General features: G+C 45.6%; 1 protein-coding gene across 1 annotated transcript; it reads left to right on the forward strand.

Moving 5' to 3' along the window:
• Positions 1–7314: 7314 nt before the first annotated feature.
• LOC141095387 (uncharacterized) lies at positions 7315–46393 on the forward strand. Its single transcript, XM_073581340.1, has 2 exons — positions 7315–16095; positions 46188–46393. The coding sequence occupies exon 1, from the start codon at positions 13160–13162 to the stop codon at positions 14120–14122; it is 963 nt and encodes a 320-aa protein (XP_073437441.1). The 5' UTR covers positions 7315–13159; the 3' UTR covers positions 14123–16095; positions 46188–46393.
• The last annotated feature ends 25696 nt before the right edge of the window (positions 46394–72089 follow it).

Consider the following 72089-nt stretch of genomic DNA (forward strand, 5'->3'; position numbering starts at 1 on the left):
TCAACCCCATATGTAAAGAAAAATATCTCCTATGCAGTCTCTCGACTTAGCTTGAGAATTGGAGAACGGATTCCATACAGTACACATTCAATGTTTATAAGCACTTGGAATTTTTCTGCAGTCTGATGGAGATGTTTTGTAAACTTTATTTTTCTCTTGCAACCTTCCACGACAGCATAGGAGGAGGTCGTCTCCACGCCCTAATGGGGGACAGGAAGCACGAGAGGTTAAAAGCTCCCTCCCTCCTCCCTCTCACCAGTGTCTTTCCTGTCCCCCATGGGGCATGGAGAGGTCTGGTGTGCTGTGTGGCCGGCTGCTATAGCATACCTGTAGATGTTTCAAAGCTGGGCAGTGGTGGTCGGTGGCGCAGCCTCCCCTCCTCCATTCTGCTCCTGCATTCGGGACCGTTCCTGGCCCTCCCGTGCTCCCCTTTGGGGAGTAAAGCGGGCCAGTGATCCCTGCCGGAAGCCTCCCGCAACTCTCCAGCGTCTCCTCCTCCCCTGCGTGCTGGGTCACTTCCGGGGTATGTGGAGGGCGCGCTGTCATGGCAGACCCATCCTGCTGCCAGCGAGCGGAGCTCGCCAGCACCTGCTGTGCCTGCTCCAGGACCCAGGGAGGAGGGGGAATCAAGCTGAAGCACTGAGGGCGGAGTTAACCCTTCATTAACCCGCCGGAAGACGCCGACAGGAAAGGCAAATCCCCTGCTGTCATGGACGGTTCTTCCTGCCCTGCATCTGCAGAGCCCAGCGCTGCCCCAGCCACAGTGAGTGTTACCTGGGGTGGGTCCTAGTGGTGCGATCCGGGATAGAGGTCCTTAAAATACTTCTCCCCCTCTTTTAGGGAGAAAAGTCTGCCCATAAAAGCACCAATACATCCAGCAAAACGGCCAAATGTGCCATATGCAGTATGAAACTTCCCTCTAATTGCGAGAAAGTTGTCAGGCATGTACGGATAAAGTGGTCAGGGCCAAGCATCCGTCATTAATTGACGAGATCCGCAGCTTGGTCACCCATCAGGTTCAGACCTCTTTAGCTGCCCTGTCCCCCACCTCCACCCCCTCCAATTATGGGCTCACCACCTTCAAAAAAAATGGAGGATTCAGGTGGAGGATTCAGAATCCGAGTCTGAGAGATCATTCAACTCGAGCTCCGAAAATTGGGAGCAACCAGAGACCTCTAGGGCACCTGACGTTAGAAGGTATCTCCTTTCCACAGAATATGTGGAGAAGTTGATTAGCGCAGTACATGCCACTATGGGCCTAGAAGATGAACCTGTCACGCAAACAGCACAGGATCGCATGTTTGGGGGATATGAAGGACCTAAACGAGCAGACTTTCCAGTTCAGAAAAGTATAGCGGACATGATCTCCCAGGAATGAGAATACCCTGAGAAATGCTACTCAGCCCCTTCAGAGCTCAGTCATAGATTTCCTCTGGAAGGAGAGGAGTTTAAATGGGACATCCCGAAAGTCAATATCCAGGTGGCAAGGGTGGTAAAGAAGGTTCTACCATTTGATGATGCGTCTCAGCTTAGAGACCCGATGGACCGTAAAGCTGAAAGCCTCCTGGGAAAACATGGGAAACCTCTGCAGCCACCTTAAAATCAGGAATTGCGTCCACTTGTGTCTCTAGGTCCCTCTTTCAATGGATTGAGGAGCTAGAGAACCATATTTCACATGGTACCTCAAGGAGTGACCTCCTTAACTCACTCCCTATCTTGCAGAGAGTTATGGGCTTCCTGGCAGATGCATCAATGGAGATGATCCGTACTTCTGCCAGAACCATGGTACAATCAAACTCTGCCAGACGAGCCCTCTGGCTTAAGACGTGGAGCGGAGACATAACATCCAAAGTTAAACTATGCTCTTTACCTTTTAAAGGTGAACATGTCTTCGGCCCTGCCTTAGACGAAATTCTGGAAAAAGCCACTGACAAAAAGAAGGTGCTTCCAGAGCAGAGAACCACAAGAAAACGTCTTTTTCGAGCCCCCCCCCCCCCCCCGAATCGGTCATCCCAACCATGAGGGAAAGGAAAGACGGGAAGATGGAGCTACGCTAAAGGGAGAGGCAGGAACATCCTGGTCCCCCAGCAGCAGCAACAGCAGTCCCAAGAAAAACAATGACTCTATCTCGGTGGGGGGAAGGCTTTTGAGTTTCTTTCCTGCTTGGCAGTTGATTTCCAACAGCCCCTGGGTCCTCAGTGTGATCAGAGAGTGCCTACTGCTAGAACTCGAATCCTATCCCCCACGGGGTATAAGAGTCACCTCCCTACCGTCTTGGGAGACCCCAGCTATAAATTCCGGCATTCTGCAGCTTCTACAGTCAAATGCCATCTCTCGGGTCCCTGTGAAGGAGCAAGAAAGAGGGCATTATTCCAGATTGTTCCTAGTAAGAAAGCCCACAGGGGAGTCGAGAAAATAAACCTAAAAGGCCTCAACCGACACATTGCATACCACAAATTCAAAATGGAGTCGGTAAGGACCGCCATTCCTCTAATAGGGCAGTCTTACTTTGTCAACTATAGATCTGAAGGATGCCTATTTTCACATCCCCCATCCATCCTTCCCACAAAGTATCTGAGGTTCACGGTCCACCAGGGTCCAGAAATAAGACACTTTCAATACAACGTGCTTCCATTTGGGATATCTGCTCCTCGAGTATTCTCCAGGATCATGACGGAGGCTGTGTCCCACATCAGAAGCCAGGGCATATGTATTGTACCCTACCTTGACGACCTACTAATAGGAGCCTCCTACCGGACTCTGGAACTACAGGTGACTCAGACCCTGAGTATTCTCCAGTCGTTAGGATGGATCCCGAACATAAAGAAATCACAGATCCAACCCTCCCAGGAGGTGAAATTCTTAGGAATCCTACTGGATTCAAAAAATCAAATGTCCTTCCTCCCGGAGGAGCACCAGAGATCCATAATATCAAGGATCTGAGTTTGGGGAACAGAGATCCCCGACCCTCAGGTCAGCTATGTCCATACTAGGGTCTATGACCTCCTGTATCCAGTCGGTACCTTGGGCACAGGCCCTCTCCAGAATGCTCCAGTCCCATATCTTAAGAAACTGGAATCGGGATCACACCTGTCTGAACAAAAAGGACCAGACCCCAGGGGTAGTGAGAGCCTCGCTGGCATGGTGGATGGACCACAAGAACCTGTGCAGGGGAATCAACTGGTCTCAGACCCCTTTAGTCACGGTAACAGACGCCAGCAAAAGAGGCTGGGGAGCTGTAGTGTCTCGTCACCCATTCCAGGGGTTATGGAGCCAGGAAGTGAGCGCAAAGTCCTCAAACTTCTGAGAGCTGAAGGCAGTGGAAGAAGCTCTACTGGCAGCAAGACACCTGGTCTGGGGCCAGCACATCAGTGTTTTGTTTGTTTTTTTTTGTTTTTTTTTATCTATCAAATAGATTTTTATTAATACAGAATATACAGTAAATCTTCCACAAACAATAGATTTACAGATTGAACATCCCTGCCCCCCCAATGTAGGCAGCATATATAACAGTTTTCTCCATAAGATTTCTCTTACACTGTAATTCACCATTAGTCATCCTCTTTACCCATATTGTCAATCAAACCATAGAAAACAGAAATGTTCCTATGTTCGGGCATTAATGGTTTATCTACAACACCAGCATTGTAAAATATAGCTCATTCCCATCAGTTAACTGTAACATATTGTAACCAGGGATTCCACAACCTCTCATGGGTTTTAGAATTGCCTTTTAGCATATATCCTTTCCTCCAGCTGGATTATACAAGACACTTGTTTCACAAACTCTCCCAGAAGGTGGTTCTTTCCTGATCCAGTTCCTCGCAATCCGCTTCCTTGCTACATATAGTAGTCTGGCTATAGCAAGCTTTGCACTATTAACTATTTCAATTTCCTCCACATATCCCAGTATGCAGACCAGTGGGTTTTTGGGTATAACACTTCTGTAAGCCCCTTGTAGTCTGTCAATGACATTAAACCAGAACGCAGATAGCCTGGGACAAGTCCACATCATATGAAGGATTCCGGCATCAGACCCCCCACATCTTGGACAGTCAGTTGTCCCTCAGCCCCATTTTAAACATCAGAAGGGGGTTACGGTACACACGATGGATCACATAAAGATGGGACAACCTAGCTGATTCACTCAGTGAGTTTGAGGACATTCTAGGACGCTGTCTCATACCTCGTCAGTCATCACCCCAATCTCTCCCTCCCATTTGGATCTTGCTTTAAGTGGGAACCCCATTAAATGTGTGTATGCAATATATTATTATTATTATTTATTGTTATAGCGCCATTTATTCCATGGCGCTTTACATGTGAGGGGGGTATACATAAAAACAAGTACAATAATCTTAAACAATACAAGTCATAACTGGTACAGGAGGAGAGAGGACCCTGCCCGCGAGGGCTCACAATCTTCAAGGGATGGGTGATAATACAGTAGGCGAGGGTAGAGCTGGTCGTGCAGCGGTTTGGTCGATCGGTGGTTACTGCAGGTTATAGGCTTGTCGGAAGAGGTGGGTCTTCAGGCTCTTTTTGAAGGTTTCGATGGTAGGTGAGAGTCTGATATGTTGTGGTAGAGAGTTCCAGAGTAGGGGTGATGCGCGAGAGAAATCTTGTATGCGATTGTGGGAAGAGGAGATAAGAGGGGAGTAGAGAAGGAGATCTTGTGAGGATCGGAGGTTGCGTGCAGGAAAGTACCGGGAGACGAGGTCACAGATGTATGGAGGAGACAAGTTGTGGATGGCTTTGTATGTCATGGTTAGGGTTTTGTAATGGAGTCTCTGCGCAATTGGGAGCCAGTGAAGGGATTGACAGAGGGGAGAAGCTGGGGAATAGCGGGGGGACAGGTGGATTAGTCGGGCAGCAGAGTTTAGAATAGATTGGAGGGGTGCGAGAGTGTTTGAGGGGAGGCCGCAGAGCATGAGGTTGCAGTAGTCAAGGTGAGAGATGATGAGGGCATGGACTAGGGTTTTTGCAGATTCTTGGGTGAGGAATGAACGGATGCGTGAAATATTTTTGAGTTGAAGTCGGCAGGAAGTGGAAAGGGTTTGGATATGTGGTTTGAAGGAGAGATCAGCATCAAGGATTACTCCGAGGCAGCGAGCTTGTGGGACTGGGGAGAGTGGGCAGTCATTTACTGTAATTGATAGGTTCGTAGGGGGGGTCACGTGAGATGGGGGAAAGATGATGAATTCTGTTTTGTCCATGTTGAGTTTCAGATATCTAGTGGAGAAGAAGGATGAAATAGTGGACAGACATTGAGGGATTCTGGTTAGTAGGGAGGTGATATCTGGTCCAGAGATGTAGATCTGTGTGTCATCAGCATAAAGATGATACTGAAAGCCATGAGATTCTATGAGCTGTCCCAGGCCAAAGGTGTAAATAGAGAACAGCAGGGGCCCTAGGACTGAACCTTGTGGGACTCCGACAGATAGGGGGCGAGGTGAGGAGGTGGTGTGTGAGTGGGAGACGCTGAATGTCCGGTCTGTTAGGTATGATGAGATCCAGGAGAGGGCCAAGTCTGTGATGCCGAGGGATGAGAGGGTCTGTAATAATAGGGAATGGTCCACTGTGTCAAAGGCAGCCGACAGGTCCAGGAGGAGGAGGACAGAGTAGTGTCGCTTGCTCTTGGCAGTTAAGAGGTCATTGGTGACCTTAGTAAGGGCAGTTTCAGTGGAGTGGTGTGACCGGAAGCCAGATTGTAAGCGGTCGAAGAGGGAGCAAGAAGAGAGATGGGAGGACAGTTCAAGGTAGACGTGTTGTTCCAGTAGCTTGGAGGCGTATGGGAGAAGTGATATAGGGCGATAGCTAGATACAGAGGATGGGTCAAGAGAGGGCTTTTTGAGGATAGGTGTGATGGAGGCATGTTTAAAGCTTGAGGGGAAAACACCAGTTGTTAGTGATAGGTTGAAGAGATGGGTTAGGGTTGGGATGAAGACTGTGGTGAGGTTTGGGATGAAGTGGGATGGGATCGGGTCGAGTGCACAGGTGGTGAGATGTGATCTTGAGAGTAGAGTGGAGAGTCGATCTTCTGTAATGGTGGAGAAGTTGGTTTTGAAGGTGGAGGGCTGGGAAGTCGGGAAGAAGGGCTCTGGGGGTTGTTGACCAAAACTGTCCCTGATGTTATCAATTTTCTGCTTGAAAAATGAGGCAAAGTCTTCAGCTGAGATGAGTGGGGAGGGAGGAGGTGCTGGGGGGCGGAGGAGAGAATTGAAGGTGTTGAATAACTGTTTAGGGTTGTGAGACAGGGAGGATATGAGAGATAAGTAGGTTTGTTTAGCTGTGGCGAGTGTGGTCTTGAAAGTAGTGAGGGACTGTTTGAATGCGATGAAATGCTCGTTGGAGTGGGATCTTTTCCATCTGCGCTCAGCAGCCCTGGAAGCTCGCCTCAGCTCTTTGGTCAGGCTGGTGTGCCAGGGCTGTCTGTTGATTTTGCGAGTTTTGGTATGTGTAAGTGGGGCAGCGGATTCCAAAGCTACAGCTATTGTGGTGTTATATAGAGCGGCAGCGTCATCCGCATTGTGTAAGGAACTTATATCTGTAAGAGGGAGGAGGGATTCGGAGAATGAGTGTAGGTCAAGGTGTTTAAGATTCCTGCGAGGGTGTGAAAGTTTGTGGGGTGGGGATTGTAGACATGGAGTGAAGAGGGAAGAGAATGTGAGCAGGTTGTGGTCAGAGAGAGGAAGAGGTGAGTTAGAGAGGTTAGATAGGGAGCAGAGGCGGGTGAAGATGAGGTCCAGTGTGTGGCCATCTTTGTGGGTGGCTGTAGAAGACCATTGAGTGAGGCCGAAGGAGGAAGTGAGAGATAGAAGTTTAGTGGAAGCTGAGAGGGAAGTGTCAATGGGGATGTTGAAGTCGCCCATGATGATAGTAGGGATGTCCGCGGAAAGGAAATGAAGTAACCAGGTGGTGAAGTGGTCAAAGAAGGTGGTGGCTGGCCCTGGGGGGCGGTAGATGACAGCCAGTTGGAGGTTGGAGGGGGAGTAGATGCGCACAGAGTGCACCTCAAAGGAAGGGAGGGTAACAGAGGGTGGCAGTGGGATTGGGGTGAAGGAGCAGGTATCTGACAGGAGAAAACCAACTCCTCCACCATGTTTGCTGCTGGGGCGGGGGGTGTGAGAAAGGTGGAAGCCGCCATACGAAAGTGCAGCAGGAGAGGCTGTGTCAGAAGGGGTGAGCCAGGTTTCGGTGATGGCGAGGAAGGAGAGTTTGGTAGTAACAAAAAGATCATGGATGTAGGAAAGCTTGTTGCAGACAGAGCGAGCGTTCCACAGAGCTCCTGTTAGTGGGACTGGGGAAGCGGGGGCTGGGTGAATGGGTATAAGGTTGGAGAGGTTACGGAAGGTTGTGATAGAGCGTGGATGGGAGGTAGAAATGACTGTGGGAATGTGGTGAGGAGGACCAGGATTTGGAGAGATATCACCAGCAGTGAGAAGGAGCAGAGAAAGTGTTAGCAGGTGGGAGCAGGAGAGGGCATGAGGGGGCTGTCTGTGTTTGGAGACAGAGGATTGTATGTTAAGGAACAGTTTTGAGGCGGAGGTGAGGTGGATGGGGAGGATTGAAGAAGAGATGAACAGTTCCATATATCTTTGTAGGTGTTAGAAATTACCCCTTTCGTAAGTCCGGCACCACCACATATAGTCCAACACTATGTCAAATTGTATCTGCAGGTTTCTGGAAAGTTTTTGAGCTGTAATTGCATGCCGTACCTGACAGTAGTGGTACCATTCAGAATCCGGCAACTGAAACTCACTCTGTAATTGCACAAACTGTCTCAGCTCCCCGTTACCCATAATTTGAGACAATGTCAGCCCCCTACGTTTCCAGCATTCCAGTCTCCCAAGTTTCTGAATCTCTGGGAGGTTATTATCCCATATAACTGTGAATCTAGTAAACCTGGTTACCCCTCTCACCCTCTTTAGTCTGTTCCACAGGTCTTGTAAGAGTCGCAGAGTGGGACACCCATCTCCCATTACACCCATCTTCCCATTCTCTAGGCCAAGTATCAACGGGCTTATATTTAGTACGTATTCCAGCACTCCTCTGACGCCTGCCTTCTCTTGATTAGACCACCCTCTGAGATGTTGACTTTGGGCAGCTAAAAAATACAGTTCTGGATTTGGTAGTGCCAGTCCCCCTCATCCTTTGGTCTTTGCAAGGTTTCTAGCCTTATTCTAGGTTGTTTCTTACCCCAAACCAAGGCCCTAAACAGTGAATTCACCACTCCGAACCTTTTCTGCAGTATCCAGATTGGGGAGTTGTGTAATATATATAAAAGCTTGGGCATTAAAACCATTTTAAGTAGATTAATCCTTCCCACCACCGACAAGTGTAATTTGTTCCAAGTGTCCACCTTAGTTCTTAGAATTGCCATTAGGGATACTAGATTAGTATTAAGGTACTTAGTCACCGGTAGGGAAACCTGTATCCCAAAATATTTAAACATTTCCACACATTGTAGTTTATTGGCCCCTATGTCTTCCTGAGTCCATACCACCTCCTTGTCCACTTTAAATAGGCTTGATTTAGACCAATTTATGGTCAGTCCTGAGATCTCACCGAACCCCTCAATGGTCTGCACAGCATGATCCAATGAAGCTGAGGGGCCCCCTAGGAAAAACAAAAGGTCATCCACATACAGGGCCACCTTTTCCTCCAAATCGCCATATTGAAACCCCTTTATTGCCTTGTTGCTTCTAATAGCAGCCGCCAATGGCTCTATCGCAATAGCGAACAGGAGCGGCGACAGTGGACAGCCTTGCCTCGTTCCTCTATGCAGCTGTATTCCTGCGGACATTACCCCATTAATCTTAACTCTAGCTGTGGGTTGAGTATACAATGGCTGAATCCACGCTGTAAATTGAGGACCAAAGCCCATACTATGTAGCACTCTCCACAGGTATGACCATTCTACAGAGTCAAAGGCTTTATAGGCATCAAGTGAGGCTATCACCCTCCCACCTGGGTTATCGACTGGCAACTGCAGATTGAGATAGTCTCCGTATATTGGCTGATGTTGATCTGTTGGGCATAAACCCTGATTCATCCATATGGATCAATGTATCAACAACACCAGTTAGTCGGTTCGCCAGCACTTTAGCCAGTATTTTCACATCCGCTGTCAGCAAGGATATTGGCCTGTATGAATCTGGAATTCCTGGATTCTTAGCATCCTTAGGAATCACCACCTCTCGCATAGACGCAGGCAAAATCCCTTCTTTCATAGCCTCCTCAAACACTATTAATAGCTTGGGTAGCAGAATTTCTTCTAGGTGTTTGTATATTTCTGCAGGAAGACCGTCTGCTCCCAGGGCCCTCTCATTAGTCATGCCATGCAGAGCCATCTCCAACTCCTCTACTGTGATAGGGATAAGTTGGAGTCTATCTTCCATAGTGTCGGAAGCAGTCCCGCTCCTAGAAATGCCTCCACCCCCCCCCCCCCCCCCTTCCCCTCCCATTCTACTCGAATAGAGGTTCTGGTAAAAACCTGCGAAGACCTCCAGAATGTCGGGCGTCTCAGTAACGCTTGTCCCCTTTGCAGTGTCCATACTATGTATAAATGAGCTGCCTCTCTAGGCTGCAGCTATAATTGACAATAGATGACCAACTTTTTCCCCTTCTTCGTAGAATCTAATCTTCTGAAAAGTCTGCTTCTTGGTTGCTTTATCTAGTAGTAACCTATTGACCCTTTCATGTGCCTGACTAAAGGTACTGTCACACTTAGCGATGTACCAGCGATCCCAACCAGCAATATGACGCGGTCAGGATCGCTGGTACATCGCGAAGTGGTCGCTAGTGAGCTGCCACACAGGCAGATCTCACCAGCGACATTGCTGGGGACGGGGGTCGCTACTTACCTGTCACACTAGGCGATCCTGCGTCCTCCCGCCCGGCTCCACGCTTGTCTCTCCGCAGGAAGCTGACGACAAGAAGCGGTCCTGAATATTCTTGCGCGATCAGCGGGGGAGCGGGTCGTAGGTAAGTATCAGACACAGCGATGTCGCTAGCAATATCTCTATAACGTCACAAGTTATAGCGATATTGCTAACTATATCGCTTAGTGTGACTACCTTAAGTGTCAGTTGCGTGTCGGGTGTAGCGTGCTGTGCCATTTCTATTTCTGCCCTAGTTGAGGCTTCCAGACTATGAACCTCATCTCGCTTAGTGTCTTTTTCCTACATATATCCCTGTATAGAATTCCCCAGAGATATGCCTTCATGGCGTCCCATACCACCAGAGGGTGAGCACTATCATCATTATGGACAAAGAATCCCCCAATCTCCCGCATGATGCCCTGCATATTTATGTTGTATCCAGGCCAGATGTAACTTCCACTCTCCCCTTATCCCCCCTCTCAAACGCTCCCGTTTAATGGACACAAGGATGGGACTGTGGTCCGCGATCATTCTCTGTAAGTATTGCACATCCCCCACCACTGCATTCATCAACTCATTAGCTAATGCCATGTCGATGTGAGATAGGGTATTATAAGAAGCTGAATAGTAGGAGAAGCGTGTATTATAAGAAGCTGAATAGTAGGAGAAGCACTGTTTCCCGTCATTTCTTACCCTCCAAATGTCCATCAAACCCATTTCCCGAACTAAATTGCTAAATGGGGTTATAGTGTCACTCAACACTCCCAACAGCCTCCTATTCCTGTCCCAATAAGAGTCTATTACATTATTATAGTCACCCACTATCAAAAGAGGCAATACTCCCCCCCTCTTCCTGAGAATTCCCAAGTCTCCCTCAGCTTAGTACTTGAGTAGGTGGGTGGAATATAAATGGCAACAATGCACATAAGGTGGCCAAATTTACATTTGATGACTACACACTGCCCATCCGGGTCAATATGCACCTCTATTTCCTCATTGTATTGAAGTATGAATTGGCACAGATACCCCCCTTGCGTAGCTAGAAATAGTACAGTGATATGCCCTATGTATCCATCGCCTATTCAAGAGTCTCGTTGTGTTTGGTAAAAGATGAGTCTCCAGGAGGCATACCACCGATGGGCCCTGGTCTTGTATATATTTGAATATAGCTGCCCTCTTAGTTTTGTCAGATAAACCCCTAACATTCCAACTTAGTACCTTAATTTCCCCCCCCTTCCACAGTGTTGATAACTGGAATTATTAATCGGTGTAGTTTTCCCCCTTGCTGTCTGAACCCATCCCTCCTCCCTCCCCCTTCCTAGTGCATATACTCTCAGAGAGCTGGGTAATCTGGGCCCTGGCCTCCCCCACCACCATGCTTCTACATTCATTTAATTGCATACGTAGAGCAACTATCTTCCCAGCTCCCCCCCCCCCCCCCCCCCCAGTCCTGTTGTGCAGGATAGAAGATCCCGTTGTAAAACATCATCAATAATATTATAAAACATATATACAATTGAAATTATAACAATAGACACCCCCCGCTGTGCCCAACATTGGGCAACCACCAAATCTCAATCATCTCGCCCCGCCAAAGTCTCAATCTCAACCATATGCCAGTGGATCTAAAGATCATATTCAGGAGATCAAGAGGTGTATAATAAAAGGGCCAAAGAACCGATGGCAAAAAAAAACAGGAAAACCAGGAACAAGGCCGAAGCCTACCAAAAATCAGTTTTGACAGGAAAAAAACGGTTAAGAATTCCTTGCGAGACACTGAAAGATGTAATATGTCCTCAGCCGACAATCTCAGGCATAGTCCTCTTGACTAATCAATTCCAGCTCATGTCTTCCCCTGGAATTTATGCACATTAATGTCAATCCATTGGTTAGCTTCTATCAGTTCGATGAAAAATTGCACTTTATCAGGCGCCACCACCCTTAGTTTAGCTGGGAAAATCATGGAGTACTGCACTCCCAGCTCTCTAAGACTCTTCACTCCTCCAAATTGCATATGCTGTTTTTGGACTGCAATAGAAAAGTCTGGGTAGATAGCTACTTTTTCACCATTCATGGCAAGATCCCCCATCTCTCTTGCCCTCCTTTAGAATTATGTCTCTATCCCTATAATGGAGAAGCTTAGCAAGCATAGTGTGTGGTTCCCTACCCGGTGGTTGTGACTGCATGGGAACTGTGTGCACGCTCCACAGCAAAAAACTTGGTCAGAGTATCTGTGCCAAATTTCTCCCTGAGCCACTCTTCCATAACTTCTGTGGGGTTTCTCCCTTCGGATTTTTCCGGGAGGCCAACAATCCTTATATTCGTCTAGAGCGATTCTCTAGATCATCATTTTTGCCCACTATTTCAGAGATTTGCTGAGCGACTCTTTTTTCTGCTTTCTGGAGTTTAGTGATGTGGTCCTCTGCTTGTCCCACTCTTTTCTACCTCTTCTGTTCTGGTATCGGCTTTTTTTCCATATCATTTTTTTTTTTTTTTTTTTTTTTTTTAAACCAGCCACTTCAGATTGAATTCCCAGAACCTGCTGTGTCTGCGTGGTTAAGGCATTCTTACAGAAGGAGACTGTGGCAAATGTCCTTCAGTGTGGGATTCTCATTATCCTCCCCGCCTTCTGGGTCTCTCCTGCCCCCACCACAGCTCCTCCATTTTGCAGCTGCTCCTCTTCCTCCCCCCATCTCTCCCAGGGAATCCTCTGAATCATTCTCCTCCTCCTCCCCTTGTTTACCTCCAGATCGCAGGGACTCCTCCTCAGTTCTAGCAAACTTCTTCAGCTTAGCTACAGTCTCCATATGTCTCTGACATTCAGTGTTGGCTCTCTCCACCTCCTTCCTTGCCTCAGCTCCATCTTGTGAGCTGAGTACATCTCCCCTTCCTGCATCTTTCTGTCTCTGGCGGGTCATGGCTCCTTACCAGGGCTCCAGAATGCAGCTGCAGGTAGTCTCCCCCCTTATCTATCTGATCGTCCGGTCAAGGATATCAGTGGTGTCAGCGGGGCTGCGGATTACTCCAGGCACCAGAGGGAGAAACGGACCCCGAGTCCTTTCACATTGCCTGCCAGGCCACGCCCCCCCAGCACATCAGTGTCTACTCAGACAATATAACAGTGGCCCATCTCAGGCACCAGGGGGTACGAGATCCAGCAGCCTGGAGGGCCTCTCAAACCGAATATTTTCCTGGGTCGAAAAGCACCTCCGTTCTTTGACAGCAATTCACCTGAAGGGTACCGCCAATCTTCAGGCAGATTTCCTAAGCAGAAGATGTATCCAGCCTGGCGAGTGGACCCTGAGCAAAATAATCTTACAGAAACTGGTCGACAGGTGGGGCCTCCCAGAGGTGGACCTATTAGCCTCAGGAGAGAATGCTCAAGTGGAAAACTACTTTTCATTGAACCCCAGGGACAGGTCCCTGGGAGTGGATGCCTTCACCCACAGGTGGAGATTCCATCTAGCTTACGCCTTCCCTCCAGTCCCAATCCTTGCCGCAACCCTGAAGAAGATTCGGGACGATCAAACCCCAACCATCCTAGTAGCTCCGTTATGGCCAAAGAGGAGCTGGTACTCTCTGATCACGGAGCTGGTGGTAGACGGACCATTCATCCTACCCATGGAAGACTACCTTCTCTCACAAGGCCCCCTACATCACCCAAACCTCCGGGGAATGAGGTTGGCGGCCTGGCTACTGAAGCCCAGATCCTGAGGGCCAGGGGCTTATCAGAGGCGGTAATAAAGACCCTCCAGAAATCCCAAAAACCGGTCACTATCGCTATATATAATAAAATATGGAAGAGGTTATCTTTGTGGTGTCTACCAGACTTGCCTGACCCAGAGAAGCCTAACATTTCTCGTATCCTGGATTTCTTGCAGAGGGGGCTAGAACTAGGTCTAAAACCTACCACATTGAAAGTACAAGTGTCAGCATTAAGTTCTATGTTCGACTGTGACTTGGCCAACCACAGGTGGATAAGAAGATTCATGACATCGGCCACTAGACTTCATCCAAAGAAGCTAATAGCGGTCCCAACATGGTACTTGAATGTGGTGCTTATGGGACTTGCTCAATCTCCCTTTGAGCCCTTGTCATCCTGCACTTCTCAGCTTCTCACCTGTAAAGTGGCCTTCCTTGTAGCAATAACTTCAGCAAGGCGAGTAGGAGAGCTCCAGGCGCTCTCAGCTAGGGAACCCTACCTAACTGTTAGAGATGATTCCATAGTTCTCTCTTGACCCATCTTTTCTGCCGAAGGTAGTGTCCGACTTCCATAGGTCACAGAATATAATCCTTCTGTCATTTTGTCAGAACCCAGCAAACCCCAAAGAGGAGGTGTTTCATACGCTGGATGTAAGATGTATAGTTCTCCACTGCCCGGAGTGTACCAAACCCGGTAGAGTCGACCACAACCTATTTATCCATACCTCTGGCCCAAACAGAGGGAAGAAAGTGGCGAAGAACACCATTGTCAATTGGATTAGAAGGGCTTTCTCTGAAGCTTACCTGACGCAAAAGATCACTCCCCCTGCTGGAATCAAGGCGCATTTAACACGATCTACCTCTACGTCATGGGCTGAGAGGGCAGGCGCATCTTCAGAGCAGATTTGTAGGGCAGCAACTTGGCCCTCCTTACATACCTTTACTAGACATTATAGATTAGACCTTCTATCCAACAGGGATCTAGTCTTTGGCCGAAAAGTTCTTCAGGCCGTTGTCCCCCAGTGCAGTATAGGTTGTTATGCCTCCTATGCTGTCGTGGAAGGTTGCTAGAGAAAATAGAATTAGGCTTACCGGTAATTCGGTTTCTAGAAACCTTCCACAACACCACTATTTCCCTCCCTGTATTCTTGGACAAATTCTGAGAATCTTAAAGGTAACCGGTGCTATGGTAATCAGTTGTAAGTCACTGAGAGGGAGGAGGGAGGGACCTTTTAACCTCTCGTGCTTCCTGTCCCCCATTAGGGTGTGGAGATGACCTCCTCCTATGCTGTCGTGGAAGGTTTCTAGAAACCGAATTACCGGTAATTCTATTCTTTTTTTTCACCTGTGAGTCCTTTGGCTGTTTAGTCATGAATCTGTATTTTTTCTATTTCTAAATTGGTTTCCAATTGATTCAAATGAAGGCAAAGGGGCCCCACTGATTAGACTTTTCCTTTATAAAAAAAAAAAAAAAAAAAGCCCCACACAAATACATGGTTATGCCCATATCTTGAATTCTTTTGTTTTTTTGTTTTTTTAAAGCAGATATGGGCATAACCATGTGTTTGACACATCCTCTTTTTTTAGTTTAATGACATCATATTCATAGGTTATTGGCCTGTTAACACTATTTTACACACGACTGCAAGCGTGACGTCATCGTAGGTCCTTCGTTCAAAGCATTACTGGGACTGGAAGATGCCGGAGAGGTGGGAAGGAGATCGGGGGCCGTCGGAAGGTGAGAATAACAATATTTATTTATTTTTTACATCCTATCTTTTACTACTGATGCTGCATAGGCGGCCTCAATAGTAAAAAGTTGGGCACACTTGTCAAACACTAGGTTTGACGAGTGACCAACCTGTCAATCAGTTTTCCAAGCGATGCTACAGATCGCTTGCAAAACGCTAGTTTTTCGCAGGAATTACAAATGCGGCTTTCTCACGTATTTCCATCGGCATGGAATTCCGGACGTGTGCACATGGCCTAAAACAGATGACCTGCCTTAGAAGGCGCATTGTTTCTGTCATTGAAGAATTCAGGTTTTCATTTATGCCAAAATAATGCAATTTAACAAATTGTAACTCCAGCTTTGACAGACTGCAGTCTTTATGGGGAGTGGGGACACTGATACGTGAAGCATCTGTTATTTCTTAGCTACTCATTATTCCCCCACCATCACCACTCTGCAAATATGCACCAGTCCAGGATTGGTAATGTATTTGAAAGGCTAAGATGAATTTCTAGTGCATTACTTTAATGGTATAGTACCAATAATTTCTTGCAAATATAGTATAAGAAAATTGATCACCTCCTTTTTCATCAGGTCCTGATGTACAGTGGTCAGCTAGATGTTATAATCGCGGCTCCTCTTACTGAACGATTCCTGCAAACTGTACCTTGGTCAAGACTTGAAGAATATAAGGCGGCTGTGCGGTCAGTCTGGAAGATCAGGTCAACAGACACTGAGGTGGCCGGTTATGTCCGTGTGGCTGGAGAGTTTGCTCAGGTAAGACACCACCAAGAATGTGCCATAAAAAGAAGTCTCTCTTAGTTGATATGGCTATGTTCAGCATGGTCTAAGTTTCCCCCAAAAAAACTGTCAATACCTGTTCTCACATCCTGCAAAATTGACAAATCCATTGTAAATATGTATACATGGCATAAAAACATGTCAGTCCAAAGAAACCTCTTCAGACATGAACTACTGATCTATAAATGTCACTAATTCAGCGTTATATTAAGAGGGCTTATGGTTTCTAAATATTGGCCTGTCCTCAGAATATGCCATTGATCTTGATCATCAAGTTGGACCTAAATGATCTCCGTGTCGTTGCATACAAGCGGACACGAAGTGAGGTGATCTGTAGCTAGCTCTTGTGTCTTCTTCATGAGCTTTATGCATTTTCTATATGATGGAGAGTGACTGACTAAAATGGCAATATTTTGCCATCATTAAGGATAGCAGGGTAAAGTATCTTGTGTACAACCCACTGCTACCTCTAGCAAAGTACAAGGAGAAAGGGCTCAGATGGATATGGAGCACTTTGTCCAAGCATTTGGCTTGATAAAGTCTAGCAGATGCTGCAACAGAAAAGTGGTAGAACATTTTCAATGAGGACTGGTTACTTGGCAGCTATGCAGACACCATGTGATGAGGTGCACTGCCGGACCAGTGTAAGTCAGTGTCCATTTGTTCAGTGAAAAGTGCTTGGTACCAATGCTCAGCTCTCCTGGGCATTGTATAAAGTCTGAGACTCCACCACTTGCTCAATTTTGACTATTCATGGTCTCAGAAAATTGTTAAAAATGTTGTGCAGAAACTCTAAGCAACTGATTTATATTCCATGCAATTACTGTAATACCTCCAAATAAAATCACTGTTGGGATCTTTCAGCTTTTTTTAAGCTATAAGCGAGTTATTGTGTGGTGCCCCTGAGGCTTCAGTCGCCACAGAGGTACTGCACCTTCTCCTAAGGTGTGGTACCCCACCATCCAAGTAGGGTGGGAACTCCCTTTCACATTCCAACACCTGCACCCCACACACAGGATAGTTCAGCAGGGACCCATCCATGCTTTATGCTGGAAAGGTCATGGGATGCCTTTTGTGGTGCATGGGTTTGTAACACAGGAGGTGCTGGGGAGGTGGGTGGAGTTGGATATAAAAGAGGGAAGGTGTAGGATTTCAGGTCAGTCTGACAGAGGGTGAGAGAGAAAGGAAGTCACTGAGACCGGAATGAGGATCCCTGGAAGAAGGGATGGAGGAAGGAGTGCTGCAGCTGCCCCAGTGAATTGGGCCAGCTGGCACGAGAAGGAACAGAAGGAAGGAGACGTAGACTGGAGACTACATATTCCATAAGAGAGAACAGATCAGAACGAAGGAGAATAGAAGGACGGTGGGAAGCAGGTTGAGAAAGAGAGAGAACCCGCCCGGTCCCCGAGGTTGATTGGATCTTTATGTCCGGCAACAGACACCGGAGGAGTAGTGAGCCACTAACGCCTTATTCCCATCATAGACTTGGGACACAACAGCAACTGTATAGTGAGCTGGGATGCAGAGAGGAGTCCCCGAAGCAGGCTACAGCTGTCGGTCATACAAGTAGAGACTAGGAACACCTAGAGAGAGGCATTCCAGGGTAACTAAGTACTGGAGTGCTTCGCACCTAAAGGAGCATTGGAGGAGTCGTTCAGTAAGGTACATATGGGTGGAGGGGAGAATCCTACCCTGCCTGGAGGTTGGCTGGGGCCCTGACCTGAAGAACCCAGTGCGGAGGCAGGCATTTGTGTGAACTGCAAACATTGAGTAAAGGTTTGGAACCGCATACTCTGGTGTTCTCCAGTTATTCCAGCACCGCTACACCTGGGTACCAGCCTCTATACCATTTTGCGCCTCTCCTCATCCATTGCACCTACACTGCCCTGGGACTACAGCTCCACCTGTGGGGAGCTACACCATCTTTGCTGCACCACACCATCAGTCCCAGTGGATCTGCATGCAGCGTTGGCTCAACATCTCGCTTGCCAAACACCATGGGTGGCGTCACGAACTATCCAAATAAACTATTACACCATTAACATCACCGCCATTGATATTGGGCGCCCAGGGCCACGGACCGGGTCACCGCTGCTGTGACGCACATTCCCCCTGACACCGGCCCAGTACCGAGTACCCCACTGCCCTGGGTGTGAGGGGCGACCCAATTGGACTACACATGGCTGGAGTAGCCTGAAATATAACTATAGGGTTAACTTATGAGCATGAGAATTGCACAAAATAAAAACCATATTTACAGTTTCCATCTGCTGCAGTTTACCAAGAGGCTGCTGTTGGCTCTACAGGGTGACACTTGGTCTTCTGTGACCATGATGAGAAGAACAAACACTAATAGGGAAAGCATGTGGATGCGATCATCTAAGACTCGGCTTTTTTTTTTTTTTTATCAATTTAGCCCAACATTCACAATTGTCCACCTATTGCTATACATAGAAATGTGTTTATATATATTTTTTTACATTTTACAAACTTCTCTGCAAAATGCTTGTCTTAGGCTAGTTTCACACTAGCGTTTTTGAGCGCAGCGACGGCCTGCGCACGGCCGCCGCTAAGCGCCGCCGCTAAGCCCCGCCCCCTGCCACGCCTCTGCCGGTAGCTCCGCCTACCGGCGCATGACGCGGCATGGGCCCTGCGTCCCCTATCTTTATCACTGGGGGCGCAGGCCGTGCGCAGTATGCGTTTGGCGGCGCATGCGCCTTTTTGACGGTGCGCCGGCGCAACCAAACTGCAGCAGGTTGCGTTTGGCGCAGGTCGGCGCACCGTCAAAAGGACGCATGCGCCGCCAAACACATACTGCGCACGGCCTGCGCCCCCAGTGATAAAGATAGGGGGCACATGCAGCGTCATGCGCCGGTAGGCGGAGCTACCGGCGGAGGCGGGGCTTAGCGGCGGCCGTGCGCAGGCCATCGCTGCGCTCAAAAACGCTAGTGTGAAACTAGCCTTAAGGGTGCAGTGACTTCTAAGCAGGCTTAAAAATTGAATTTGTAAGCTCATCACACCACAAGTCCTATATTCATGGGACAGAGATGATTGTTCTCTATGGATAGATCATCATGTTAACAATTGTTCTGTGCACAGAACTAGACTTCTGAGCGCCCTTAAAGACTACTGATTGCTGATCGGCAAAATTCTGGCAGCCTCTTAACTAGAATCAGACGGTGCAAGAAAGGGACCACTTTTAAATATCAGGCTACTCACAGTTGATGTTTGACCCTCTAAAGAGCTTTGCAACATGACCAAGGATGAAGCCAGAAGCTCAGACAGTTCTACATGGAAGGGGTAAAATACTGAAACATGCGGAGTCTAGTGCAAGATGGATAAAACAATAAGAAAAAATAGCCCTCCCTGCTAGGTCACCTCAAGGGTATTGCACTCAACCAACTAAACTATGCTTTGCACTGACGAGGGGTAAAATAATCGGTGTCTGCAGATTAGTTTCTGGCATGGTATTTATCTAGTCATACTGAAAGGCTTAATAGATCATTAAGGGGCAGACTGTTTATATCTGCCCCATATGTGGTCCTTCTCTGAGCAAATGTTCATGTCTTTCTCCCATAGTGCATTGCCTATAAGATTCATACCCCGATACTCAACTGATAATTAGGAAGAATGCTATCAATCATCTGAACCAGATATCGCCTACCTTAGGAATCGACTGACTTGCAGGATGGATTTAAAAAGTAGCTATCATGTTTAATATGTCCATTACAGCGCAATGTAGGCTCCATGGCAAGTGTGAGTAGTTCATGCAGGAGCTGTGCACTTCAGACCAGTCTGTGGGGATCTCGGGACCAAGATTTCCACTGAGGTGTAGCACATGGCAGCCATAAAATATAGTCTGCGTATGTGTTTAATACAGATTTTATTATGTCGCATTGCAACCAATACTACATTGTGTCTAGATCAACATGAAAAACTTGGCCCTGCTACCCAGCTAATTCTTGTTTTTATTAGGTGTGACAGCGCATGATTAAAAACTGAATCATTCTAAGCTCTATGTAGTAACAGGAGGTCAATTTTCCCTGTGAGTAATGAGTCACTGCAAAAGTCCCTGGAAGGGGGGAGGAGCGGAGCAGCTCGGTCAAGAGTCAAAGGGTATGACAAATGCAGGGATGTGACTTCCTGTTGCTACATAGAGAATTAGCTGGTAGAAAGGCAAAATGAGCAATTGGAAGTACACAGTTGTTATGATTGAGTCACCGTAGGAGGCAAAAACAGAAATGCTAGCTAAGTCCAGAAAACCAGAGAAGTTGGCAGCTATCGGATTGCAGACCCCTGAACCTATCAACACAACTAGCAGTAGCCGTGGGGGGGTTCCTACGATGCCCTAGACCCCTCGATCACAGCCGGAGAATTAAATAGGCCTAAAGAAAGGGGAAATCTAAACTGCCCCAGAGCAGACCCCAAAGCAATAGGCAGCCCCCAACATATAATGACGGTGAAGCAAGATGAAAATACTAACACAGACAAAGACTGAGCAAAGACTGGGCCCAAGCTAACTAGATAGAAAAGGACAGGAAGGCTGCTGTCTGCAATCCGTGAAAAACCCTAAGAAAATAAGAGCCAACAGACTGACAGTGAAAAAGGCCCTGAAGACGCAAGGCTTCAAAAAAGCTATGTCAGTACTCAGGAATATTCTGAAGACAGAGCTACAGGCAAAAGGAGTTTCAGCTCACCCCAGCAGGGAATGGCAGAATACAGAAAAGCAAGGAAAACAAAATGCCAACAGGCAAAACAGAAAACTTAGCTTTTGAGGAGCAGGAATCAGACTGGTGTCCTAGAAGTCCACAGAGAAATCACCCGCAGGGCAGAAGGGTGTCGGCAGCCTTATATCCAGTCCGTGACTCCACTCAGCCAGTCATCCTCATTAGGCTCAGGTGCCTGATAATTAGGCTCATTACCTTCCTTTACCAGAATAGGGAGTTCACCAGACCTCAGTGACGAAGGGGAAAATGAACTCACAACACACAGTGCTATTGAATGTAATGACTGCAAACTTTGGGAGAAGGAATTCTTTAATCTAATATGTGAACTTCCTTATCGGCTTGGATGGTAGCCTTCTAGTTGGAATGTGTTCCTCTGTGATGGCAGGTCTAGATTTTGATCTTCAGTGTAATTTACAGTCAAGGTGAGATATTCAGATCTGTTCAATTTTTCCATTCTACATGACGGCACCATGAGAGAGGGGATCTGCCCAATGAGGACAGGAAACCTTCAAGATAAAAGGGGCGGCTCCTCTCTCTGCATCAGTTGGTTTCCTGTCCTCGATGGAGAACCCTCAAGATGAAAACCTCTTGAAGATTCTGGAAGAAAGAAGTAAGAAGAGGATGCCTGGGTCGGGTGATTACTGGCAGGCACCGGTCTGCTACACCCGTCACCAGGTACCGGTAGTCGCCTCGGGGGCCATATATTCATATATTCCTATGCCCCCCCCGAGCGAGTGCATGGCCACAGCCCATGGGGTAATTGCCCGGGTGAAGTTTGATGCCTCAGAGACCACATTGGGTGTACCCTCCCAGATGCTGACATACCCCATAGGAGGCCACTTTCACGCTCCCTCCTAATTATTTATTATTATTATTATTATTATTATTATTATTTATTCCGCAGCACTTTACAATTAAGCGGGGACATGTACAGACAATAAATTCAATACAAGTTAAGACAATTCAAACAGTGACATTAGAAGTGAGGTCCCTGCTCACAAGCTTACAATCTACAAGGAAATGGGGGGACACAGTAGGTGAGAAGTGCTTGTTAATTCAGGTCTGGCAATTATAATAGGGATTTTCATATAAAGCTGCATGATCCGGTCATCAGCCCGTGTGTTTAAGTGCAATAGACAAGTATCAAGTGCAGTTATCGTGTGCATGGAGGATGTGGAGACAGATGAATAGGGTGCAGATTTAGAATAATATTTGGAAGAAGGGAACAGGGCAAAGTTAGTTTGCTGAGTAGTTGATGTGGTAGGCTTGTTTGAAGAGATGAGTTTTCAAAGCGCGCTTGAATAGGTCAGGGCTAGGTATCAGTCTGATCGTCTGGGGAAGTGCATTCCAGAGAGCTGGAGCAGCACGAGAGAAGTCTTGGAGACGGAGGTGCGAGGTTCGGATTACGGGGGATGTTAGTCTTAGGTCATTTGTAGAACGGAGGGCACGTGTAGGGCGATAGACAGAGATGAGCGAGGAGATATAAGGCGGTGCAGAACAGTGGAGAGCTTTGTGGGTGAGAGAGATGAGTTTATACTGGACCCTGTAGCGAATAGGTAGCCAGTGTAATGACTGGCACAAGATGGAGGCATCGGTGAAGCGGCTGGACAGAAATATGACCCTGGCTGCCGCGTTCAAGATGGATTGGAGAGGAGAAAGTTTGGTAAGAGGGAGACCGATCAGAAGAGTTGCAGTAGTCCAGACGATAATGAATAAGAGCGACAGTAAGAGTCTTAGCTGTTTCAAAGGTGAGAAAAGTTCGGATTCTGGAGATGTTTTTAAGATGCAGGTGACAAGAGCGACTGAGTGATCGGATGTAGGGAGTAAAGGAAAGTTCAGTGTCGAATATGACCCCAAGACAGCGGGCATGCTGCTTGGGAGTTATGGTTGAACCCTCCAGGGTTATTTCGATGTTAGGTAGAGAGGTTAGTAGAGGGGAGAAACACAAGAAGTTCAGTTTTGGAGAGATTTAGTTTCAGATAGAGGGAGGACATGATGTTAGAGACAGCAGACAGACAATCCTTGGTATTTTGAATTGGGGTAGGGGTGATGTCAGGGGAAGAAGTGTATAATTGGGTGTCATCAGCATAGAGATGATACTGGAACCCAAATCTGCTGATTGTTTGTCCAATAGGGGCAGTGTATAAAGAGAAGAGGAGGGGGCCTAGGACTGAGCCCTGCAGGACCCCGATAGTAAGGGGACGAGGAGAGGAAGAGGAGCCGGAAAAAGATACAGTGAAAGAGCGGTCAGAGAGGTAGGAGGAGAACCAGGACAGGGCTGTGTCCTTGAGGCCTATAGAGCGGAGCATAGTGAGGAGGAGCTGTTGACATGTGGTGGCCATGCAGCCCGTGAGGCACATCTTTTCCATGTGCAGAGGTAAGACTCCTCGGAGGGCCCTCTCGGAATCCCTCCCTGTTGAGCCCAGGACGCCGGTCACCATTTGGGCCATAAAGAAGCAGTACCTGCAGGAATCGGTGGTGGCCAGCGGCGTGATCGCGCCCTCCAGGTAAAATCCAGTACAGGTATGGTGGAGGTGACGGGCGTCTTGGTAGCCAGGGGTGGTGCAGAGTTATCGCCCCCTCCGGGCAGGTCCAGGTAGGGAGGGGGCGGCGGCGCCGGGTGTCATGGCGGCAAGGGGGTCAGAAAAACGCCGGGAGCCGGGCGCGCACTGGAAGTGACGCGCCCTATAGTGTCAGGACAGACGCGCACCAGGAACTGGCCAGAAAGACTTCCCGAGCGTAGAAAGGGAGCGCGCTCCGAGGTAGGCACGAGGAGGAGATCAGCACACCAGTAGTGGTTACTGGGGGTGCAAACAAGTCGGATGTAGTGCGCATGTGGATAACACCCAGGAAGGGCAGGATCAACCAGGTGATCAGTTAATAAAAAAAAAATGGGGTAATGCTGTCAGAAGTGCTGGCAGGGGTCACCAACCATTCTAGGTTGAATGTGACACTTCTCTTCTGAAAGCGGCAGCAGCTAACTTGTTAAGAGTGAGAGCCTTTTTTGCCAGAGCACTTGCAGCCACGCCAGGAGGTGCAGGAGTGGCGGTCTCGCTCAGATGAGGAGCCAGACGTGCCATGACTACATTGGAAGCCGCTCGGACAGCGTACGGGAGGATCGTCATGGTGTTAACAAGGAGGGGTCCACAGTCCCAATGGGAGTCATGTGTACAGACGTCAGCCTCCAGATCCGGTACCCGTCTTGTGAAGCGTCCCGAGTGGTGAGTGAGCTTTGAGAAAGTCCAGTACAATAATGTCTGTTCTTTTTCTCTCGTCTCCTCTCTCCCCTCTTCTTGCAAACATTAGTGGGGTAGAGCATTTGGAGGTCCCTAAAAAAAGGGGTAAATTAAATGCTAGGAATAAGGAATATTCCTTATGTAAAAAAAGTCCCTTAGGAATAAGGGGTTGTCAGACCTGTACTGTTAGAACAGTAGAGGAAGAGACACCCACTCTGCTGAGAGCTGGAGATCCCTGATTGTCAGAAGTCTACAATCAGGAAGGGCTTTGCAGCCAACAAACATGGATGGCAAAGCAAGGGATAGACCAGCCCCTCATTGGTCTCTCAGGAAGACCATAGGAGAGCTCTGTTAAATCTCGCTACTGAGAAGGTAGCTCAGATGAGAAAGATACTTTCCTAGTAGAGGATACAGTACGGACAAGCTTATTAAAGCAGTCTGACCTACCGTGGGGCTGGTAGATGTAAAAGCCATAGAACTTATGTTCGACAAGCTTGCTATGAGGGAAAAATGTAAGTCTTCCCTATTTTTGGCAAGGACTCATTAAAAGGGGAATGGGAAAAACCAGAGAGGAAGTCCCATAATCAGTTCCCTGTAAAGGAGGTACCCTTTTGATGAAGAGGCATCCTCATCCTGGGAGGAGGCTTCGAAATTGATGTAGCGATATCAAAGGTCGCCAGAAAGTCCTCCCTGCTCCTTAAAGGATTTGGGTTCCCTGAAAGAACCTCGGATAGACAGATAATTATCTTAAACCAGCCTGGGAGACCTCTGCTGAAACACTTAGACCGGCCATCGCGGCCACTGGTGTGGTTGGATCCCTTAAGATATGGATCAATAACCTAGAAGATCAGTTAGAGCAAAGAATCCCCAGGGAGACTATATCCTAGAGGCAATACCAGCCATAAGAGCAGCGGCAGTGTTCCTACCTGAAACTTCAGCAGGATTCAGCAAGGCCATTCACCGGCCATTCTAGGCTGAGCATGACTGCATATGTCAGTTGGCGTCCACAATGCAGCTTGAGGCTGGTCTGGGACCGGAAGGGGAGACCAGCCCGCAAGCACAAAGAACTTTAGCTAATGTAGGATGCTGTGCAGGATGGCTTAAATGCTGGCTTGGGGACACCCAGGCAAAGATGTAACTCTGCCCTTTACCGTGTGAAGGAAATTTCCTATTTTGGTCAGACTTTGGATGATGTATGAGGGAAAACCGACAACAAAAAAGAAAATTTTATCAAAAGACAGCCATCTTCAGGCCTCTTTCGGCGCTCCTTTCGGAAGGGCTGGAAATCCAGGAGATGGCAATATAAGGATCGAGACATAAACAGCTCTGACAAAAGAGCCATAGATGGGAGAGGCTTCTATTTTAGCAAACCCTCCAAAGACACCAAAAAACCCTTCCAGTGACCGGCATTCTCAGGTGCACTTCCTCCCAGCTTGGGAGAGGTTCTTGTCTAACACCTGGATCCAGCAAATTGTGGGATCAGGTCTAGAGTTAAGGTTCCACCACTGGCTTCCAAGAGGACATATGCAATCCTCCTCATAGAGACAGTCTGGAAGGGGAAACAACCTCACTCCTAGACTAACATGTCCTGGAAAAGATTTCGATAGAAGCCCAGATAAGTTCCAGGAGGTCAATTATAATTCTGAAAAGACCTCAATAGGTATCTGATAATCCCAGTGGAGACTATAAGGAGCAGTAGAATTCCTCCTTCCTCGAATGTTATAACCGTTCCGAGATCTCATGAACACTTATCACCAGATCCAGCAATAAGGCCATATACATCTCAGTGACAGTCCGGATGGGTCTCGGTGTCACCAATACAGGGCCCTGCCGTGTGCAGTAGTGGTAGCCCTCAAGTTTTCACATGGCTAATTGCAGAAATCACAGCCCACATCAGAAGGAAAGATGCTCTGATACCCTATCGGGACAACTTCTTGATAATGGGGAAGAAATCTCCCTTGCTGTCAAGATCAAGTCAGATTAGTGATGAAAGCACTATAGATGTTAGGATGGCAGCTGGACCTCAAAAAAAAAAAAAAAACAAAAAAAAAAAACTGGAACCAGCAATGATGTAGAAATTTTTGTTAACAATGAACTCAGTGGAGCAGGAGCATCCCCTCCCAGAGGAAGACAAGGGAGATAAAAAAACAAAAAAAAAAAAAACTGGAACCAGCAATGATGTAGAAATTTTTGTTAACAATGAACTCAGTGGAGCAGGAGCATCCCCTCCCAGAGGAAGACAAGGGAGATAAAAAAAAAAAAAAACTGGAACCAGCAATGATGTAGAAATTTTTGTTAACAATGAACTCAGTGGAGCAGGAGCATCCCCTCCCAGAGGAAGACAAGGGAGATAAAAAAAAAAAAAAACGAACCAGCAATGATGTAGAAATTTTTGTTAACAATGAACTCAGTGGAGCAGGAGCATTCCCTCCCAGAGGAAGACAAGGGAGATAAAAAAAAAAAAAAAAGCCAGAGACGGCTCTCTGGAGGACCATGTTGGGGTCCTCTCCTCCTGCATACCAACAGTGAAATGGGCCCAGTTCCATAAAAAGGAACTGTAAAGGTATGTGTTGCAGAACAGGGAACTGCAGGGAAGGTTAGAGCAAAAGCTCACCCTTCTGGACTCTATACTCCAGTCACTCAGGTGGTGGTTGCAGATGGTCCTCTGAGGGGAGTAACACACACACCCTCCAAGGTGGTCACAATGGACACTAGTCCTTGGCGGTGGGGAGCCCACCTAGACACATTATGGCTCCAGGATCCCTGGGCCCAGGAGGAAAAGAATCTATCCTCGAACGACTGAGAACTTCTAACAATCGAAAAAACGCCAGAGGAATTGTTACCACACTTAGGACTCTCGCGTGGTCATTTTATCAGGACAACTAAGCAGTGGTTGCATAGGTAAACCACCAGGGAGACACCCAATCTCAGTCCTTAAGGCAAATAATCACCGGCCCTTTCAGGCTGAAGGTGACTGCTCTTGTCAAAGGGCCTCTGCTAAACAGCATTGAGGCTGGATCATGACTCTGGCAGAACACCAGTCCCTCTCATTATCAGCCCTGCATATCCAAGGTACAGGCAACCTGAAGGCAGACTGTCTGAGCAAGAACCACTTGAGGCAAGGAAAATAGTACCAAAAATCAGTTTTTCAATGGATAGGACACATGTGGGAAAATCCCAGTATAGATCTCTCTGCCTCAAAAAAGCCAACAGGAAGGTTCAGAAATTCTGCTCCCTAAGTCCAGCGGACAGACCATCGTCAGTAGACTCCTTCAGGATAGAGTGGACATCAGGTCTCCTGTATGCCTTCCCTCCAATATGCCTCATACCAGCGGTTCTGAGGAAGATCAGGGAGGACAGAGCCAGAGTGATTTTGATAGCCCTTTTTGTGGCCGACAAGGCCATGGTTCTATTGGCTGAGTAATGTCAGTGACAGAGGTCTAGGACCCTCTAACACAGCGTCCCTCAGAGATCTGGGCTGCAGTTGACAGCCTGAAATTTAAAAGATCACTACTAGAGGAAAAGGGATTGTCAGTAGCATTAATATCCACCTTACTCAGTAGCTGAAAACCAGTGACTACAAAAAAGTTTTGTTTTTTTTTTTGTAGGAGGATATGTGAAAATTCTTATCTACCTCAGACCCAATACAGTAAGGGAAAGTCCCGATAGTGGCAATACTGGAATTTTCAGCAGAAAGGTTTAGGATTGGGGTTAGCTGTCGGTACCCTCAAAGTACATGTCAGCCCTGGCAGCCTTATTCAGCTGCGACCTGACATACAATAGGTGGGTGACCAGGTTTACCCAGGCGTGTACTAGAGCTGACTCTGTCCGTCCTCTATTCCTCCTCCTTGGGATCTAAATTTAGTCCTGTCATCTTTGACAGTCTGTTGGAGCCATTTAAAAACACATTAGATAGGGATTCTAACATTAAACAGCCTTATTTAAAGGCGCTCGCATCGGCCAGTAGGTTGAGGAGTTACTCGCATTATCAACAAGACCCTCCCTAAACTCGGGCCATAGATGATAGTTGTGTTCAAAATTAGATCCGGCATACCTTCTCAAGGTAATATCAAAATTCCATAGGGCTCAGGAGATAACCTTACCATCTCTTTTGTCCTGACCCTAACGACCAGAAGGAGGAGAGGCTTCATGGCCTAGATATGAGGAGATGTCTCCTGCAGTATTTGGAGGTAACGAAACCTTGGAGAAAACAGGGGGCATTATGTCTCATTCCAAGGGGCAAGGAGGGGCCTTAAAAGCCTCTAGACAAACTATAGCTAGATGAGTGAGAGGTCATTATACCAGCAGATAACAGTGCAGGCAGGGCTATTCCAGAAGGCCTAAAAGCCCACTCCACGAGGGCCGTGACGACCTCCTGGATGGAGAGAGCAGACGCTCCCATTTACCAATTCAGTAAAGCGGCCCCTTGATCCGCTCCGTCTACCTTTGTCAGACATTATATGTTACAAGCAGTGATCCCTCCCTAAGAGAATACAAATCTCTGTAACTCTCTTGTGGTGCCGTCATGTAGAATGGAAAAACACAGGTATTACATAGCTGGTAATGTGTTTTTTCATAAGACATGACTGCACCCTTATATTCCCTTCCTATTGATCACATCATTAGTTGAGTGCATTATTGGCATTATACACCCCCTGGGGTGTCAGAAACTTGGTAGTGTAAAGGATGTATTATTTATATGTACACTAACCTGCGGAGTTTCTTCTCGTGCTCTGTAAAACTGATGCGGAGAGAGGAGCCGCCCCTTTTATCTTGAAGGTTTCCTGTCCTCATTGGGCGGATCCCCTCTATCGTGGTGCAGTCATGTCTCATGAAAAAGCACATTACCAGGTATGTAATACCCGTGTTTTCTTTTCTTGGATAAAGACTATTCTAAGTTCAGATGTCCGTGTAATCATCCGTTATAAATGGACCCAGCAGCAATCAGGGCTGTGGAGTCGGTAAGCCAAACCACGGACTCCTCTTTCCCTGACTTCTGATTCCACGACTGACTCCATTGCATTGCCTCACTACTGGGCATGTACATCAAGTGCAGCACAGATTCATCTCCACTATAAGCAGAGATCCTTGGATCAGGAATAGAACAGACATTTATAGGACATTGGGTAACGTTACCAAATTATGAATAGACTTACAGCACATCCTGCACTGTACCCAATTTTATATTTTAGGAGTCCATTTTATACGGACTGACTCCACCAAAATGGACTCTGAATCCACAGCCCTGGCAGCAATCTGTTGTCTTAGAGTGACAAAGTTGTGTAGATGCAACTTTTTGTGAACTGATTGTAACAGGTTATATGTTAACATTTGTCTATGGAAAATGGATTAAACTGCCATCTGGTTTTTCTTACACTTGAAACAGATCCTTTTTTGCTTACTGGATCAGGTGGTTGGTTCTTTGTACCTAAACCTATGGTCTGCTTACATTCCACCCAAAGACTGACAAATGTATCGATGCATCAGAATACGGACCATGATTTACAGACCAGCAACTAGTCTCGTGACCCAAGCATGACTGGCCATTATGGGATAACTTAACAAATGGGAGGCCTATTGTAAAAACTATGGAACTTCAAGCAATGCACAACTACTGGCAGACTTGTATCAATATTGGGTAAATAAAACTTATGAAAAAATAGTATGGGAAATTACCCATTTAAGGCTACTTTCACACTAGCGTTTTTTTGCGCTGCGTGTGCAGTCCAAACGCATACAAAAAACGCATCAAGCGTTTTGCATGCGTTTGCTTATTTTATGCGCATGCGTTTTAACCAGTTTGACTCTTAAAACTCATGCGATTTTAAACGCTGATGTACGCATGTCTGTGGGGAAGGTGACCGGACGGACTTGTCTGTAGGAAGAAGGGATGCTGGGTGCACTGTAGATGGACGTTTATAATGGAAGGGAAACAGCTGGGGGAAAATGGAATAGGAGTGCAGTACCTAAGTTTGACCACAAGATGGCAGGGGGGAGCGTGAGTACAGGACTTGACAGCAGCTTATGGCTTTAGAAACCGCTTAGTCATGGGGGGCGGGGAGACAGGAACCCAGGAGGGGATTTCCCGAGGAGGGAGATAAATAGGTCAGGAGAGGGTTCCAGAGCGTTCCAGTCCCGGGAGGAGGTCAGGAGAAGCATCACTAATCAGAACTGACAGAGAGCTCGACCAGGGGACTGATGGGAAGAGACAGTCAGGGGGGGTTGGCCCCGACTCAAAGAACTGCAAAACAGACGAGGCCCTGGGGTATCAAATTGACGACGACCTCGGACTGGTGAAGCGCTGGCAGGAGATAGGCCTAGGACAGCCCCAGCGAAAGAGCCACGAGGAACGTCACTACGAAGAAGAGAGGTGCAGGTACCCGGGCCTGAATACGGAGAGCTGTAAAGGTGCTGCGGTGTATGGCTATGGTCGTCAGGAGGATGGCCAATAAACTCGGACCTGTTGTACCCGAAAGTCTGTCTGTGCGCGGTAACCAGTGGACCACCCCCCAATCCGGGCCATTACCACATGTCTATGCGCACGCCAGCGTTCCCATAGACTGTAATGTTTTTTTGCGCATGCGTTTTTTTGACATAGGTTGGACGCACAAAAAATGCAACACTGTGTGTCCGGCGCGCATAAGCGCACACTGCAAAAAAGCACAAAAGCATACAAACGCTAGACCATGCGCACCCATGTTAACGCATGTATGCATGCAATGCGCTAAAAAAAGGCTAGTGTGAAACCAGGCTAAGAACACCACCAAGTGCCCAGTCCTGAGAGCCAAATTAGATAAAAAAAAAAATTAGTTGAGCCTGAATGGGGACTGAAGAGAAGTGTGGCAGTTCAAAGTGTACAGCAAAGACCCTTAAGCATCAAGTACCTACAATAAGTAAATAGTTCTGACTTTGGTAATAATCAGGAGGACAGTACCTTAATATGGAAGAGCACTTGGACTAGGACTGTGCAACATTACTGATGGAGTGGTCCACTCACCCTGACGTACATTTCACCCTTGCTTCTTACGGGTTGTGTCTGGGGTGAGGAGAGGCAACCCCATATGTATCTGAGGCTATCGAGTTTGGGGGTTGGAGACCAGTGGCCAGTCCATGTATATAAATTGACCCACAAATGTGTGAATGTGGCCTTATACAACAAAATGCTTTTGAGGGAAGTGCTGATCTGCTTCTAAGTTAAGACAGAGAGCTAGGTCATAAATATTAGATTGTAGGCAGAGATTTGAGTTGACTAGTGCAAGTGGTCAGATGTCAGCAATGTATGTTGTGAAACACAGCAGCCCTGTGCGTTGCTTGTGGCCACTACCATGTACTGATGATTCTCCCATTCAAGTAAACCTCATGCTGGAGAGGAATAGATACACTAACATTTAATAAAATAAATGTAACCGTTTTAAGAAAACCTAGTACTGCACGCTACCATTGAGAAGTCACGGGGCTGGTGGCACTCTTCTAAAGAGACACCCTGGTTGGTCTCTAGTCATGCCAGAAAGGGCATGTTTAAACAGAATGACCATATACAACAGATTCTGGCGGCAGAATAAGAGCCTAGATTTCTGTGGATTACGGTCAGTTTGGCTCCATCCCAGCCTTTGCACAAACAAATTTCACCATATACAGACAAGTCTGAGTAATTATTTGAATTTAAAAAAATGCAGAGATGGTAGTAACACTAATGGAGGAAACCATAGACAGATAAAACTGGCATTTTCTGTTGTAGTGAGCAACACATGGAAATACTTTGGTAAATTGGTCTGAGTATATATTTTCTGTAGCAGAACTGTAAAAAAAAATTTGGCACTTCCTTAAATGTGTTGATCAAAGGTGTAAAAAATTAAAAAAAATTTTCTTCAAAGAGAAGAAATTCTTGTGGTGTTTGAGGATCGATTTGATTGGAAGAATTTTTACAGCCAGGATGTCTTGTCTTGATGGTCTTGCGCATGGTAATGCAATAGATTGTGGACTTTACAATGTTTATTAGGAACAAAAATGCATTAAAGGGGTTGTACCAAATATTCAGCTTGCACTCAAGTATTCAAGCAATCTATAGGAAAAAGGATAACTAGCTCAATGCCTCCAGAGCTTATTTTAAATGTAAGTGGGAATTACCAGTGTGACGTGTAATGGCCGCTCTGCTCCTCTGATCTCACTGCAGAGCTGTGTGATTTATAACTGACACATCTGCAGGTTCCTTTACAGATAGTCAGGGTTACATTTTCTGAATCTCTCACAGCTCTGCTGTATTGTAAAGAGACTAGGTTCAGTTCTAAAATTATGTTACGGTACATGTCTCACACTGGTAACACTCCTTTCATTTAAAATATATGGAGACAGTCTAAGGGACCTAAATGTTGTGCCCATAAATAACTAAGCTGTTAAGATCTAAGTATGGTAAATGTTGAACTCTCTGTGTATAAAAGGATACCTTGATATCTGATCCCATGTTTTATTAGTGTACTATGACCTGCATACGCATGTAGACTGCTTTGGAGGGTGGCTTCCTTTTTAAAACCTTCCTGACATGCATCATATATCCAGCGATGTAGGAGCAGAGTTCCTGCAAACCGCTGTGTGTGTGTGTGTGTGTGTGTGTGTGTGTGTGTGTGTGTGTGTGTGTGTGTGTGTGTGTGTGTATATATAGATAGATAGATAGATAGATAGATAGATAGATAGAGAGATATATATATATATATAGAACTGAGATTGTGCAGGCCCATGCTGAGCGCCGCTGCACTTGTGTGGGTGTCTGCTCTGAGAGCAGACGCCCTGCAGCGATGCTCACGATCGGTGCTGACAGATTGTGGCCATTTAGCCCCTCTGATGCCGTTATCAATGACGGTGACATTGAGGAGCGTCGCAGAGGGAGGGAGCTCCCTGTCTGCTCCCATCAGCACAAAGTGATGCAACTGTTGTGCTGATGGTCTCCATGATGGCCACAAGGTCCTTCAGGGAACGTGGCCAGTCAGCTCTGCTCAGAGCAGGAGCTGACACACCTCCCTGCCTGTCATACGCTGCGCTGATGCCCTGCAGTGCAGAGTACCAGATCAGCAATCTGTCCGTATAAAGATGTCCCAATCTGGGACAATGTAAACTTAACCTTTAAAAACCCCATATATAGAACAAAAAATAAATATTAATCCAATATTGCTGCGTCAAACGACCCGCTCTATAAAAATCACTAGTTAACCCCTTCAGAGAACAGCATGACAAACATAAACGAGGCAAACTATGCTTTATCACACCGCGAAACAAAAAAGCAATAAACTATCAAAGTCAAATAAGTGAATAAAACTGGTACCTCTAAAAATGTCGTCTTGTCCTGCAAAAAAAAAAGTTGCTGTCAGCGGAAAACTAAGTTGTATCTCAAATTTTTTCTAGAAAATGTTTTTTGTATAAAAGCACCAAAACTGAAGATATAAATGTGGTATCGCTGTAATCGTAACTGACCCAAAGAATAAAGCTGGCTGTCAATTTTACCACACGTGGAATGGCATAAAAAATTTGAACAAAAACCAGCAAATCAAGAATTTTATTCTGCCTCACAAAAATTAGTGGGTCGCCCTCCCAGGGCTGTGGGGTACTCTGTACCGGGCCGGTCTCTCAGAGGGGAATGTCACAGCAGCGGTGACCCGGTCCGTGGCCCTGGGCGCCCATTGTAAAAGGCGGGTTAAGGGTGATGGAATAAAGTTTGAGTGAATGATTCGTGACGCCACCTGTGATGTTCAGCAATGAAGATGTTAAGCCGTCGCTGCAGACAGATCCTCTGGGACAGATGGTGTGGTGCAGCAATGATGGTGTAGCCCTCCACAGGCAGGGCTGTAGTCCCAGGGCAGAGTAGATGAAGAAGATAGGTGTTGAGAGAGTGTAGTGTCTGGCACTGAGATGTAGCAGTGCTGAGTGGGTTGGTGCAGTAATAAGTGGAGGACACCAGGGCATGTAGTTCCAAAGCTTTACTCAGTCTGTTAAGCATACAAGTGCCCGCCTCGGTGCCATGTCCTCCCGGTCAGGGGCTCAGCCAACCTCAGGGCAAGATGAAGTACTCCGTTCCAACACTCCGCCAACATATGTGCCTTTTCTGAACGTCTCCCTTTTGTGCCTATAGTGAAGTACTCTCAATACTGAGTTACACTGGAGTTCCTCCTGTCAGATGGTATTACAGTTCAGCTTCTACTTGTATGGCAGACAGCTGTAGCCTGCTTCGGGGACCCCTTGCTACTAAGTCCCGGCTCACTCTCGTTGCTGTTGTGCCCCCAAGTCTTGTGTGGGAATAAAGTGGTGACAACTTCTATTCCTCCGGTGTCTGTCTCAGGACCATTAGTATCCATACAACCTTGGGGACTGGACCCCGGCTTTGTGCTGTGAACTTGGGAAGGGTTCTGCTCTAACCCTAATCCCTAGTCCTCCTCTCTTTATGTTCCGTACTAATCCTTCCTTATGGAGAGAGTTAGGCTTTCCATCAATGTCTCTTTCCTGTGCCAGCGGACCCAGGTCACGGAGGTCGGCTGCAGCACTTCCTTCATCCATCCCACTCGGGATCTTCACTCTTCCATTGACAGACTTACTAAATCCTGAACTCTTCCTGCTCTTTTGGTGCCAACTAAAATCCACCCTTCTCCCAGCACGCTTCGTGTTCCAAGCAGGGAGCCACCAAAGGGTGCTTTGCTACACTACTATGTGTGTGTGTGTGTGTGTGTGTGTGTGTGTGTGTGTGTGTGTGTGTGGTCAGGTGTCTCCACCTTACCTGGATGGTGGGGCACCACACCTCAGGAAGAGGTGCAGTACCTTTGTGGCGACTGAACCCTCAGGGGCACCACATTAGAAATGGAAAGTAGTCAAATTGTAATGTGCCCCAAAATGGTACCAATAAAAAAAAGCAGTTACGTGACTGTCAGCAGAAATATGGAAAAATTATAGCTGTCTAAAAGATGTTTTATTGCAAAAACTAGTTTTTGCATCCCCATATTTGGTGACAGCAGCCAAATGTAAAAATCGGATATAAATCTGGTATTGTTGTAATCACACCGACCCAAAGAATAGTCACCTAATAACTTATACCGCACAAGGAATGGTGTAAAGTAAAAAAAAAAAAAAATTCAACAGCAGGTGAAGCACTTGTTTTCTGCTTCCTAAAGATCGTAGTAAGGGCATGTTTCCACGGTCCAGAAATATTCAGTATCTGCTGTCCTGCTGCAGCATTTAGTCCGCAGCGGCCAGATGTTCCAGCATAGTGGAGGGGATTTTATGAAATCCCGTCTCCACTGTGTCCGATAACGTGGGTGACACACCCGCTAAACATGACATGCGGCGCGTCTTTTTAGACCGCAGCATGTTGGTTTACCTTCCGGAGACGCTTAGTCTCCGCAAGGTAAATAGCCTACTCTATGGCTACCTTGCTGCAATTTCGGATGTGTTCAATGAGCACATCTGGAATCGCCCCGTGTACACAAGGGGGTGGGGCTTTGGACGGAGCAGGGTTTCCGCTCCGTCCACAGCGCTGCGATTACGGTACGTGGAAACGTACCCTTAGGCTCGCCACACATTTAACCTGTGCTTATGCTTGATTCAGACAGAACCCATGGCGAAAGACTCCCTATAATGAGGCAGATGGAGGCGCTGTGGACGCCATAGCACCTGTGATCCAGCAGGGTCCTTTTTTTTTTTTTTTTTTTTTTGTGTGCATGCAGTCCCGTCTGCCAGTCTTGTACACTTCTGAAAGACTCCACTGAACAATCCTCATAGTGAATGGATCCTCAAGGGTTTCATCTGTCACATCACTCCAATTTTAGTTGGAAACTCCAAGGTGCTCGGCATAGAGTGCCGGATAAATGTGATCCTAGGTGTTATGTAAGATATACCCAATAAAAGCTTCAACTCAATCCACAAAAAAGCAAGCCCCCACTCAGGTCCATCTATTACCAGAAATATAGGGGGCTTCCATGTTACTGGTAGTACAAAAGCTCTAAAGAAAAAGGTCTTCCTGCCCCCTCCTTTCTGAGCTCCAGTGTGCCTAAATTACATTTATCATCCATGTGTTTGGCTTTTCTGTAATGAGAGCCTGCCTTACTTGCGGGTGCATGTGTTCAGAAGCATGAGCGGGGCACAATGTACTGGTCACTACAACGGCAGTTTTCCAATTTTCACTCAGCAAAATCTACAACTGCTTGTTTCTGTAAACGCCCATGGAGTCAAAATACTCACTACACCCTGTAGATGGATTCCTAAAAGGGTACAGTTTCCAAAATGGGGTCACTTGTGCTTTTTTTTTTTTTTTTTAAATTTCAGCACTTTAGGGGGCTCTGTATATGGAATCTGCAAAATGCCGTATTTTTCAGACTAGAAGACTCACTCCAATTTTCAATAGAAAAAATGGGGTGAAAAATTAATGCGTCAAATGATGGTCTATCTTGCACTCTGAATTAAGCTTACTGAAGTGGGGGGGGGGGGGAGGTTGTGATCGAAAGCACTGGTGGAGTAGGGTCACAGGAGGTGTTGGTGGTCTGGCGCTCTGACTCTTCATCCCAGGCTGACCCTGCCATTTTGTGAAAGCCCCCACACATCCATCCCAGGTTGATGCACGGTAGTTTCACAGATGCTTGATGGTGCGGGGGCTCCGCCGACATTGTGAATTCCTGGGCCTCTACACATCCAGGCAGGCTGGAGCACGGCAGTTTTGGAGATGCTCTGTGTGGGGGCTCTGCCGACATTTTGTGAAAGCCTGGATCCCCCGCACTTCCATTGCTGTAACGCTATGGTCTCCAGGAAAATGGCTGCCGGAGGGGGCGCATACACGCAATGAGCTCTCGGGATACTCTGTGACATTTAGACATGTGAGCACTGCATCCAATCAGTGGCTTCTGATGGGTTTCTCCATGCTCACATCTGAGGGAAACTTGATCCCTGCAGATCCAATGCAGAGATTGCTGGAATAGCACCAGTGTGGGAGGGGAGTATGGTGGTGTGGATTGAGAACTTGCTGGATCTACAACATTTAACAGGGGGGTTGTCCAAGTAATGGGCAACAGTTTTTTTACACATGATTATACTTGTGTACAGAGCGCATATTCATATGCTTGTTCCTTGATCAATGGCTGATGTAAGAATTCCACCTACCAGTCATAATAACTGTGCAAAAGGATACTTTGAATTATTGGATCATATGTTCATAGCACATCTCCATAAAAAAATATGGGGACTGGTAATCTTACATATTTTTGACAGCACAAAGTTCACATTGGCCCATCTTAAAGGCCTTTAAATTGACTATTAGTGCTTGTTATGGGCTGGAGTCAGTAAATCTGCTTTAGTCTTGCATATGCTCACACAATCTTCTTTTTTTTTTTTTTTTCTTCTTTTTTTTTTTGAGGTAGTATTCTAATGTGTACAATTGTACTCTACAATGTAGGTGCTCCAAATGTCCAGAAGGTGCCTTGCTTGCCTGTACAGCTGCACAGCCCTCATGTCTCACTAGTGATATAATGGCCTGGTGTAGGGAGCAATCTGGAAGAGGCACAACTTGCTTACATACACCCATTTGTTGAATCCTCCTCCCTTTCAAATAGTTTATGGTCTGGAGCAATCTGCTGTTCCATGAAGTGGGGGGTGGTTTTCCTTTTTTTTTTTTTTTTTTTTTTTTTTTTTTTCCCCGTTTTCTTGAGGAAACATTTTGCCTTTTATTGCTAACGTGGTCATGAAATATGAAACTTTATCCAACAGAAAATTTGTGTAGCATGTGGAATGAAATCCTGAATTTGCATACCTCCTAACTGAAGGCCTTATCTGACACTTGGGAAGCTGTTTTCAGACTGGCCTCTTATTGGAGGTCCAGTCTGGAGCCCCAGCAGATGCTAAAGTCTCTGAAACCAATAAAAGCCCTCTGGTCATTCATTAGAGATGCTAATATTTAAGCCTATGAATGGCAGGGGTTAATGCACAAATGCCAAGATCAATACTGTATATAGCAGATTGGTGTAGTGTAATCAGGGCTATGGAGTCGGTAAGCCACAGTTGCGACTCCGACTCCTGGATTTTATCAGGCTCCGACGCCAGCTCCGGCTCAGACTCCGACTCCTTCATAAATGGCCAATTCATAACAACAAATTTACTGTTGTAAAATATTAAACATCGTGCTTATTCAGTTTCTCACCATCATATAAGTAATCAGACCACTTAGAGCAAAAACTACATTTATTAGAATACAACTAGAATATAGCAAATAACTTTTATTAACTTTTCTAAACTGTAAGTAAATATGCAATAAACACTTTTATGCAGTTAATAAGAAGAAATCTATAAATTTGTCCTCAGAAAAAGTATTGCCTCTGTCAGATCCTCCTTCATGGATGCCCTCAAATCTGATCTAATTATTTTGAGAGCAGAGAACAACCTCTCTACACTAACTTGTGTTGGTGGCAAAGCAGTAACCACTCGGGCAACATCTCTGACAATGTCAGGATACAGAGGAATCGCTTGTTGCACTGTTATTTTTGATGAACGGTCAAATTTCTCAATTTCTTTTAGTGCACATGAAAAATTCTGCTGAAATGTACTGGCTGTGTTCCTTGATGGGGATGACTCTTCTATGCGGGAACGCTTTGCACGGTCCTTGTGATCCAAATATTTTTCAAAATTAAATTCTTTATCAGTTGATGAGGGTGAAGATGTGGCAGGACGACCAAATTCTTCTTGTTCCTCCTGACTGTTCTGCAACCCTTTCATCCTTACTGCTATTTCAAACAGAGCTTCTTTTCCTTTACTTAGCTGTTGATCATCTAGAAGAATCCGATGCATTGGGTCTACATAAACAGCTGCCAAAAGAATGTTATTTTGTAATAGTAGCTCCTCTCTCCGTTTCATTGATGTAGCAATGCCACTTGCAATTAACCCTCCTCTTTGGGACAGGCAAAACATCAGGTTCTTCCATTCCTTTAAGAAAATACCTGGAGTTAAGTCCTCTGCTCGCAATTTTTTAGTCACTGTAAATGGGTGCTCTAGCAATTTTTCCAGCTCAGTCACCTGATTCCACTGACTTTCATTTAGCGTCAGTTGAGGGTTAGCCATGTCTACAAGAAAGTTTTTCAGTTCAACCAAGCGCTGAATCATTAAGTAAGTACTGCCCCATCGTGTGGCTTGATCAATAATTGCCCATTTTCCAGCACGCCTCTTCAAAATTGAGTCAACTTTAGGGGTTCTGGCAACAGTAGCCAATTTTCTCACCTTGCCAATCAGTGCAGCAGCATGTCCTTCTTGCAGACTGTCTTATAGCCAGCTGTAGCGTATGCACAACACAGCGCATGTGATGAATGAAAGAACATATTGACACAGTTTCAACAAGATCATCTAAACTATCATGTTGCTGTTCATCTGAAGCAACTTCAGTTTGCTCCTCAGTTACAATACTGTGTTCCTCTATTTCAAACATTTCTGTGTCTGTGGACCCAGAATGTTCTAGCTGCTGGTCACCATCATTACTCTCATTCATTAGCTTAATAGTACTTATCATATTTGAAGCATTGTCAGTTACGACAGAAAGAACTTGCTCTTTTTTAAGTTCATAGTCTTGCAGAACCTCTTCCACCAAGACCTGGAGAAACTCACTGGTGTGATGAGCTTTGGTGTCTTTTACTGCCAATGTCTTGGTAACTATTTCATTTTTGTCACAAACAAATCGGAACTTGATGGCAAAATAGTTCACTCTGTGACGTGTGCAGGCATCCATTTTAAGAAACAAAGCGTCCCTTGAGAGTTTTTTTAAGTTCTTCCTTTTGTTTAAAAGCTTCTTTGATTACTAATTTTCTAATACTCTCTCTCTCTCTCTCCAGAGAAACACCAAGCTTGCGGGCCATTTCCCCATTCAGACACATAAAAGCTGGTCGTGAAAATAATGAAATAGGCACACTATCCTTTACAACAAGCTCTATGATCTGTTTTTTAAATGTATCTACTGTCATTGTCACAGTAACTTTGTCACTGACAAAATATCTTGCAACTGATGGCTGCAAAGTTCTCTGCTCCTTTGTTTGGCTGGAAGAGCTGGGCACTGGTTCACTGGTTTGGGTGCAGTCTTTCTCATCCACTCCTTTCAGTACTTCTGGATGAAAGCGCTGTAAATGTCTCTTTAGATTAGAAGCTCTGGTAGGAGCATTTTTATCTTTGCCTGAATATGCACTCATCTTGGCTTCACAGCATTTGTTTTCGTCTGGATCATTTGTCATACACTGACAGACATAATGTTTTCTATCTTGAGTGATGGTGAAATGTTCAAATACAGCTGATTTAATGTGATGCTTCTTTGACATTCTCAGGTTTTTAATTCTGCATTCACAATCCAAATGACAATTGTTTTTTCTAAAAACAATTGTACAAAATTATTGCCAGGTCATACAACTGATATAGTGGTCAGTAATACTGTTATTATTCCTCATGTACTCACAGTTAACTGATGCAAAGTTTGTTGAAAGGATAATACTTCTTACAGTCTTCCTCTTCTGAGTAGCAGGCAGCTGTGAGATGCTTGGAAGACGCACACCTAGTATGATCTAGTCTAGAGGAGGAGCTTTACTACTAAGAATTTGCAACACATTTTCACTTTCAGTTTCATACATTGTAAGTAGGGGGGTTGGGGCAGCATGAGGTTAACCAAGTATAAGATTAGATAAGGGCAGTGGAGAACAGTGACACACAAGAAGTAAGAAATGTCTCTATCTCCAGCAGAACTGCTTATCACTGTTGTTCATAGTTTGATAGAACATATATATTTGAGTAACATTTATAAAATTCATATGAAAGTTCAATTATGAAATATTAATACATTTTTTTTAAAGCTGGAGTCGGTACACTTCTACCGACTCCGACTCCAACCAAAACTAACTCCGACTCCACAGCCCTGAGTGTAATATAAAACTTTTTATTCTGTTATTAAAAACTATTAAAGTGCCAAAGTGCTCGTGCATATGTGCAAATAAAACTGCAACCTGTGCTATGCCGCCATCACTTATCTTGTTGAAGGACCAATACAACATATGGTAAACACCGCTGTATAATAGTATACCATGGTAGCTGCATCCAAGTATACTGTATAACCAGTCTCGGCTTTATCAACAAGAAATCATTCATATTAGACCATCTGTGGTATGTTTGTTTCCGTATCAATGATGTAGCTCCACATAGATCCTGTTATCTCACATAATCTAGCAAATATGCCCTTCAACTCTTCAAATATGGCGGACTTTTTATATTCCTAGTACCATATCTAGGATCATTTATATTAGTGCTTTATTATAAACCAGTAAAGCATACAAATCACCTATGGATCACAGTAGATCAGAGTAATGTGCATTCCCCATATATACTGCATTTATAGTTCACTATGAGTAATATCAGTGTATCGCTGTACTTATCTCGGGTGTGGTGGTCCCGCACACCGATGCCTGAATATACGCTCTCATGTGGGGGTCCCAAACCTCAGCATATCGTCATGCTTGTGTACAGCTGAGTGGCCTTTATCCCCAAACATGTCTCCCAATGCGTTTCATCTTCAGATTCATCAGGGGAGTAGTGACATTAGATTGAGACATAGCGCTAAAATTTAAGCCTAGGCAGAAAGCATTTTCCAAAATGGAGCTGCCCTGGAAAGTGTAAGAATGGCAAACCTAGCAGATCATGGCTCCATTCCAGTTATCACAATCTGCCCTGTGTAATGTGCTCTTGGAGGTAGTTTGTGTATAAATTGTACATTGTGCTGTTTCTTACAGATGTGGTTCAGGTAATGACCATTCCCTGTTCTTCACTAACCTTCCAGTCCTCGGGTCAGACAGGAAATGTGGGTCACGGATTAATTGGCCCTGACTCCAGTCGGTTACCTTTTGTTTGCTGAACACTGGGTGTTAGTGTTCTATCAGGCCATTTTGCCGGCAGATGTTTGCTCCATGTGTACAGCTCTTGTGCTTAATAAAAAGGCCACTGGTTACACATCTGCTCCCTCCAGCCATGCCAACCTTTGTTTTTCTCATTTTACGAGTTGACTGTGCACAAAGTATTGTGTAACCACAAGTAGCTGCTTACCTTCCATGTAGTGGAGGCAGTTTACCATCTTGAGATATCTTGAGTTTAGGTGTGAAGTGATGTTTTTTTTTTTCTGCTTTTTATAGCTCAAACAAAGGTCTTCGCTTAATTTATCCATAAGGCAGTCTCTGCTACTTTTCCATGGATATAAGAAAACCTTCTTAAGCACTTAGTATCTTATGTACACCAGGATAACTGCTAAATGACTAGTAGTGATGAAAACGTGCTTTGATAAGGTGTAATCCGTGCATGCTCATGCACAAAGTGTCATTGGCGTGCTCAAAATGTGCTAGTCCCCGATGCTGCTGTCAAACAGGCGCAGGGACTGTAACATTATTCAAGCATGGCGACGTCACTCAGCACGGTGTGCCCCGATAACACCTTATCAGAGCACGGACTCATCACTAGATACCAGAAGTTTATTTAAATTTTAATTTCTTTTGTTTCAACTTGATCGATCTTCCTACCGATCATTAATCTTGTACAAGCCTAGATGGGTCCACCAGGGTCTTCTGATGTTATACCACCTTCGATATAACTGCAAGTGAAAAGCCAAAACCTGTCTGATATTTTGGCACCTGGCTCTACAGGACATGCTCTTCTACATCTGTATAGCATCAGTGTAGCTATGGGAAATGGCTGTATTTGTACAGGTTTGGTGGAGTCATTATCTCATGTTGGCTGGTTGTAATTTAGGAATGTAGGGGGATGTGAAGAATAAGGGATGAGGGCCTATTGTAAGGATATGGTGTAGATTGGGAATATTTCTGTGCACTTTAATGTGGAATATTCTTGCACTGAATCTGTTTATTCTAGTAACACTACCTGGCTGCCTCTTTTGCAGTAAGAAAACAAGTGTCAAAGCTCACCTATTAGACAGTCAAGTGATTTCTGCAAACAGCTGATAATGTGTGGTATCCACTGTTAAATTGAGGCTAAAACAAAGTGCAACATACAGGACTGTATTAGTTATTTTTTAAAACCAAAAAATGACATTAAGGCTACTTTTACACTTGCTGGGTTTTTCATGGGCCGTTTTAACAGGCAGTATTGGCATGATTTTTGCGGTCTCCTGCAAAAACGGGCTGCAAAAAACCTTCTCGGATCAACAAAAACAAAATACTGTTTTTGCGGTTCCATTGTTATAAATGGAGGCCGTTCCGTGAAAATGTCAAGCAAGCTCAATAACTTTTTTTTCACGGCCGTACCATGCGGCACTCAAACGTGTTTTTACGACCCCATAGTAATCTATTGGGGCCTAAAAAACACGGCAAGTGTAAAAGCAGCCTAAATGGCTTTCGGACAGCTCCCATAATAAATGGAGCTCATCTGCTTCCCTTATTTAAATTATTTTCCTCTTGTATAGTGCCTAGGATTCCTCAACACCTTTACAGACATCACTGTTCCCACTGGTGCTCACAATCTACATTCCCAAATTGGTATGTCTTTGTATGTTCTCTCTGTGTCCTCCTACATTCCTAATCCTTCCAAGGTCGCCCTCGCACACCCAGGGCAGCGGAGTACTCGGTACCGTGCCGGTGTCAATGTGGGAATGTGTCACAGCAGTGGTGACCCGGTCCGTGGCCCTGGGCGCCCACTATCAATGGCAGTGATGTTAATGGTGTTAAAGTTTATTAGAATAGTTTGTGACGCCACCTGTGGTGTTTGGCAAGTAAGATGTTGAGCCAACGCTGCATGCAGATCCGCTGGGACTGATGGTATGGTGCAGCAAAGATGGTGTAGCTCCCCACAGGTGGAGCTGTAGTCCCAGGGAAGTGTAGGTGCAATGGATGAGGAGAGGCGCAGAATGGTATGGAGGCTGGTACCCAGGTGTAGTGGTGCGGGAATAACTGGAGTACACCAGAGTATGCGGTTCCAAAGCTTTACTCACTGTTTGCAGTTCACACAACTGCCTGCCTCCGTACTGTGTTCTCCAGGTCAGGGCTCCAACCAACCTCCAGGCAGGATAGGATTCTCCCTTCCACACTCCGCCAACATGTACCTTACTGAACGACTTCTCCAATGCGCCTTTAGGTGCGAAGCACTCCAGTACTTAGTTACCCTGGAGTGCCTCTCTAGGTGTTCCTAGTCTTTACTTGTATGACAGACAGCTGTAGCCTGCTTCGGGGACTCCTCACTGCGTCCCGGCTCTCTATTCAGTTGCTGTTGTGTCCCAAGTCTGAGGGGAGCAAGGCATTAGTGGCTCACTACTCCTCCGGTGTCTGTTGCCGGACATAAAGATCCAATCAACCTCGGGGACCGGGCCCCAGCCTTTGCGCTCTCTAGACTGGAAGGGTTCTCTCTTTCTCAACCTGCTTCCCACCGTCCTTCTATTCTCCTTCGTTCTGATCTGTTCTCTCCCTCTTATGGAAGGTTAGGTTATCAATCTTATCAGTCTTTCTCTGGTCTTTCTCGTGCCAGCAGCCCAGATCACTGGGACCTGCTGCAGCACGTCCCTCAGACACCCATCTTCTCTCTTCTCTAACCAACAACTTTCACTCTTCCCACTTTTGTATCATCTTACTCCACCCGCCTCCCAGCACATCTCGTGTTACGAAGCAGGGTTCCACGAGGGGTGATCTGCTAAACCCCCAGCATAAAGCTGTTAGGTGGCCCCACTGAACTATCCTGTGTGTGGAATGCAGGTGTGGAGTGTGGTTAGGAGTTCCCACCTTACCTGGATGGTGGGGCACTACACCTTAGGAGAAGGTGCAGTACCTCTATGGCGACTGAAGCCTCAGGGGCGCCACACTTCCCTTGTGAAAAAGGCCTTAATCACCATAGCAGATAGTGATTGGTTCCAATAGTCACATCTGTCATTCGCAATATGTTGACGAAGTTTTTTCCAGCAATCTCCATATTTACCGATGTACGCATGTGACGTATTTATCTGATTCAGTCTGTTGGGGCCCAGACAGATTTAAAAAAGGCCTGGGTTCCTCAAAACGAGTGATCTTCACGCTGATTTAGAGGCATTCATTTTAATGAATCGGTCAAAGTGCTAAGTGGCGCTGTGAAAATAAGGGTAGAACTCCAAAAGTTGCAAAACTTTAGCACAGCCTCAAGTTGCCCTAAAGGTGTGCATTTTCAAAGATCTTAGCACTAGAATTGTCGTAAAATCTTGATGACTCCGGCCCATGGGAGGCTCAGTTCACATAGGCACGCTTTATTTTTATGTATGTAATAAACTTTACCAGAAATCTTCAGGTGTTTTTTTTCACAATCAGGACTGATCATTCTCCATTATCAACTAATTGGTGAAATTTATATTCAGTGAAGACAAATTGTTACAATTTTTTTTTTTTTGCATTACTCAAAGGAGGTGGCAGCTGCTACTTTACATTATGTGCTTTACATGGTAAAAAAAACAGTACAATAATGAACAAAATTCACAACTGGTAGAGGACCCTGCCCACAATGGCTCACAATTTACAATGAATGGGTGAGGGTAGAGCTGGTCGTGCAGCAGTTTGGTAGTTACTGCAGGTTGTAGGCTTGTCGGAAGAGGTAGGTCTTCAGGTTCCTTTTTTGAAGGTTTCCACGGTAGGCGAGAGTCTAATATGTTGGCGTAGAGAGTTGGAGTGATGCACGGGAGAAATCTTGTATGCAATTGTGTGAAGAGGCAGTAAGGCGTAGAGAATGAGATATTGTGAGGATCGGAGGTTGCGTGCAGGTAAGCATCGGGAGACTGGATAATATGGAAATCTACACCAAAATATCAGTTAACGAATATTTTTAAGCAGACAGTGAAAAGGATATTTAAGCAAAGTCACATAATGGATGTGTTTTCATGAACTGGTAACTTTTACACTACAAGGGAAGAGGGAACATGGCTTCATACTGACTTACAGCCAGCATCTGACAAGTGTTTAGCCACCTTAAAATGTCAATGTGCTGTGGTTCCCAATCATTTGATGTACTTACATGCTAATAAAATTGCCTGCATCCTATGTGCTTGTACTGACTCGCATGATTGGTTATTTCTATTACTTCTGACTTAATTTTCTTTCTTCTCTTCTTTTTCTAGGTGATAGTCAGGGGAGGTGGCCACATACTTCCATATGACCAGCCGGAAAGATCTTTCGTGTTGATTGACAGGTTCATAAGTAACTGTAAGGCCTTGAATTGTGAGAATGTGCTCTAATTCAATACCAATCGATCCTTTTTTTTTTTTTCTGTAAAAGAAATTGATTTTGAAGAGTAAATATTAATAAAATATTTTGTAAGAATAAAGGGGGTTTTTGTTGCATGAAATATATTGAGCAGACATGTTTGTCTACGGTGCTTGCGGTGGTTCAAATACTGTACCAGTGGAAATGTGGCTGAAGTGTTAGAGGACCTACACTTTCAGTAATTTTAACATCTTGTCATTTTAATGTTTTGTATTTAAAGTCTCAACATGTCAGACTTTCTACTAAGTGCGCCCTTGAATGCATCTCCTTTCTTCCTTGAAAGATTTATCGAATCTTGTTTGGTGCAGCACTTCAGCTAACAAGCTGAGTATAGGGGGGTAGGTGCAAATGTTGCAGATTGGCAGAAAGTGCAGGCCAAAATGCTTGCGGATTTCATGTGGAATGCATGCAGACTTCTTGCGGGTTACTTGCATATTTGTTGCTGATTGTGATGCATTTTTTAATGTGTGGCTTTGCCTTACTCTATGTATAGTCAATGGGTGCAGAAACTCTGCATTTCCTCACAAAGAATTGACATGCTGCGGGAAAAAACGCAGCGACTCCGTGCAGATTTTTCCACGGCATGTGCACAGCAATTCTCAAATTCCCATTGACTATCATTGGTACTGTCCTACACTGCAGATTTGATACAATTCCGCGCATCCAAAAACACTGCGGAAAAGCATCAAAATCCGCAACAGACATCTCTCAGCACCCCATATATTTAATAGTGTTGTGCCTAGCCTTGCACAACTAGTAAAGGTGTTTGTTTACAATTAACTAAGATTTGACAAAGATTAATAAGTGATGTGGGACACAAGTAGTCAGACTAAATATCCCTGGCTGTTGTCTTGGAGTCAACAGATGACCAGACTGACTACTTGTTATAAAGGTTAAGAGAGCCGCTGATCTGTCATAGCAAACGTATAGAAAGGAATGAGCTGGCTTGGCTATTAATGTGGAGCCAGCCTCCTCTCCCACTTCTGTAATGTGACTATGCAGGAGGTGCATGAATCTCGGGATAAAGAAGCTGCTGAGACCCAGGATATAGCCATGATTAAGCGTGCCTGGCCTAATGAAGCTAGACTACAATGCTAAACATTGAAGTTGCATCACAAAAAGTCTCGGCATTGCAGAAACTATATATTCTACATTGAGAATATGAATCCTATGAAGGCTGGAAATGATAACCTGTAGAAGTGCCAGGAATATTACTATAATACACTTGCAGGCCTTGTCTGCTATCCATGAAGTTAATGATTGAGGAATGTTCTACCACACTGAATGCACTTAAGCTCACAAATGACATCCCAGATATGATCGATGGGAGACCATTTTGAAGACACTGTAGTTCATGGTAGCTCGCTTGGTTTGAACAGTCATTCTGTGCTGACAGTCCTTTTTAAGCCCTGCAAGCTGTTAATATCACGAGCAAAATGCAGCCTTGTATTGTTAAAAATCACTAGTTTCTCAGACTCTGGAGAAAGCTGTACCACGAATTCCCTGACCAAATTGTAGTTGAGCAGTTGGTGTACCTGAAATGGAGGCTAGAGGAATCGATTGTACATTATACTACTCCACATCCTAATCTTGTGAGTAGGAGCAGTGTGTAGCTTCCTTGTGAAGGCCTTTCATGATGTTGCCTGTGATTTATAGAACAATCTTTGGTGGCTACTTCATCCTAGACAAGTGAGGCTAATCACTGTAGTGTATAAACCTCCATTGCTGTCTTGCTCTTCCAAAAGACAGCCTTTTAGGCTAGCTTTACACTTGCGGTTGAATTTGCAGTGTATCCTCCACAACCTCAAACGCACAAAAAACTGCATGCAAACGCTGCATTTTTTTAGACGCATTAGGCTAGGTTCACACTAGCGTTTTGAGGCGCAGGGGATGCTCCCCTTGAAGCTCTGCCCCCTGCCGTGCCTCCTCCAGTTAGCTCCACCTATGGGCGCATGACACTGCATGCGACCTGCGTACCCTATCCTTAGCATCGGGTACGCAGGCCGTGCGCAGGTATGCTTTTGCCGGCGCATGCGTCCTTTTGACGCTGCGCCAAACGCATTGTGTTGCATTTTGGTGCAGCCGGCACACCATCAAAAGGACGCATGCGCTGGCAACACCATGCCTGCGTACCCAATGCTAAAGATGGGGTACACAGGTCGCATGCAGTGTCATGCGCCCATAAATGGAGCTGACCGGAGGAGGCGCGGCAGGGGGCAGAGCTTCACGGCGAGCATCCGCTGCGCTTCAAAACGCTAGTGTGAAACTAGCCTTAGCTTGCACATGCTGACAAATGCTGCTTTTGCATGCGTTTGTGGTTTTTGTGCTCATGGTGGAAAATTTTACAAGAGAAAAATCTAGATAAACAGACACCACCAATGAGACCAGTGGGCGTGTCTAATGGGATATCTTTATATAGACCCTTGGACAGCTGAAAACTTCAGATTTTGCTTCTGTATCCTGATGCACGATGGATCTTGGCATGGAGAGCTTTTATTTCAACCTGGATTTGGATATAAAGCGGTTTCTTGCCTATGCGTTTGCTTGTGAGCAACAATGAAACAGACTAAGGACTGTCGGCGTTATTGTAGACACCCCATTATTGAAGTCTGGGAGAGCCGTGGAGCCTACCACACCCTATACAGAGAGCTCAATACCAACCCAGAGAAATTTACAGAGTAGACCAGTATGTCTCAAGAGACTTTCTGGGATTTTCTTGGTCGTGTCCAAGGAGCCATCCAGAGACAGGACACAGCTCCGTACATCGATTCCTGCTGAGGAATGTCTCCTGGTCACATTAAGGTACATAGATTTTTTTTTTTTGTTTGTTTGTTTTTTTTAAATACTGACATTATTCTGCCTTGTATTAATTGTGTTTTCCTTTCTGTTTAGCTATACCCCATCATATTCTCTCTCAATTTTTATTTATTTTTTTTTCTTTCTGTTTGGTAGATTCCTGGCTACCGGAGAGAGCTTATTGCTCCATTTTCAGTACCGGATAGGAATTTCCACCCTGTCTGGAATAGTTGGACACCTGCTGGGCTTTGTGGAATGTTCTTGTGATTAATTTATCCCCCTACCCACTGCGGAAATGTGGCTTGAAATTGCTGAAAATTTCTGGTGAGTGTGTAATTTCCCCAACTGCTTGGGAGCAGTGGATGAAAAGCACATTTGGATTCCAAACCCACCAGAACTGGATCTGAGCATTTCAACTACAAGAAATATTTTTCTGTAGTGCTCATGGCGATTGCAGATGTGGACTGTTGCTTTATCGCCGTGAACATTGGAGCTTTTGGCCGTGGAAATGACTCCCAGACTCTTAAAAACTCATATGGGCCAATACTTGTATGGAAGAAAATTAATTTCCCCCTGCCACAACCTCTTCCTAACACTCAAGGCCCGCCCATGCCATTTGTTATGGTTGGGGATGAGGCCTTTCAAATGTGTGAAAACCTACTGAAACCTTACTCAAGTCGTGACTTGAACCACACAAAAAGGATTTTTAACTACAGACTGACCAGGGCCCGAAGAACAGTTGTGTACATTTTGGGATTCTTGTCTTCAAATGGTGCATTCTTGGAACAGCCATTAATCTAAAAATGGAGACGGTGGATGAGGTTGTCAAAGCTTGTGTGGTTCTGCATAACTACATAATGGCTAAAGAGCGACCCAAAATTGAACCTGATGAATCCGCTTCAAACCCATTGCCAGATTACAATCATCACTCTCTGCGGTCAACAGTTGAAGTTGCCCAAATGAGGGACCAATTTGCTGCCTACTTTGTTTCTGATATAGGACGTGTGGCCTGGCAAGATGAAATGGTTTAATAAAATGTTCTGTGGTTTGTGTTTGTTAGTGAAAAAGATTAATAATATGAGAATAAGAAAACAAAATGTGAACATACAAAGCCCCTTTTAAAAGACAAATTATGATAAATGTTAAACACCTTCCCAGTGAAAAACCAGCCAATGCCAAAATATGAAAAAACCCTAATCTAGAGGGCTGCACAGCCCTAAAATAAGGCCTAACTGATACCTTCCTAACCGTGGAGGTTGGCACCCTAAAAGTACGATATTGGCGCCCCCACTCAACGAGGACTATCCCTTGCTTCCCTATTAATCCCTGATAACACAGAAGGGAAAACAATATTCAAATAGTTCAGGGATGAAAGGATCAGAATGCCCTAGAACTAGTGCAGAATCCCAGACAAATGTCACAAATTGACAATAAATACATAATACCCACATCATGTAAACATGTGACCCAAAACATGCTTCCAAGGCATAACAAATGGTCCTACTAAGGGGGTATACACATTCAGATATACTTGCTATACAATATAGTCACTTATGTCTGTAGAGAACCCTCAACGCGTTTCCCCGCCATGGCGGTTCATCAGGAGGTATAGCCGATACTGTTACTGATGCTGTTGCCACTTCATGTCTGATATCACAATGTTGCTTGATGGCTATACCTCCTGATGAATCGCCATGGCGGGGAAATGCGTTGAGGGCTCTCTACAGACATAAGTGACTATATATTGTATACCAAGTATATCTGAATGTGTATACCCCCTTAGTGGGACCATTTGTTATCATGCCTTGGAAGCATATTTTGGGTCACATGTTTTCATGATGTGGGTATTATGTATTTTTATTGTCAATTTGTGACATTTGTCTGGGATTCTGCACTAGTTCTAGGGCATTCTGATCCTTTCATCCCTGCACTATTTGAATATTGTTCTTACTCTTCGCCACTACAGCACCCACTTGGAGAGAGGGATCCGCCCATAGGAACAGGAAACCTATAGAGATAAAAGAGGGCGGTCCGCCTCTCCCCCTCAGTTGGTTTCCTGTTCCTAAGGGGAACCGCAGGATACGCTACAGTCTTACCTGGGCCAAGGAACCGCCTGTGCAGTGTCTGCGAGAACGGCGGGGGTTCCGGTCCAGAGGCAGTGACTGGGGAGTGCTGGAGTCTGGCTCCCTCCTCGGCTGGTATGGACAGACCGGGCAGAAACACCGGTACCGGGTGGTGCTGACCGGGTGTTCCTCTGATGACGACATGACACCGGAATTGCGGGAGGATCCATTCCGGTCCATGTGGGGGCGCAGGAACCGGAGAATACGGCAGCCTCCGGCGTTCCTAAAGGGCTTCAGCGTCCAGGAGGACGCACATGCAGCGCAGCAGGAAGTGGTAAGGAGGAACTTCTGGGTTACCGGAGGTTCCTCGGCTCAGAGCGCATGCGCGGCTGGGCGGCACCGCAGGCATAGAGGCGCTCCCCGCCCCCTCCAGAGGGGGAAGAGAGAGAGGAGAAAAAAAAGAGCGATTTAACCTGCAGAGCGCGGGCGGCTAGTGTCAGCGCTGAAGCGCATACTAATGAGCCGCAAATAGGCGCACCTGGAGGGGCTTACAAAAGGCCTGGGGCACAAGGATATGGCGTGCAATCATGTCTTCACCAAGGCAGGACACGCATCCCCAGGCAGGCGATGCAGCAGCAGCAGCCAAGGACCACGCAAGACGAGGTTCCTCGGATCGTAGCCACAGAAACCACGCCAACAAGCCTCCTTCTCAGCTTCCTGAGCCGGTACCTACAGCTTCTCTGGCTGAGTGGACGACACTCTGCCTATCAAGCTGATAAAATGTCTCTCTCTCTTTCTCCCTCTCCCCTCCGTCATGATGTCTCTATCTCAGACTAAGAGGAAGGAAAAATCAAAAAATAAAGAATGTGCCCTGTGTACACGTCCGCTACCGGACTCTTACACAAAAAGGCTGTGCAAAAGATGTATTAACGAAACGGCAAAACAGGCATCAACATCAGCCGCAGATATAAGGGCTATAATTAGGGAAGAACTACAGGCCTTAAACCAGTCTAGCAGGCCTACTAATATCGAAACTAATAAGCCAGCAGGGGCCGTAGACACCGATGAGGGCGAAGTAGCCTCGGATAGTTCCAATGCATCCACATCAGCATCCTCCTCAGATATGGAGGGCCGTTGCTGTTTTCCTTTAGATCATATGGACAATTTAGTTAAATCCGTGAGGAATACAATGGGATGCACAGACACAAAGGAGCCGCAAACGACACAAGAAATTATGTTTGCAGGTCTGACAGACAGAGGAGAGTTTTTCCGGTTATTCCAGCGATAAAAGCTCTGGTTAAGAAGGAATGGGAGAGACAGGACCAGAGAGGGTATCTTCCCTCAACCTCAAAGAGAAGGTACCCCTTTGGCGACGAAGAGTTGTCGACATGGGTTAAGGTCCCGAAGGTAGATGCCGCAGTGGCCTCCGCCTCAAAGCAAACTATCTTACCAGTGGAGGACACGGGTTCTAAAAGACCCTCTTGACCGCAAAGCTGACGCCTCATTAAAGAGGGCATGGGAGGCAGCTACCGGCACGTTTAAACCGGCAATAGCTAGTACATGCACAGCTCGCTCTATGATGCTGGTCTGGATCGATCAACTAGACCAGCAAATAGACCAGAAGATCTCCAGAGACAAGCTACGAGCCGCCATACCACTAATCCGTGGCGCAGCAGCATATATAGCAGATGCTTCTGCTGATTCCTTACGTATGGCAGCCAGAACAGCAGGGTTGGCTAATAACGCCAGACGTAGCCTATGGCTTAAAAGCTGGAGAGGTGACCCCCAATCCAAAGCAAAGCTTTGTACGATTCCTTGCGAGGGTGAGTTCTTATTTGGGAAAGCCTTAGATGAAATCCTTACGAAGGCAAAAAAAAGGAAAAAAGGATTCCCTAACCCTCCTCTCCCATTTTATAGGAGGGCGTTTAGGAGAAGACCATTTGGCCGGGGAAGACCAGCAGAAAATCAAAACCGCTGGGCCACAAAGGAAGGAAAGGGCAAAGGTGCCATGTTTAGAGGATCCTCCTTCTGCAGGGACAGGAACTGAGGAGCCAGTCCCTCCAGTAGGAGGGAGGCTAAAGTTTTTTTTCGAGAATGGGAGAAAATTACATCTAGCCCTTGGGTTCTGGGCATTATTAAAGAAGGGTTAAAGATAGAATTCCATCATGTACCCCGTAATTCATTAATCATAACATCTTTCAGCTCACCAATCCAACAGCAGGCCCTGGAGGCTGAGATTTGGAACCTACTGGACAAAAAAGTTTTGGTCCATGTGCCTAAAGGACAGGAAGGGAGAGGATTTTACTCCCCTCTCTTTCTGATACCTAAACCAGATGGATCATTCCGGACGATAATCAACTTGAAGAAATTAAATTCATTTATAATAAATCATAAATTTAAGATGGAATCCATAAGATCCACGATTAAGCTCCTCTTCCCCCAATTGTATGATGGCAGGCTTGGATCTGAAGGATGCTTATTATCATATTCCCATCCATTGCAGATATCAGAGATACCTCAGAGTGGCGGTCCTCCTTGATGGCAAGATACAGCATCTCCAGTTCAAAGCCATGCCATTCGGCATTTTCATCGCACCACGAGTATTTACAAAGGTGATGCTAGAAGTGATGGCTTTTTTTACGCCAGAAGGACACACTAATAGTACCCTATCTGGAAGATTTTTTGATAGTAGGGAATTCAATTTGGCAATGTAATGAGCGAGTTGCTGATACAATCTTGGCCCTACAGGCTCTAGGGTGGATAATAAACTTCAAGAAGTCCAGAATCGAGCCGCAGTCTGTTCAGTCCTTCCTGGGTCTCGAGCTAGACTCCATATACCAAAAATGTCTGCTGTCACAGGTAAAAATTTCATCAATTAAAAAGGTTAGGATAGCAATAGATCGGCCACACATATCTTTAAGGGAAGCAATGTCCCTCCTGGGATCCCTTACTGCCTGCATCCTGGCAGTTCGGTGGGCCCAGTTCCACACGAGGGAGCTACAACACCAAATTCTCTTAGAGGAATCCCGTGACCGGCGGAATCTGACAAAGAAAATCACGCTATCCCAGGAGGTCCTAACCTCCCTCGCATGGTGGCTAAGGGATGATAACCTAGCGGGAGGAGTACCTTGGGTTATAACACCCTCCCGTATAATTATCACGGACGCTAGCCCCACAGGATGGGGAGCCCATATGGGGAATATTTTTGCCCAAGGCCTATGGGATGTAGGCGAAGATAAGGATTCGTCAAATTTAAAAGAACTAAAGGCAGTCTATCATGCATTGTCATTTTCTTCCACAGTTGCAAGGGGAAAACGTGAGAATCCTTTCGGACAACACCACAGTAGTCGCATATCTGAACAGACAAGGTGGAACTCGATCAGTCACCTTAATGTCTTCCGCAAGAAGGATTTTATCCCTAGCCGAAAAACATTTTTTGTCTCTCTCAGCCCTCCACATAAGGGGAAAAGACAATTTGGAGGCAGATTTTCTAAGCCGCCATACACTGCGGCAAGGAGAGTGGTGTCTAAGCCGGGGGATATTCACACGCATCGTGTCACTATGGGGTCTTCCCCAAATAGATCTCTTCGCCACCAGAGAAAACAGGCAGGTGCGAAGGTTCGCCTCTCTAAATATGACAGACAATCCGGAAATTCTGGATGCCCTCCAGGCCCCGTGGCGATTCAAACTTTGCATATGCTTTTCCACCAATCATACTACTACCGCAGGTGATCAGGAAAATCAGAGCAGAGGAAGCACGAATAATCTTAATGGCACCATTCTGGCCCAGGAGGCCATGGTTTTCATGCCTGCAAGCAATGTCAGTGACAGACCCGTGGGTGCTTCCTTCAACCCCCAGGCTCCTCTCACAGGGGCCATTCTTCCATCTTCAAGTGGACAATCTCCACTTGACGGCTTGGAACTTGAAAGGGAAATGTTGAGATCAAGAGGATTCTCGGAGGGATTAGTCAATACACTCCTACAAAGTCGAAAAGTGGCAACGACAAAAATTTACACCAGGGTATGGAGAAAATTCCTAAAGTTCCACACAGCTCCTGATTCCGGAGAAACTCCGATTACAGCGATCCTAGAGTTCCTACAGAAAGCCCTAATTCCTTTCCTATCTGTTAACACACTAAAAGTCCAGGTGTCGGCTCTATTGGCCCTCTATAGTTATAACGTGGCAGGCAATAGATGGATAGGCAGATTCATCTGGGCCTGTGAGCGGAGCGAGCCGGTGCACATACCTAGAGTTCCTCCTTGGGACTTAAACCTGGTACTGGAGGCTCTAACACGTCCTCCTTTTGAACCTTTAGATTCAATATCCCTTAAACACCTATCCTTCAAAACAGTACTGCTAGTTGCACTAACCTCAGCCAGAAGAGTTAGCGACATACAAGCACTTTCAATAGAACCTCCTTTTCTGTTGACATTCCAGGATCAGCTAATATTAAAACCAGACCCCCTCATACTTACCAAAGGTAGCAGGGAAGTTTCATATATCACAAGAGATCCACCTCCCTTCATTTTTTAGAAACCCTTCTACTCCAGAGGAAGAAAAGTTCCATACACTAGACGTTAGAAGAGCTGTATTACAATACATCGAGAGGTCTAGCAGCTGGAGTAAGAGTAGGGCTCTATTTGTTTCCTTCCAGCGCCAAAAGAAGGGATATGAAGTCACAAGGGGTACTTTGTCTCGGTGGATCAGAGACGCGATTGGGCTGGCATACTCCGAGAGCAATGAAAATCCTCCGGAGGGTAACAGAGCACATTCCGCCAGAGCTATGGCTTCCTCTTGGGCAGAGAGGGGAGACGTCGCAATCGAGTCTATATGTAAGGCTGCAACTTGGTCTACACCCTCTACCTTTTATAACCACTATAGGCTTGATTTATCATGCTCATCTGACCTAGCCTTTGGTAGAGCGGTCCTCGGCACGGTGGTCCCTCCCAGGTGAAGGTCTCTGAAAGTCTCTCCAAGTGGGTGCTGTTGTGGCGAAGAGTAAAAAGCCGGATTACTTACCGGTAATGCTCTTTTAATGAGTCCACGACAGCACCTGTTCACTAACCCTCCCTAGAAGTTAACATAATGTATATACGCCTTTCCTAGTGGTAAAATTGATAAAAATTGAATACTGGATAATATAATGGCCTAATAATTGGCGGTCCTCCTGGTACTCTGAAATCCAACTGAGGGGGAGAGGCGGACCGCCCTCTTCTATCTCTGTAGGTTTCCTGTTCCTATGGGCGGATCCCTCTCTCCAAGTGGGTGCTGTCGTGGACTCATTAAAAGACCATTACCGGTAAGTAATCCGGCTTTTCCCTTCTGTGTTATCAGGGATTAATAGGGAAGCGAGGGATAGTCCTCGTTGAGTGGGGGCGCCAACCTCCACGGTTAGGAAGGTATCAGTTAGGCCTTATTTTAGGGCTGTGCAGCACTCTAGGGTTTTTTCATATTTTGGCATTGGCCGATTTTCACTGGGAAGGTGTTTAACATTTATCATAGTAAATTGTCTTTTTAAAAGGGGATTTGCATGTTTGTCTGTACCCGTAATTTAAAATTGTTAATGTTTGTAAATAAAAAAACCTGTATTGAGACCTGTACTGAGTCTCCTATGTCTCTCCTCTCAAATCCACTTATGTCAGTGCTATGGTAGGTGATGTCATTCAATCCAACATCTCTTCAGTCTGCGTAATCTGTTGGATACAGAAAGAAGAGACGATGGAGGTAATACAAGGCATATCTATACTCGCCTGTCCGGGTGTCAGAAATGGAGATTTCAGGATGCCCAAAACCCAGCATCCGAATTAACTATTTTTTTTACACCTGGCCTGGTGAGTATAGATATACCTTGTATTACCTCCATCTCTTCAGTATGCGTAATCTATTGAACACAGACTGAAGATATGCTGGAGAAAATAGTAATCATATTTGTTTTTGACAACTCATAGCTCCATGACAAACACAAGAAGCAAAGCTGCAGTGTTCTAGTTGTCTCACTCCTGGAGCTATGTGGTGTCAAATACACAAAGTGTACGGTGCAGTGTGTTTAGTCGGCACACGGGGTGTGTTTCTGGCAGCAAAATACACAAATAACCAAACCGTAGTAGGGGCAAAAAACGGATTACAAAAAAAACTAACTTCGACTTGGGGTAAAGTGACATAACTAGGGGGTGTTGAGCTGGGAACAACTAACTTAAAGATGATACAGGGGTTGCAGGGGAAGGGGTGCTGAAACTAGTAGGGTCAGGGATGGGATTGGAGGCATGGGACAGGAGAGACACTGGAAGGTAGAGACAAACCGGACATCAGACACATTGGGAGGTGAGGGGGGGAGGGTGTGCGAGAGTCCGTTACTACTTTTTCTTGCGGTCTGTCCTGTAGTGCTGGCTTCTGGGGAGCACTGGCGTTGTTTCTTCTGGCACCATGGTGCATGTCCTGGTAGGATCCTGGTGCTGCTGCAGCCTGGTGATGGTGGACAGCCTGCCAGGGTCCGGTTGCTGTGGCATGTTGGTGGTGGAGGTCCAAGCAGGAACAGCACTGGGCATTGTGGTGGCTGTGGACTGTGCAGCAGCACTCGGCATGGTGTTGGCGCTGTACTGGTGTCTGGCAGGGCTTGGAATGGTGGTATGCAGCAGAACTCTGACACGCTTGACCTCAATGCAGTGTTGGCACAGGTGGAAATGCCACCACTGACTGCTGCAAGTACAGAGTCTGCTGCATAGCCTGACTGTAAGCAGCATTGCAGGCCTGCATGACATTGATCTGGACATCAGGTGTAAGGTATTCTGACATGCCCTGTTCTATCTGATTAAAAAAAAAAAAAATGTGCTGGCCTCTGGAAGTTGTCTTTCAGATGGTCAAGGGTTCAGTTGACATCTTGGATAAGTGTCTTAAGGTTGAAACCACTTTCCAGTCTGTCTCCCAGCACCTTGAGGCCATCATGGAAGATTAAGCTCAAGTGCACGATCTTGGGCATGAGTGTCCTGTCCGAGGCCTTCTGCTGCTGTCGGAAAGAACCAACATAAAAAGTGGAGGATGCCTGGGACAAGGGAACACGTGATGGACCAGCTTCCTGGTCTCCATTCTGTTGCCGTCCCACTTGCTGCTTTGCTGGTGGATAGCTGGGATGGGTCCTTGGCTGTTCGATGAAGGACCACTCCAGAACCAGGCTCAAGGGTGCTGTGAAAAGAAACATTAGTACCAAACATTTACAATAGTAAAAGCACCAACGCCTGTGGAATAAAAAAAAAAATACATATTAGGCAATACAACACTATCCAATACACCACAAAAATATTTGCGTTCTCTGGGCAAGGACAGGTCTCAAAAACGACAGCATGTGGTGGTATTTGTGAATCCTTGCTCCAGCACCACTGCGAGCCTGGCTCTCAAGACGAAGGTCCTTGTTGAAGCGATCCTTCATCGAACGCCAACGTGTTCTGACTCTGCACTGTGAAAATTTTTTTTTAGACAATGCACTTTCAGCTGGGATCACACAACTGTGTGATGTGAGAAATTTGCAGGAGGCTATTGCTTCACACACAGTTGTGTGATCCCAGCCAAAGTCCCTGCCGCAGCACACAACATTGAAATACTTATGAAATGCCTTATTGGACCCATGGTTGGGCGTTGTCCCATCCATCATCTCTGGCTCCTCATGCCACAAGCGCCGGATTACCACGTTGTCTGAGTGCTGCTGAACCCGTGTTTCCCACAACGGGACTCGCTCCTGGACCATAGTAATCAGGAGGCCATTGTTGATGACCTCTTCCTCCCGTTCTGGTCCATAGAAAAGAAAGACATTAATGTTGTAAAGTTAAGGAAAAAAAAACAAGAGATAAAGAAAGCAGGCAAGAGAATACACAAAAAAAAATTGGTAAAGACAAAAAAGGAAGAAAGAAGAAATAAAGAACAGGCAAGAATAGTATAGTCAGGGAAAAAAAAAAGTACAATCATTCAAGTATGCTTACATGATGTCTTGCCACCCGACCTTATGCTGGCTGCTTCTGCTCTGCCTTTGCTCCAGTGGAAGAACTGTTCTGAAAAAGGAAAAAAAAAACAATTTTGCCATATGTGACAGACAATACTTACCAATCAGTAGGGAATGTACTTGCTTCACTTTCCTGTCCAGCATGTTCAGGGCCTGGGCGCTCCTCCGAGGATGCAGAAGACATTATGAATGCTGCAAGAAAAAACAGACAAATTAGTACATACTAAAGAAGGAAGGAAGGACAGACATACACTTTTATACTCACATTGTCCAAAGTTGTGAATCTTCACAGCTGAACAGCTTCTAGTCTGTAGAGTATTGGACTGGAAGCGCCCATTCCTTTTTTTTTTATCTTTGTGTGGGGGTGGCTAATTTAGTGTCTAGACAGGTTTACTCTGGAAAAATACATGCGTAAGAAAACGCTAGCAATCGTGTGTGCTTGCAAACGCATGCGTTCTCATAGACTGTAATGCATTGTTTTGACGCATTCCTTCTGCAATAGGCCACATGCAGAAGGTGGTGGCGGCAAATTTCCGCCTCCAAAATTGCAACATGTTGTGTTAGCGGCAACAAGGCGAAACGACGCATGCGTAATCAAACGCGGCAAAAAGCATACAATCGCATGAACCTGCGTCCACAATGTCAAAGACAGGAAAACACGATGCATGCAGAAGTATGCGGCAGAATCGTGCGGACACAACTGCAAATGTGAGACCAGCCTTAGGGCGGTGTTATGACATCAATAGAACACCTGTACTTGGACTTCTGGCTCGTAGCCCAATGTCTAAGTATGTGTAGACATGGTTTTAAACCTTTTCATGCAAATCCTAAATGCCTCAATGTCAATTACAATACAGAACTGAAATTGTGGAACCAATGGTACATCCTTTTCTCCAGCTAGAATGCCACTGGTCATCTTTTCTTAAAGGAGATGCTATCGATTGGATCTTGGCTATTTTGCCCAAGTGCTTTCAGAGTGCAGAGCATTCCTCAGACAGCTATTAATTAACTCATTCATAGCAGCCAATGCATGTAAGGGCTTGTGTAGATTACTTAATTAGACAAGTGCTATCCGTGCTTTGACAGCTAGCACTTGTACCATGTTCTGTGGGGCTGTGCACATATATATTTTTTGGTCTTTTTATTTCTCTCTACTTTGCAATCTTCTCAGGGCAGTGAAATCATCTGCACCTACCCTGGGTGTGTATTTCTGCACATGATGCTCAGACAATACTGAATAAACTGATAATTTGAAATTTTGGTTTAGTCCCATCTTGAACATCCTCTTGGTCCTGTGATTTCCATATATTTTTTTTTTTTTTACAACTTTTTCTGCTTGGCATTTCATTGTGTAGTATTGAGCCGTGCATATTTTTTTTCCACTGGGAACCTTATTTACTTACATGAAGAATGGATTGCATGAAAATCAAGAGACTGTACAAACTTATACACCCATAGCATACACATGCCATGGTCTGTGCCAGAGGCATGCTAGACATTTAGCTCGAGTAGAGGTGACAAACATTGGCAAAATTCTTAGCGGCCCACTCCAATCTCACATTCAGCGTGAACCTTGCACATTGGATTAGTGTTCAGATTCCTGAATATTATCCTCAAATTTGAACAAAGTTCAGTAAATGATAGTTTCCGTTAATGATTTGTTAGGAATATGGTTAGCATAGTTGTGCTGTATGAGTTGGGAGAGACTGGGTGGTTGGCTGCTGAAGTCACATGTCCCTCTCCATATTACAAGAAAACATGTGGTTTCAGTGCCATTGTGAGTGTAAGGCTAAGTGCACACGTTGCAGAAAAATTCTGCTCCAAAACCTGAATCCCTTCCCCGAAAACGCACCTATTTTTCCGCGGCGGTTTTGATGCGTGTTTTTTCCGCAGCGGTTTCAAACCGCATGGAAGAAGCCCAAAACGCGGAAAAATCCGCAAAATTAATGTGCATGCTGCGGTTTTTACTGCGATGCGTTTTTTTCGTGGTAAAAAAACGCATCCATGTGCACAAAAAGTGCAAAATGCATACAAATGACTGGGAAGCTTATTTTTAGCGGTTTTTTAGTGAAAACCGAGGTAAAAACCGCTAAAAAAACGATGTGTGTGAACACAGCCTTAGGCTGGAGTCACACACAACGAATAAAAAAATCGGTCCCATTTTAACGGTACGAAATCGCACAAAGATTTCTTGTCCAGGGATCCGTCTGTCATCCGATTTTCTGGCGATGAACCGATTTTATTCGCATCTAAGCATCAAATTGACATCCAATGCCTGATGCTCTTTCCTGTTGACCTGGAGAAGTCTTGCGATTTAATCGCAAGTCACACGTGTGGTGCGTTTTCAATGCGTTTTTTTAATCTCATCCATAGACTTGCATTGTCGAATCTGATCTGAAAATCGGTGACAATCGTTTTGGTCCGAGGAACGGATCCGATAAAAAAACTCATGATGGGAGCAGCACCATAGAATAACATTGGGACGAATGCAATGCGATTTTTTTTTTTTTTTTTTTTTTTTTTTTTTTTTTTTTTTTTTTTTCTTCCCCGCATTCGTCCGATTTTATCGCTAGTGTGACTCCGGCCTTAAGGTGTGTGCACACGCTGCAGATTGATCAGCGTGGATTTTCAAAATCTGCGGATTATCCTGCAGTTTTGCCCTGCGGTTTTACCATCTCTACAATGGAGGAGATGGTAAACCACTGCGGAATCCGCAGAAAGAATTGAAATGTCCATTCTTTTTGCGGTTTAGAAACCGCGGAAAATTCTGCAGCATCTGCACTGCGGTTTCCATTTCCCATAGGGAATAATGGTACTGTGCAAATCCGCTGTGGCACCGCAGCAGAATCCGCAGCGTGTGCACACACCCTTAGGGTGTGTGAACACGTTGCGGATTCTGCTGCGGAATTTTAGGCGCAGATTTGTTTGTTGTTTATCTGCAGATTAGCCTGCGGTTTGACACCTGTGATGGAACAGGTGCCAAACTGCTGCGGAATCCGCACAAAGAAGTGGCATGCTGTGGATTTAAAACCGCGGAAAATTCTGTACCGTGGGTACTGCGTTTTTCATTTTGAATTGCCTTAAATGGTACTGTACACCGCAGCAGAATCCGCAATGTGTGCACACACCCTAAGGCTGTGTGCACACGTTGCGGATTCTGCTGCGTTTCCGCCGCTGCGGAAACGCAGCAGTTCCGCTGACCAAGTACAGTACAATGAAACCCTATGGGGTTTCAAAAACGCTGTGCTGACGGTGCGGTTTTTTCCGCGCGGTTTACAAACCGCAGCATGTCAATTGTTTGTGCGGTTTCACACCTTTAACATAGTAGAGGTGTGAAACCGCAGACCAAACCGCAGGTCACTTTACCTGCGGTTTTACCTGCGTTTCCGCGCAGAAAAATCCGCAGCGGAATCCGCAACGTGTGCACATAGCCTAACAGCATAGTGAGGCTGCTGCTGCTGCAGGTAGTCATAGTTAGCCATACAGGAAACACATATATCTTTGTACCATGTTAGCCAGTAGATAAAAAAAATATTTAGAATTGAGGGCTCAGTGGTTGTTACCATCTTTTCAGTTAGCCATTAAAAAAAAGATATCAACAACTGAGGACTCAATTCTAAATATTTTTCATAGTTAGGCCTCTTTCACACATCAGGTTTTCGCCTTCAGGCGCGATCCGGCGCTTTTGACAGAAACCGGATCCGGCGAAATGCAATGCCGGATCCGGTTTCCCCCCCATTGACTTGCATTTGCGCCGGATCGCGCCGGATGGCCATGCGTTTCATCCGGTTTTCGCCGGATCCGGCAATGTGTCCGGATCCGGCGTCTGGAAAAAACGTCTACTGTAACGTTTTTTGTCTCCGGCGAAAAAGCCGGACGCGCCGGATCCGGCGCGTCCGGCTTTTTCACACAATGGAAGCCTATGAGCGCCGCAATGCGCCGGATCCGGTTTTTTTGGTCTGAGCATGCTCAGTAGCCACAAGGGTCAATTTTAAAAACCGGATCCGGCGTAATCCGTCGAAAAACGGATGAACCGGATGAGACGGATCCGGTTTTGTCTGTCAAGAAAAAGACGGATCCGGCAGAAAACCGGATCCGTCACATCCGGTTTTACAAAACATTTGCCGGATCCGGCGTTCCGGCACGACGCCGGATCGCGCCTGACGCCGAAAACCTGATGTGTGAAAGTAGCCTTAGCGAAGCATTTTATTCTCAACTAGTTCAGATAGAATCCTGTGTCAGATCGACCTACCATATAAATCTGGAGTGCTACTTCTGTCGTGTAGCCACCAGTCGTCACTTCAGCATATAAATCCTTTGTGCCAATAGTGTGGCTGGACCACACAATCTCCACAAATACTGATTGTTAATTTAGTGACAGGTGCCTGACCCAGGTCTGGGTCTAGGGTTGTGAAACAACTGGTTAAAAGAGGGTGAGGGTACATCCAACACGAAAGGGGAAAAAAGCGAGGTCGTGGTGGAAGGGGCATGGTGTATTTGGGGTAGGTGGTAATGTTACTGAAAGCTCTAGTGAATAAACACCAGCTCACCCTATCCAAAGACAACTGACAACTTCTGTTATTGGACGGGCTACTTGACTCCCCTTCTTTGGCAGCCGCACAGCAATGCACATTGTACATGAGAGCCAGCAAGAGCTTGTACTCTTGGTTTTAGCACACACACACACGCACACACACACACGTCCCAGCTCTCCAACCACCTAAATTACTGTGGGGAACCACAGATGTGCGGACAGCTCAGCAGATTCGCCTATTATATTCCATGGGTGTCAGAGGTCTGCTCCAAGGATTCAGACTCTGAGGAAAGCATCAGCACCGATGCCTCAAATTTTATCCTGTTGGATCTCGGGCCGGATGAAATGGGGTCCGAGCAGAATCCAGACCCTCATCAGACGTTAATGCCCCCCCCCTCCTGGGGGTGTGTCCCTGATGAGACTCGGATACCTGAGCACACTGTACTGCGCGGACAGGAAGAGGAGGGTGACTCTCTGTGAGGAGTGGGAGAACAGAGGATGACGATGAGGTTGTAGATCCCACTTAGTATGAACCCAGAGGCACACAGCTGAGTATCTCAGCTGAGAAGGAAGAGGTTATGTTGTGGCTTCCTGCACAGAAATGGTGTGATGCAACCATGACAAGCACTGCATCCTCAGCCACAACACTGGCTGTGGCCAGCACAGGTCGCGGGTCTACAGTTCGCAGGGGCGGTAAGGGTCCAGCCTGGGCCTTTTTTTTTTTTTTTTTATTCATGTTATCTGCCAACGTTTTAAATAACTCGGTAGAGGTAAAAATTCCAATAAGTTTACTACATGCATAAACCGGCACATGAGCGATCAACATTTGTTAGGGAATTTCACTGTGCCTAGCCGGCCTCAACAACTGCCGTCTGTCCTGTCAACCTCATCTACTGCTTCTTTCTTCTCCTTCACTGTGGCAAGTCTTCTCACACAGGTCTCCAGCCCCAGAACATCCAAGCAGCCTGAATGATACAACTTCCCACCTCTGCTGCTATATATCCAAATGGTACAACTCCATACTTCTGCTGCTTTACCATTTTGCTGCATATTTTAATGTGCTTGCTAAAGCTTCGGTATAATTCATTTGTTGCACTGTATGTAATACTTACTGCTTTAGATCCGTGACTGGGACCTTTCTAGATCTTATCAGGTGGAAGGTGCTATAGCATATTGACACATCTTGGTCTAGTGCCTTTGATCATCTAACCATCCCCTGGTGTGCTGGCCCCAGCTGCCAAATTATACCCAACCAGCTCCCACAATCCCTCTCTCCTGACCCTGTAGTGTGGCCTATATATGTAGTAGTTGCTAAGGGGAAGCACGCAGTGTGGGGTACAGCACGCAAGCATCACAGAAGCTAAGCATCCAGCAAAACTGCAGTTATACATGGCAGTTAGTCAGGGCAGGAGTCTGGTAACCCACACTTTGCTCTCCCCTTTAACCATGTGCTTTATTTTTATCCTCCTGTGTTCCCTTGCCATCCACATTCACCACCCCATCCCCCCTCCATCACGACTCATACACATCAGCCCCTCTATACTTCCCTTTCCCATGTACAGCTCCCACGCACTCCTCACCATCCTGAGAAACCTCAGCCCATCTTGCCCAAACACATCACAGAAAAAAACCACTTACAATTCCAACAACTATCTGCTCTTTATCTTCCTACTCCTACTGATTTCAGGGGACATCTCCCCCAACCCTGGTCCACCATCCCCCAACCTCAACCCCTACCCTACCTCATATCGAAACCATAATAATCTTATTAACATTACTTGCTCTCCCTCATCTACATCTTTTAATTGTGCCCTCTGGAATCCACGGTCTGCTTGTAACAAGCTTCCTTTCCTACACAACTACTTTCTGAACAACTCTCTCAATCTGTTGGCTCTCACTGAAATCTGGATTCAGGATTCTGACACTGTCTCTCTCCTGCTGCCATTTCCTACGGTGGCTTACAATTCTCTCACTCCCCGAAACCCACAAACAGACATGGTGGTGGAGTCGGCATACTCCTGTCCCCACAATGCACTTTCCAGGTCATCCCCCCAGTTCCATCACTCTTATTCCCTTCTTTTGAGGTCCACACAATCAGGCTCTTCCGTCCCCTTTCCCTCAGAGTAGCGGTCATATACCGGCCCCCAGGCTCACCCACCCACTTCCTTGACTACTTTTCAGCCTGGCTGCTGCACTTCATGTCCTCAGAACTACCAACCCTCATCCTGGGAGACTTCAACATCCCCATTAACAGCCCTACTTCCACATCTGCATCCCAGCTTCTATCACTAACCACCTCTCTAGGCCTCTCACAGCATTCAATCTCTGAGACACATAAGGACGGTAACACCCTTGATCTGGTCTTCTGCCGGCTCTGTTCAATCTCCCACCTAAATAACTCACCGCTTCCACTCTCTGACCACAACATCCTCTCCTTCATGCTCACAAATCCTCATCCACCCCAGCACACTCCTACCTATCACACATTCAGAAGTCTACAAGCCATTAACCCTCAGACACTTTCAGATTCCCTACACTCATCACTGTCCCCAATCTCATAGAATCGTAGAGTTGGAAGGGACCTCCTGGGCCATCTGGTCCAACCCCCTGCTCAAAGCAGGATTCGCTAAATCATCCCAGTCAGATGTCTGTCCAGCCTCTGTTTGAAGACTTCCATTGAAGGAGAACTCACCACTTCTCGTGGCAGCCTGTTCCACTCATTGATCACTCTAACTGTCAAAAAGTTTTTTCTAATATCTAATCTGTGTCTCCTCCCATTCAGTTTCATCCCATTGCTTCTAGTCTTTCCTTGTGCAAATGAGAATAAAGTTGATCCTTCTACAATGTGACTGCCCTTTAGATATTTGTAGACAGCAATTAAGTCTCCTCTCAGTCTTCTCTTTTGCAAACTAAACATTCCCAAATCCTGCAACCTTTCCTCATAAGACAGGGTTTGCAGACCGGTCACCATTCTGGTCGCTCTTTTCTGAACTTGCTCCAGTTTGTTGATGTCTTTTTTAAAATGTGGTGCCCAAAACTGGACACAATATTCCAGATGAGGTCTGACCAAAGAGGAGTAGAGGGAAATAATGACTTCACGTGATCTAGACTGTATGCTTCTGTTAATACATCCTAGAACTGCATTTGCCTTTTTTGCTGCTGCATCACACTGTTGACTCATATTCAGTCTGTGATCTATTAGTATACCCAAGTCTTTTTCACATGTGCTGTCACTTAGCCCTATTCCTCCCATTCTGTATATGCTTTTTTCATTTTTATTGCCCAGATGTAGTACTTTGCATTTCTCCCTGTTAAAAACCATTCTGTTAGTTACTGCCCACTTCTCCAGTTTATTTAAATCTTTTTGAATCCTCTCTCTCTCTTCTCTAGTATTAGCTATCCCTCCTAGCTTTGTGTCATCAGCAAATTTAATCAGTTTACCCTCAATTCCTTCATCTAAATCGTTGATAAAGATGTTGAACAATACAGGGCCCAGGACAGAGCCCTGTGGTACCCCACTTGAGACATTCTTCCAACTGGATGTGCAGCCATTTACGACCACTCTTTGGGTCCGCTCACTAAGCCAGCTATGAATCCACCTAACAGTTGCCTTGTCCATTCCAAACTTAGTCATTTTTTCAATAAGGATTGTATGAAAGACTTTGTCAAATGCTTTGCTGAAGTCAAGATATACTATATCTACAGCATTTCCTTGATCCACCCAATCAGTGATACCGTCATAGAAGGAAATTAAGTTAGTCTGACATGACTTATTAGTTACAAACCCATGCTGACTCTGTTTGATCACTTCATTCTTATCCAGGTATTGACTTACATGTTGTTTAATAATTTGTTCAAAGATCTTTCCTGGTATACAAGTCAGACTCACCGACCTATAGTTGCCTGGGTCCACCTTCTTCCCCTTTTTGAAGATAGGAACAACATTTGCTCTTCTCCAGTCTTCTGGCACTTCTCCTGTTCTCCAAGAATTTTCAAAGATTATGGAGAGTGGTTCAGAAATTTCTTCTGCTATCTCCTTCAGTACTCTGGGGTGTAATTCATCTGGACCTGGAGACTTGAATTCATTTAGGTTAGCTAAGTGTTTCCTCACTATCTTTCTGTTTATAGATATCCTGGATTCTTCTCTTCCCTTAATAGGACAGTGAATAACAGTTGGTGTTACATTTCCTTTCTGAGAGAAAACAGATGCAAAATAGGAATTTAAAAGTTCAGCCTTCTCAACATCCTGTCTTACCATTTCATCATTTTCATCCTGTAAAAATCCTATAGCATCTTTGACTTTTCTTTTACTTTTGACATATCCCCAAAATCCTTTATTATTGCTTTTGACATCTCTTGCAAGCCTCAATTCATTTTCAGCTTTAGCTAATCTGATTTGTGCCCTGCAGATTCTGCAGACAGCATTATATTCTTCTTTAGATATGCCTCCCTCTTTCCATTTTATAAACACTTTTTTCTTCCTTTTTAGCATGTGCTTAAGTTCTGTGTTCACCCATCCTGGTTTCCTTAAATGCTTCCTATTCTTCCCTCTTTTCGGAATTGTTAACAACTGTGCTTTGAGAATTTCATTTTTCAAGATTTCCCATCCTTCCTGGACATTTTTGTCTTTAAGGATATCCAGCCATTGGATCCCTCCAATTATCTTTCTGAATCCCTTAAAATCTGCCTTTCTGAAATCTAACCTTGACGTCTGAGTCTTCACAGGTCTTCCGCCTCTAGTTATCCAAAATTCTAAAATAGCATGGTCGCTACCTCCTAGGGTTCCAGCCACTTTTACCTCCTCAACCATTTCCTCCCTGTTTATAAGGATTAGATCCAAGGTAGCAGTTCCCCTTGTTTTCTCCCCTACCTTTTGGAAGATAAAGTTGTCAGCAAGAGAGGATAAGAATTTCCTTGACCTGTTAGTTTTGCCTGAGAGAGATTCCCAACAAATGTCTGGATAGTTGAAATCTCCCATGACAACTATGTCATATTTTTTGGAGAACTTGGCCATTTGATGCATAAAGAGTAGTGTTGAGCATTCCGATACCGCAAGTATCGGGTATCGGCCGATACTTGCTGTATCGGAATTCCGATACCGACTTCCGATATTTTTTCAATATCGGAATCGGAAGTTCAGTTGATTGACGGCCTGACGTCATCATGATGCGCGGTGTGTGCGCATCATGATGCGCCGTCATTTCGGGCCTTCCGGGGGTCTCTGCCGGCCTGCCGGGGGGCTGTGTGGACTGCCCGGGGTCTGTACCGGCCTGCTGGGGGGCTGTGCCGGCCTGCCGGTGGTCTGTGCACCCTGTGGGGGGCTGTGCCGGCCTGCCGGGGGGCTGTGCTGATGTCCGGGGGTCTGTCCAAGCATCGTCCGATGGGACTACAAGTCCCATCGGGCGATGCCTGCTACCATGACAGTGATTGACACATTAGCCAATGATGGGACAGTAGTAGTCCCATCATCCGGCTAATGTGTTAAATGTTAAAAAAAAAAAAAAGCATGCTACCTGCATGCTACATGCATGCTACATGCATGCTACATGCATGCTACATGCATACATACTGCATGCTACATACATGCTACATACATACTGCATGCTACATGCATGCTACATGCATGCTACATGCATGCTACATGCTACATACATACATGCTACATACATACTACATGCTACATACATACTACATGCTACATACATGCTACATACATGCTACATACATGCTACATACATGCTACATACATGCTACATATATACTACATATATACTACATATATACTACATACATGCATGCTACATATATACTACATACATGCATGCTACATACATACTACATACATGCATGCTACATACATACTACATACATGCATGCTACATACATACTACATACATGCATGCTACATACATACTACATACATGCATGCTACATACATACTACATACATGCATGCTACATACATACTACATACATGCATGCTACATACATACTACATACATGCATGCTACATACATGCTACATGCATGCTACATACATGCTACATGCATGCTACATGCATGCCACATGCATGCCACATGCATACCACATACATACTACATACATACTACATACATACTACATACTACATATATACTACATGCATGCTACATACATACTACATGCTACATACATACCACATGCATGCTACATACATACCACATGCATGCTACATACATACCACATGCATGCTACATACATACTACATGCTACATACATACCACATACATACTACATACATATATACTACATGCATGCTACATACATACTACATGCTACATACATACCACATACATACTACATACATGCTACATATATACTACATGCATGCTACATACATACTACATATATACTACATGCATGCTACATACATACTACATGCTACATGCATGCTACATACATACTACATACATGCTACATGCTACATACATGCTACATACATACCACATATATACTACATACATACAATACATTCATACAATACATACATAGACATACAGTACATATAACAGAGTAACATACTTACCAATACTTGTCACATTGTTCCCCGAAGCCATTGTCTTTTCCGGAATAAATATTAACATAAACCACAAAAATACTCACCCACGATCCGAAGCAGTCCACGAGTGTGTCCCACGACGATCTTGGGTAGAGAACTGCAGCATCAGATGATGCTGCCGTTCTCTACGGGCTGCAGGAATCCAATGACGGAAGGTAGGTATCCTTCCGCACTGTATTCCTCCGCCACTTGTATATATGCTAGCTGAAGAGCCCGGAGCTGCCTGGACATAGTAACTAACTGTAGTTAGTTATAGCAAATTATAATTATCCTCCATCCCATAGTCCCGGGCCCATATAACCATCATACATATGCTCCATCCCATAGTCCCATGCCCATATCCCCCTCATACATATCCTCCATCCCATAGTCCAGAGCCCATATACCCATCATACATATCCGCCATCCCATAGTCCAGAGCCCATATACCCATCATACATATCCGCCATCCCATAGTCCCATGCCCATATACCCATCACACATCCTCCATCCCATAGTCCCATGCCCATATACCCATCATACATATTCGCCATCCCATAGTCCCGTGCCCATATACCCATCATACATATCCGCCATCCCATAGTCCCGTGCCCATATACCCATTACACATCCTCCATCCCATAGTCCCGTGCCCATATACCCATTACACATCCTCCATCCCATAGTCCCGTGCCCATATACCCATCATACATATCCTCCATCCAATAGTCCAGTGCCCATATACCCATCACACATCCTCCATCCCATAGTCAACCATTATGACATCATAATGAGCGGCGGGGCTTGCAACCTATGACATCAGCGTCGCCATGGCAACCATTATGACATCATAATGAGGGGCGGGACTTGATACACACACTTTTTCCCCATTATGTAGATAGGGGCAAAATTGTTTAGTGAATTGGAACGTACGGGGTTAAAATTTCGCCTCACAACATAGCCTAGGACACTCTCAGGGTCCAGACGTGTGACTGTGCCAAATTTTGTGGCTGTAGCTGCGATGGTGCGGATGCCAATCCCGGACATACACACACTTGAGCTTTATATATTAGATATATATGTAATCGATATTACTTATTGTATTACATATTTACAATTTATTACAGTTTTTTGTGTTCTAAAGTTGTATTCCAATAAATATATATTATGTTCTAATTATCTTGATTATTGTATCATAAAAATGATTAAATGTCTGATGTTCACATTGTACTACAATAAATTTTTCACTTAACTATAAGCAATATATGTGGGAGTCGGAGTCGTGGAGTCGGTGTAAGGGAAATTGAGGAGTTGGAGTCGCAGGTTTGGCTTACCGACTCCACAGCCCTGCATCACACATAAAATGTTTCCAGTTTTTCTCATTGCCGCGGACTGTCTCAGACACGTGACTTCCCAGGCTGCACATATTACATCAATCAATGCTCTCCTGTTGTCACTATATGTCTGCCTTTACATTGAGACTACGTTCCGAGAAGCTTTTTACTCTTCATATAATTATCTTATGTCCTCAGGCTTCTGTTTTGTAATTTGAGTGTATACTCCTAGTTTCCAAGAGAGGAAGGTAGTCAAAAGGTTGTTAAAAGTCAAAGCACTGTTTGTACAGTCAGGCTCAGTGGTGCACATAGCAGTCTAACATGCCAAAGAACTGTCCAATTCCTATGTTCAAAAACGTGACAAATTATTTTTGAGTGGGTAGTTTCCCTTTATCAGCATTCTGCCAGCACTATAGATATTAGAACTTTCCCTTTCCTCACATGTATTCAACATGCCCTTGTT

This window comes from Dendrobates tinctorius, unplaced genomic scaffold, assembly GCF_039654945.1.
Source record: "Dendrobates tinctorius isolate UK_male_01 unplaced genomic scaffold, ASM3965494v1 ptg000070l, whole genome shotgun sequence".
Lineage (NCBI taxonomy): Eukaryota > Metazoa > Chordata > Amphibia > Anura > Dendrobatidae > Dendrobates > Dendrobates tinctorius.

Bases quoted from the DNA above. Each gene is read 5' to 3' on its own strand.
- LOC141095387 (XM_073581340.1), top strand. From the start codon at position 13,160: ATGTATCCAGCCTGGCGAGTGGACCCTGAGCAAAATAATCTTACAGAA.